Source organism: Lonchura striata, chromosome 4 (assembly GCF_050655825.1).
Source record: "Lonchura striata isolate lonStrDom1 chromosome 4, ASM5065582v1, whole genome shotgun sequence".
Lineage (NCBI taxonomy): Eukaryota > Metazoa > Chordata > Aves > Passeriformes > Estrildidae > Lonchura > Lonchura striata.
In genome coordinates this window covers 10,727,416-10,781,569 of record NC_140706.1, presented here as the reverse complement: position 1 = coordinate 10,781,569, position 54,154 = coordinate 10,727,416, and the positions used below count along the sequence as shown (strand labels likewise).

The following is a 54,154-nucleotide window of genomic DNA, read 5'->3' as shown; positions in this document are numbered from 1 at the left end:
ATCAGTGAGATGAGATTTAGTAAATTCAGATGCTCAATACATAGGAGTAGATGTGTGTTGGTAGGCAGGCAGGGAGCATTAAAAATACAACATGTTGAGTTATTGATTGGGTGATGATCTTATAATAGATCACAAACTAAATAAGGTTCTGCAAATGAGGGATAAATCTAATTCTGGGATTTATGAACAAGAAGATGAGGCATAGGGAGCAAGAGGAGAGGCCACAGGTGAAGTAGAAGGTCTGGTTCTGTACACCATGATTTAAAAAAGAAGGCTGCAGTAGATCCATAGAAATTATTAGATATTTAAAGATCAAAGGGCATGATCTTCAGGTGATATAAATCACTTCACGCTCAAAACCTCCCAAAGAACTGAACTGATTCACACCAGCTGAGGAGCTGATTAAATTACTTATTTTTTAAATTTTCTTTTTAATCTAACCTTAACAGCAGCAATTTACATTAAGTTCTCATTGACATCAGGTTTCCCTCAGGGCTTACAAGAAAGAATTATTTGAGTGTCATAATTTAACTCTCTCTTCTTTCATTTTTATTTTAAACTGCGCTATGGATTTTTTCACTTTCTATTTTAGCATTATTTAAAAATGAACATGGTTAAAATGAAAAAAAGAAATACTTTTTAAATACAAGACACAATTAACCTCTGAACCTTACTGTCTCTTGATAACATTGCTTCCAGAAGCTTAATAGGATCAAAAGAAGGATAATAAATAATGAGAAAAATCTCCTGATGTATCAGAGGAGATAAAAATAAAAAAGACTGTAGGAAGGAAAAAAGTACAAAAAGCTATGTGCTTCAAGAAAGAAGGCACCCTTCATATATCTGGATGGAGGAGGCTGATTTCTTAAAGCTCATGTGGTCCTGTGGTTGCCCTTAGTGGGCTTGTCTGACTTTGAAAGATCTCCTGTTAGCCCTTGTCAGATGGAGGATGTTGAAGCAGATGGACTCAGCTCTCAATGAGTCTGGCAATGGTGCTTTTTCCTAATCTGAATTCTGTGCTCCTGCAGCTAACCCCTGTAAAGGTGACTTGAAAGGGCTATTAAAAAAAAACAAAACAGCAAAGGAAATCTATTTTTGTCTGTGCATTCATGTCTGTCTGCTGAACATGGTCTGTTGTTTCAACATTCTTTATGTAGATCTGTGTTTAATTTCCCTTAGAGGCTGAATTGAGGAAAGGTTTCTCCAAGGTTTGATCTAGGAAATGGTGGACATCAGTAAAGAAAAACAACAAAAGAAGTATGCAAAAGCATTGCCTGGCTACTTAGGTATAAAAGTATAAATGACAATGCCTAGCTACAGCTAAAACCAGCAGAGAACATTAGGGTGGTAAGAATAGATTCAAAAATTATGCTAGCTACTGATGGAAATTTAGGAGAAGAAGTTTTGGTTAGACAGACAGTGGGGAGAAAAGCTGAAATTCTCAAGATCTTTTTTACTCACTATTCACAGGCAAATGTGCTCCCAGACTTCTCCATGTACTGCAACAATTTGCCATAAGGAGATGGCAATCAAGAGGCAGGAGCAAGAGGCTAGAGACTGGTCAGAAAAGCTGATTTTCTAGAAAACTGTGAAGGTTTTTGGGATTCACCTGAGGGTGCTGGTGTGGTGACTGTGAGGGGCTGTTATCTGTCATTTATCAAACTCAGTCAGGGGAAACAAGACAGGGAAACAAGATTTGGAGCCACTGCCCTGCATTCTTAATGGATGGCTTTCTCAGCAAGGCTGTGCACTAGTCTGCTTGTGTGGATCCTCAATGGAGCTGATTTAATACCATGATTAAATTTTTGTAGTTCTCTTTTCCCCCCAAGCCTACATGTTGCTCTCTGGAATTGCCAATGACTCATTTCTAATAGCTTGATGCTGTTGGAGCAACATTCCAGTGACAAGATATGAAATCTTTAGCTGATTTCTCCTAGGAAATGTTATCTTCTGAAAGGAGAAACTAGTTTTTCACCCTTACTGACTCTTTACAGTGATCCTCCTTAGATCCTTCCTTGGAATAAACAAATTATGTAAGAATTAAATAGACCAAAATGGAATGCTGAGAGGATTTTTACTTCTGTATTTTTTAAGGTGCAAGTTAACATCAGATGTGGGATGTTTCTGATGTAATCTCAGCTTTATAGAAGTGAGAAGCAGTAAACTGAGCTGGAATTTTTGTTGAATTTATAGATCCTATGCACATTTTAAAACTTTTTGTAGCTTCTTTCACACTTTCTAACCTGAAAAACCTTTCCAAGCCATTCCAACAGCATCACAAAATATTTTTGAATTACCCTGCAACTATTTGAGCAATATGTTCATGCTTCTTGGTTATGAGAAAATCATGTCTGTCAAAACTCTGCTTTTTAGAATTTCCTCCTTTCCTGTGAGACTGAGCTAAAAAGATGTGATTTCAATGATTTATGGTAATAGAGAATCTGGCCTAATCTATTTTTTGTTATACACAGAGTAGAGTCTGTGTGTCATTTATGCTGTGGTCTTTCCTTAAAGCTCCTTGTAAATAAGTGCCCCAAGGTAGGGAAAAGAATGGGTTAAGCTGAAGGGAACTATCTTTCAATTTCAAGTGTTACTTTAAAGGTTTGAAAACTTTGTAAATGTCATGGTTTTCTTTTAGTGGTCCTTTGCTCAATGGGAGATGTCATCAGATGACAATGAGCTTCAAGCTGGTTTCCTATTACATTTGACAGGTTGTTCATTAAGCTATAATAAATTGATAGAACCGAGGGCTGTAAAAGGTCTGTGACTTTCTTCCAAAGATGTACTCTGTCTTCATTTGAAGGTCTTGATGCTTCATCACTCTTGCAGTTGAAAATTAGTTGAGTTTCCAATTTGAATGTGTTCAACTTGACCTGTATTCCCCTTGCTTCCTGGTTTTCCAGGAATGACTCAGCATCACTGTAGGTCTCTTATTGAAAAGGTAGGTAATATGACTTTAATTTGTTCATGTTTGTCTCTTCATTTTTGGGCCATGACTTTCCAAATGTGGGCACCAGAACTGGAAGCATCATTTCCATTTCAGTGCTATCAATAAATGAAGTTTTCCCAGGTTCATATACTGAAGGAATATAATAACCTTCCTTGTGACTTTTTAGCATTGAGACTAATGATAAGATAATTGTGTTTATCATTTGTTTATCCATTTTAACTCTAGATTAATTTTAAGTCACTGCTTTGCCAATACACTCTTCCCTCTGTAGGCTTGATTTGTACTTTTCTTTCTATGGGTATAATGTGAATGTGATTTTATTAAAATATTTTGTGGGCTTAATTGTTTCATATGCTGAATTACTTCAGATCATTCTATATAACTCTTCCTCTTTGCTCTTCATCATCCCGCCTGTTTTTGTCAGCTGTAATTGTTCTAAGATTGCATTAGCCTTATTTCAAAATTGTTTATGAAAATGTTATATATTCCAAAATCCAGTGCCAACCATGAAGGATCATATTAAAATTACTTGAGTTCCATAGTGTTTTCCCTTTCATGACTATTTCTAGAGGTTCATGGGACACTTTTTAGTTCACTTATTATGTGCTTTATTAATAAAACATAGTGTTGATTTTTAGGTCAGATGACCAGTTGGTTATGCATAAGTCAAATGCCTTATAAAAGTTTAAATATATTCTCACAGATATCTTTTTTTAAAGAAAATTTCGACCTCATTACATAAGTGAGATTTAGTCTTAAGGTCCAAGGTCTTTGAGCTTAATGTCCATAAAGTATGTTTTCTATAAAATCATCATCCCTGTCTGTAATTATATACCAGCACTGGACTTAAATGAGAATCTTTCCTTAACTAGCTTGTGACCATGCTGACTGTCTTACCTGCTTTTCTTATGTATGGGCACCAATTAGCAATCTTCTGAATTTGTTAAAAATAAACAGCAGAGGCAGTTACCTTGTTAGGAAGCTGTAGCCTGTCACTGAAGTGTAAGAAAATTTTTGAGCATGTTGCCAAAATATTTTATTATTGAATAAGGCTAATCTGGTGAAATTATTTTTTTTCACATGAGACCTTTATTACTTTAATACTGTTTTCAATGGAAGAAAAAAATTAAATGAAGTACTATTATTAATGTGTTTGCTTAATATAACCTTAATCAAAGCATCTCCTCCCCTCAATGAAATCATTTGTCTCATGTAAATAAAGCAAATTAAATGTAATTTACATCAAATCAGTAGTTAAAGCAGCATGCCAAAACAGGAAGCAGGAGGATGATATAATACTGGTTTTGTCCACACTTTCATGTTCCTTAGAAATAAATCAACCTGCGTATGATTGAAATTCAGAGCATGTGTCCTTGGTTCAAGGACAGACTGAGCATCTGGTAAGAGTGGCAAGCTCATTCTTTGTATTGGCAGAAAATAAAGCTGAATCTACTTTAACCAGATAGAGGCAGGGAAATTCAACAACTTCTGGGTGAGAAGAAAGAGACAGAAGAGAGACACCATCAGAGGTGGCCGAGAGGCAGCCTGGAGCTGAGTGGAAATGCACAGTCCCCAGAGACAGCTGTAATCGAGCTGCAGCTGTCACACAGGTGAAGGAATTATCTAAACCAAGAGATTTGGTGCCATATCAAGATAAAATAGAGCACCAATGAGAAATCCTTAAACAAACATGAGAAGAGGCAAAGGAAGAGCATAGCAGAAGCATGTGTGGGGAATATGAACCCAGAGCTCCTCCAGATCTGAAAAGGTAAGAGTATAAATCACAGGTTCATTTTGTGGTAACTCAGAATTAATCTGGCTACAATTTTTGATGGAGGCTTCCCAGCAGGAAGAGAAACAACCATACCCAGGTCCCCTGTGTTCACCAAAACAAGGGGAAAACTCTGATGGTGGTAGGCTGTGTACTTTGAATGCCAGCATATAGACATGTGTATGTAGATGTCATGTTGGCATCAGGAAATGGGGCTCCCCAAGGCAGAGACCCCACAGCAGCCCAATCCTAAGGAGAGCCCACTGCAGAGAAGAAAGAGTGATCAAATTCTCTACTATGTAATATCACCTTACATTTTACTTTATCTTCTGTGTTGCTCTTTGTTCCAGGACCAAGCAGATATACCTCTGTATGCCAATAATTATGATGTTTTTGATGATAAATTCTTCAAGGGCAAACTTGTTCAACTTGAGAAATACATACAGTTTTCCATGTTTTATTAAAATATCCTGTTTCACTCATATGCACATGTTTACTCTCTTTCTGGAACAATGTGGTGAAGAAGCAATCTTCAGAACTGTTGTGACAGTAGGGGGGTACCTTAATTTATTGCTGGGCAAGGCTGGCAGAGAACTCCCTCTTCACAGGGAGCAAGGGGAAAACAAGAAAGGATGTGCATTTAGATGCTTCCAGAGCTAATATTCTAAAACTTGAAGCATTAAAGCAATTAAACTCACTTCTGTCTTGTTTGATCACAATTGAAACAACTCTGAAATAATTAAAAGGAGCATATTTTTTTCCAACCTGAAGTATTGATAAAGCAGTACTTAAAAAAAGAAAGGGCATCAAGCAGAGGACATGAGCAGCAGTATCAGAGTCACAACAAGGTATTTGAACTGAGTTGATCATGGTATCCATCTGCACTATTACTTTCTGAATGTTTGATATTATTTAATTGCCATCAGATGACATTTTGTCTAGAACTGCTTCAGAGTGAATTATGCAGAGTGAGATTATAGGATGTCACAAATATCTAGTAAGGTCAGATATACCCACCATTTAACAAAGATCAGTACAGCTCTGTGAGATTCTACTTTACATTTTTGTACCATTATTTCATTGCAAAATGACCCCATATACTACATTATGTTTGCCTACTTAACAACAGGAGAAAAAAGTCAGCACTATGCAATATACTTGTGGAACTAAGGTAGTGGAAAAAGAAGCAAAATAACATTTGTCTCTAATTTACTGTAAGCCAAAATTTATTTTGTTTCCTTATGTTTCTAGCCTGCATTTTGGATTCAAATGACAACACAAATCATGCAGAGACAATAAGCTTTGTTAATCAGAAATGTAAAATAATATTTTTACATCATATAAGAAGTTTCAAACAAGCATTTGAAACTGATTTTGTTTTGTACTTTTAGTACTGCCTTACCAGTTTGGGACACAAGACAAAGGCCCTTTGAAGTCCATTTCAAAATAAGATTTGCAGTGCTTAGTTTGGTATCTAAGAGTCATAGGCTTTGATAGAAGACCTAGCTTCAACAAATGACATTTGTTTCATTAAATAAATGATGTGCTTTAATTATTTACAGAATTTCTGTCCTTAAATTCCTTGAACAGTTGTGCTGATAAATTTAATGTATTACTCCCTAGAAGCTTTGTATATTCTTATGTAATGAAATAATTTCAACAGATGGTAAGTGGATGAATTTCAGTGGATGTCAGCAAGATGTGCTTGACTAGGTTTATCCTTGAGGAATCAGATCTTGCCAGGTAAGAAATGGGTCTGTGTAATCTACCCAGTTCTGGCATTCCTCTCAACAGGATTCTTATGCAGTACCAGAAATATTTTGAGTCATTGTTATATTGTGAACTGAGTTAATTTTTTCACTGGAAGTTATTATTTTATGTGTTCTTCTTCAAGGACATGTACTTTTATCCTGCGTGTTTTACAAATAAAAAGGAAATCTGAAATGTTAATGATATTTGCAAATAACATGAGATTTGAAAGACACAGAGAAATAGTCAAACAGGAAAATGAGAGCAATTCAGAATGCCTGCAGAAGACAGAAAGGATCAATTCTATATGGCCAGACTTAAGAGGAAAAATAAGTAGACCAAACAATGAAAAAGTCAGTGGTAGGGAGAACTTTTATGCTAAACACTGAATGGCAGACTTAGAAGTTCAGACATTTTATGATTAAATTTTTCTAATGCTTATTATACCAGTACTCATCCAAATTCAAAATAACAGAGAAATTATCCTCACAATACATTATTATAACACCATAATAGTATTTTACAGATTTTACAGCTGAGAAGCTAGACATACAGATGTAGCCTCCACAGAGCAGAGCAGTCTCAAGAGAAGCAATTTTCTGGCTTAAACCAGACAAGCTCAAGAGGCATCCACCAGGTGAGGCTATGGAAGTTCTTCCAGACTGAGCCAGAGAGGTCCTCTTTGGCATGGCACGAAAATAAGTTGTGTTACTTTAGTGCTGATGTGAATTTTAACACTAGAACTGTTCAGTTTCACTAAAAAGAAAGAAATAAATGGAGTTTACAGTGAGTTTACATTATGGACAGAAAGGCCTTTTTATATGTCTCCACTAGTAAAATATAAGGCTATTTATCCTTGGATTGAGAAGATATGCATGCTTTTTTTGTGACTTTCTGGGACCAGAAAACTTTGGGTTTCAGTTCTGGACCAGACAATATTGAAAATAAGCAGACTGGTTTTCAGTAACTAAAGAAAAAAAAATAAATCTGGAATTAGCAAAAGAGATGAAAAATATTTATGCTAAGAATACTTTGTGATAATTAGCACCTAAATTAAATATATGTTTTAAATTGTTAACACCCAGCACCTCCTATGCAATGTTGGTTTATATGTGTCAAATAACTACTGTCTGTCCATTGCTAGTGTTATTCAGTTTCAGTGGAAGAATTGCCTTAGCCTTCAAGGTAGCCAAAATTTCTGCTGTAAAGTTTGCAGAAAAGGCATTTACCCATGGATGAGACAATGGCTTTTTGTCTAGAGCACTTTTAGGGTTCATGGATGTGACCCAACCTGGTATGCTCATTCTGCAGCAGAAACATGAATCAAAATTTTCTTTGTTCAATAAGTTTGGTGTCTGAGTCATCTGTCTACAGGCAATCTTTCAATCCTTCTTCTTGGCATTTTTCTACTTTATATTAAAAATGTACAGTTAATTTTCAATATTGTTTTACCTCTGTGGAATTAGAAAGGAAATCATCTACTGTTCTTTTTTCCTCCGCAAGGTCTAAATTTGATTTGCTCTATTTTAGATCTCCTTGTAAGAAATCTCACAAAAGAACGCTTAAAACTTAAAAGAAAAAAAGATCTGACTGCTGATTAACATTTTAATACTCATTCCCACTTTCTTCGTCTTGCTGGGACCCTTTTGTCACTGCAGAAGACAGGATCTAATTCTTACCTGATATGCCATGCTTTCCCTTGCTCCCTCTTTGCAAGAGCACTGAGCTGAGCTTCTACCCATGGTTTAGGACGAGACTATTGCTGCGTCTCATGGAGATATGCAGAGAAATGTGTGAAACAGGCAGTGCTGCAGAGCAGCCCCTAGAATATCTCCCTTCCCCAGAAGCTGGTCCCTCTCCTGCAGGAACCTGTCTCAGCAAGGAGAGTCCTGGGCAGTGCTGCTGCAAGCACTGCTTGCGTTGTGCAGGGACACTCATTATTGTCTGTCTGCTTTCTCGGTCAGCATTTCAAAATCTTTTGTTGCTTTAAAGACAGGCAAAGGAATGGGATAAAAATCTTCACCAGATGGCAGCCTCACAGATGAGAAGGTGCTGCCTTCTCTCACTTTGTGATTTGTTGAAACTTCCTACTCTTGCTGTTTTAATTTCATTTTGTTGGCTTGTTCCCAGTGAACCTGTTTTCCCCATATGTGAATATTCGTTTTTTCTAATCCGAGGTAACACTGCTGGCAAATGTCCTTGGATGTAAAGTGCTCCTTTCTTTTTCTCTTGTGATTAATAGTACTTGTTTTTTTTCTATCAAGCATGTCTTTATATGTGGTCCAAAAACTGGCCAACATAAAAGCATCGTGTTATTTGACCACTTTTTTCTTGTGTGTAAATGGATGCTCAAGGAGTTTGCTTTGCCTCTAAGTCAAATGGTCACATCTCTTGGGTTCCCAAGACTTCAAGATCATGTATTCCCATATTCCTGAGAATAATTTTTCACCTGTTTTTCGACATAACTTGGCTATTAGCGCATGATGGGTATGCATCACAGTGTTCAGTCTGCCTATTTATACAAACACAAGGAAAAAGAATTGAAGTTATCCCATTGTACATAGAATGAGGGAAAACACAGAGAAAGCAAAAAACAGGACTGAACTTCTAGATCACCTCTTGCCTTGTAAAGAGGGACTAGTACAGTGAAAAATACCCAAGGAGAGACAGGCTGGCTATGCTTGTTTTACTAAACAAGGGTGCAAGGGCCTTGGTAGTGGCTTTGATGGAAAATGACATGGCATCTTTTGCATCCAGCTTTTTCCTCTCCCCAGAGTGGCCTCATTTATTTTATAACCTGGATATTTTCTGTGAGATTTGTGGTTAGTATAGGGCAAAGCTGCACGAGAGAAGCCAAAGGTTTAGCAATACCAGCAAACATGGCAAACTTGGTCTTTTATTTTTTTATCATTATAGGTGTAGCCTCAACTGAATTAGCTTAGACCAGATAGAGTGTGGTTTAAAAGCACTGAAGGTGTCAGGACAGAAACCAACAGATTCATTCACATTTTGGCTGCAGTCCTGCTCTAGTTCCTCTTCTTAAGTTTTGTTTCTCCTTCCATAAGGAGAAAAGGCCTCTTAGAAGAGCTATTGACCCTCCCCTTGGGGAAATTCCCAGAAATTTAAGGCTGTGTCCATCCTCTTCCTGGACTGACTAATTTGAAAGAAATATTTGAACTCACATCTGCTTCCAATTCAGAGGAAGGAGATGAAGAGTTCTTTGTCTGAAGGTCATGGTCTGGAGCCTTTCTACTTTGTATTAAACAATCATCCAATGACATGAAAAGGTGAGAAAATAAGAGAACAGGCAGTATTTGCAAACAGACAGGTAGGTCTGCTTAGTGGTGGATCTGCAGCTGATGCACAGTGCCTGATCCTGTCTGTGTTTGCAGTCATTTGTGATACATAGCAAATCAATAAGAAAGATTTGTGCTCCTCCTTTTGCTGATGTGCCATCCTAAAAGATGTGAGTTTGGGAGCTTACAACTGAATGATTGTGGAACTGGTTGTCAACATGAATGTTCTCTTCTTCAATAGAAATGGATGTGGGAAATGAAGCCATGCCCTATTGATACTGGTGTCTCGTGATCAGGAGCTTATTTTGCTGGGTCACTGTGCACATCTCTCTGAATCCTCATCCAGAGAAATATATATATATATATATCTCCACATTTATATATAAATAATCAAGGAATAGATTTTCTGACTTCACAGACCTCTGCACATTAACTGATATTTCTGAAATTACTATTTATTTTGTTTCATTTAAACAACTGCAGACATTTAGTGTGGAGAAAATAAAGAGGTTGAGAGATGTGCTTTCTTTTTCTCATTAATTCTGTTAGACACATAAGGACTGTAGAGTAATTAACATATTGATTTAGAGTAAATATAATTTCTCACGTGAAACCTTGGGGAATTAAAGCTTGATAATAGTGCTAGAAAAATGTTTTGATTTTCCATGGATGTAAATTTTATGGTCAAGGAATTGGAAGGAAAAGAGGGTTATACATCAAGCACTGACATTCTCTTTCATCTAACAGATTTCATCTTTCTAGCTTTCAACATCAAGAGCTAAAGACAGACCCTAATGACTGTGATTAAGATATGCCCTCTTACATCAGGGCTTAACATTATGCCTGGTTATTTGAAGGGGAATAATAAAAACCACATAGCTGTATTTTACTTGGCTAGAGCTCTCCTTGTATTAACCAACATACTGCAGAAAAGTTATGGGATAATGAAATTTTATATGAGGACTTTTAAACATAAAACGAGTGTAAATTACTAAAAATTTATGGGTCACTTATTCAACTACTGTACTGTTATTCTGGCTAGATCAAACATTTGTCTAGTGGAGTAGATTTTTTTTTTTTAGATGAAAGAAATCAATAAGAAATAGTATTGTCCTCAGACCTGTAATCAGCATGACCTCCGCCTCTTGCAGATTCTTCTGTTTGGCTATAAAAGAGTCATAGGACTAGGTTCTGAGCCTACAGAAAATCTATTTACTTCAATGCAATCAAGAAGGAATAGTAATATATTACTAGTAGTAATATTTTACTAGTGTATTCAATCGCCATCTGTTAATTAAAATGAGACTTAAAGGGACCTATACCTGGAAGATTAGAACATAAAATCTGGTCTCTAAATACTTAAATATTTAAAGCATCAGTCAAAGCTGCAGTTAGGATGGAATTCTCTTGGGGAAAATTGCTCATACTTGCTCATTGGTGATTTCCAGCATCTAAGTATCTTTTCAAGATGTAAGTCTGGGGACATAACAGTGTTAGTAGATCTTTTGACCAGAATTTAAGAGGGAAAAACTGAGTTCAAACTAGAGAACTGTCTTGCTCAGACTGTGGTCCTAATGGATTCTTGGGGAAGGAGAGCAATAAATAGGTATTTCCCTGTTCTGTCCTGCATCTTGCATACATCCTAACATGTCCCAAAGCCACGTATTTCTAGCAGTTAATACCTTTATCTGCTAACTGTAGTGGATACAGAACTTAGGGATATTACAAGCCCCTTTGTGTGGATTTAAAGCAGAAAAACAACACAATCTTCATTTCTGTTCGTCTTTCTCCAAGGAAAGATACTCTACTTCTTTTCTTGCTTGACTCTCTCAGCACCTGCCACCTTCCTCATTAGATATTCAGGTGAAGCGATGGGGAAGACTTTGGCTTAGATCTTTCTGCTTCCCTCTGCCAGGAAGAAATTCACTGAATCACATCCCAGATCGTGTTGAATTTGAATATCACCCATAACAGACAGATGAGCGGAGCCTTATCACAACACGTACTCCTGCTGGGGTGGGGATGAGGTGATGGGACTGTGACAGGGAATCTTCTGGGACTGCATTATCCAGGTGCAGAGCATCCATGTGTCCTAAGTGTGATGGAATGAAAACTCGAGAGGGAATTTGTATTGCAGATCATGTAAACAGGCAATTCCAAGGCCATAAAAAAAATTATCTATGGTACAGCACTTGGAGACCTAAACTCTAGGGTACAGCTTGTGCCTATCCACTCTGAAACTTCTCATGTACTTCAGAGAGTCAAAAAAGTGAGTGTGCTCTAGCGCATGCAGATGAAGCCACGTAAATCTCTGCCCTCATAGACAAAACTGTAGTCCCGCAGTCCAAACTAAAGCCATATATTTAAAATAAGGGAAGGTGCTCTTCTTGTCCTAGCTTTTTTTCCTGATACACTTCAGTGAAGTTAAATACAGCTCTGTCGCCAAATGAAATAAATTTTTGGTGAGAGTGAATAAGGATGTATGGAGAAAAAAATATTTTTATTTGTCTATTCAAGTCTTGTATAAACTCTCCTAAAAGTTGAATTTGATTAAATGTCAAAGCCAATTCACTTGGGATCAGAAACTCTACATTTTGAAGGAAGTTCATGTCAGGATAAACCTCCTTTCAAAATATTGTTACAAGCATAGTACAAAGGTTCAAGTTGATTCCCCTTCTCCTGGACTTATTCCATTTTGAATGAACAGGACCTGGTGGCTGCTCTCTAACTACTCCCAGGCAGTCTTTCCTAGTGAACACTGTGAAAATGTCACAGCTAATCATAATATTTAAAATCACTGGCACTATTAAACATGCAGTGTTTGTTAAGGAACATTAAAGAACAGCAATAAATGGTTTTCTGTGTAGTCTGAGCTCTGGCTGTACCAGAAACAAAATATTTGTCACATCAGGAGATTTTAATGCTTGAACATATACTAGAAGTAAACATGCCTAATGCAAATAATTTGTTGGTCAGATGTGAAAGCTGGGGCTAGCCTTAGGTCTGCTGTCTGTTGAAGATCAGGGTCACTCAGTGCTTTGCCTTTTCATCCCTTCCCAGACTCTTATCCGGACTGTTTTCCCAAGTCTGCCAGAGCAGCCCTCGTCTGTGTGCTTGTAAACAGCCTTTTGTGCATCTTTTCTGCTGGACTTCTCCCCAGGCAGTAAGGCAGTGAAAATGTTGTTGGTGCCCTGTTGCTTAAAGGTGGCTCTCCAAGCCCATCCTGGGGGCACAGGATAAGCACAGTGGCAAACTGGCTGCCCTGATAGTGCTGGCTCCCTCTCACTTCCACCTTCTGCTGAGAGGCTGAAAAGCATCTTGGAGTATGTTGCTAAGAGCAGTTTATTTTTATTTCTTCAAAAGAACCTAATGAAAATGGGTAACCAGGTTCATTAGACTGGACAGTGGATCTAGGGATTCACCAGGGTTAATTGCTGTTTATAATGATTAGCATAAGAGCTAGCTCCCCTAAATTCCTTTTGCAAGGAATGAGGAGCAGTAAACACTTTAAAGGGGGGGTTCTGCAGTCTGGTTAAGCTGTCTGCTACTGGATGCAAGGGAATGTATTCCAGAATTGCCTGATTTTCTCCATTAACTCTGAAAGAATCACATGATGCCTGACTCAGGTGTTGATGTATCACAGGGGATAGAAGACCCTGCCTCTATAGCTTCCTTAGAGAAACAACTAACACAGATTTTCTTCCCTGTAGATACATTTACAGGATAGGAAAAGCTAAAAATCACTTAGGACAGAAGTGAGTGCTGTTCTCATGCAATGAATATGCTTGCTAAGTCCTCTACACATTCACCAACATCCAGAGCACATCTATTCAGTTTAAGTTGTGTAAACAAAAGGACTGAATCTAGAAAAAAATTAGTCATAACACTATTTTGTTTCTTGCTATGAATTCTATAGAAGAGCAGTTTTAGAATATAAACACTGTTTTTATTGCAAACCCATTGATGCATCATTACTTCCTACACAGAATAAGGATTCCATCATGAGACATTATAGAATAGTTTTGCAAGCTAAAGCAAGCTGCCCACTAATGTGATCTGTGACTAGACCACAATTCATTTTGGATTAGATGATACTGAGATCCGTTTTTCAGGATCTACCTGTATTTTAACATGCAGCAGCAGTATGTCTTTTTAAATAGCCTTTTTCCTTTTAGCAACTCAAAGCACACTAAGAAACTAGCCAGCTTGTGAGAAGAGCTTTATTTTTTCTTTTCACTAGCATAAATATTTGTAGAAAGTTTTGTTCCTTGCATATTATAAATGCTGATCAAGTGTTTATATGTCTGAAAATCTTAAAAATAAAGGTCTCAAAAGAATATAATATAGGAATTATGCACTTACTGATTATTATCTCTGTGTGATTTTTCAAGTTAATCTCTAAAAACAGGTTAGCTTGTTACACAGGCTGTTTATAATGCATATTTTTCTTGGCATTTTATCTACATGTGTGTGAATATTTATATGTGTGTGTAGGTATGGGTAGTTTACTTAGAAATGCATTGTAAATTAGTTATTCTTAACTTCCCTGTAGCTACTGGCTGACTTTCAAGCAATCACAGGACAATCCATCATAAAAAATTCTTGATTTATATTCTGATTATAGGAACATTGATGCCATTTGAATACATTTGCTGTATGCATTATGCATACAGAAGTATGCATATTATGAAATGCATTTATCTATTTTCTCTACTTGTGATATTTTTTGCATGCTAGTCCAGGTTTCTGCAAGCAGCTTTTCAAGGAGAAGTTTTGAGCACCCAAATCAAATTAATCTGATTTTGTCTTTTTATTTGTGCTGAGCAGAGACCAAGGGATTTGCTGTGTGCCTTGTGAGATGACTTTTTAGCAGACTAAATGTTGACCAGTATTAGACTATTACAGTTGGAACAAAGTCAAGTTATTTCCAGCAGCCCATTTTCTGCTGCACCAGAAGTGCAGCTCTTTGGGGAGCTGCAGCATTTCAGCAGTGGGGCCCTTCTGCCACAGCAGGTGTGAAGTTTGTGCATGGGCTGCTCTCAGAGAACAGGGAGCCCCCTCCCTCTGGGGCTTTGCTGAGCCTGGAGGAACCAACATGGATATTGAAATGAAAGCAGGCATCTCTTCCCTTCCACCCTCCTGGCAAAGAAACACACAGCGTTTGCATTCTGCACCTCTTACAGGGAGTTTACACAAGCATGAAGTTTCTGTAAAATTCTGTTTTCTGCACTGGAAGGCTCTGACATGTGTTTGCTCTGTTTCACTGGTGTGTGATGTCAGGCTGTGGACCATCAGATTCAAAAATGTACTTGGGCTGTGTGAGCCACCTCCTGTCTCACACAATAGAGAGCCCAGTGCACAGGCAGAAAGCAGGAACACAGTGTCCATGCTGTGAAAGCGGTCTGAAGAGAAGAAGACCAGTTGGAAATACGACCTTTTATCAGCTGCAGGCTGTTGGCATGAGTGACAAAAGTAAATATGCCTAGCTCTTGTGTCTGGCTGGGAGCAAACAACACTGCAGCCTGACAGAAGCATTAAGAATTGCTGTTCCCTCAGCATGGGAAAGATGTGGCTGATATTGATGTGAGCTGGTACCCACAGCCTGAACCAAAAGCCTGGGGTGTTCCTACAACTTATGCACAACTCTGGTGGGACCTCGAGCAGGGATGTGTTAGAGCTACAGAGAAAATGAAAGTTGGGCCCATGAGGGAGAAAATCTGTTCAGCTGCCTTCAAAAATGTGCTGAAAGGTGAGATTGAACCAGTTACCTACCAGTGCTGATGGAGGGAGCCCTGGCTTGCCACTTAATTTTCATCTTTTCAGTCCTATAGCACTAAGAAATGTAAGCTGACAGCACAATACAGAGAGTTCTCAGAGGCTTAATGTGTTAGTGTCAATTGAAACAAAACGTGAGCATAGCTTTTTAAAGGATTTTGTATGCTGAAGATAGGAACTGAAATCAGCTCTGTAGCTTTGGGGAAGGAAAAAGGGAGATGAGCATCAGGAAGGAATAGTGATGGGATAATTAAATGGATTAATGGATAGAAACAATAAAATGGTGCATTTGCCTACATAATTAGTACCTGCTTGGATTTCAGAAACTCAAGGTAATTGAAGCTGCAGATCATGCTGTAAGCTGAGAAGGATAAAAAATACATTTTTAAGACCTAGAAAAACTTGATATTGTGGTGATAGTGGCTAAATTCTAGGTTTTCTGGTTCCTTTGTTTCCACGTTCTGAGCTGTGTCACTTAATGTTGTATAAAGAAATATGAATTTAGCCAGAAGTATATTCTCATATAGAAAAAATCTTTCGATTGATGTGATGCAGAAGTGCTGAGGTTTGACTGACTCTGCCTTTTAAGTAAATCTTTCCTCCCTGCAAGGAGGAAGGAAAGTAGGAAAAGGCTCATGCAGAGGAGCTGGGTGGCTGGGCTTGCATCTTTGAACGCAGGTGGCAGGTCTGCTTCACTCCTGGATGGAGGTATTGGCTCTTGCCAGTGACCTTCAGCTGCATGCTGCTGGTGCCTGAAGTCTCCTGCTCAATATAATTGTGGAGTTGCTGCCTTTTCAGTTTAATGAAAGTGAAGAAAATTACTTGAATATCAGTTTTGCAGAATTGAATTTGAGTGACTCCATCACACAAGTGGCTGAACAGGCAGAGCTTCCTGGAACAGCAGGGCAGCAGCAACACCTTGGAGGTCTTTCCTCTATCCAGCACAGCTGGACCTAGGAGCAACATCATTCCTGCTACCATACAATGAGGACCATGATGCAAATCAAGGAAGAACCTCAGGAGAGCAGGGAAAAAATGTGCCTTTTCAGATCTGAGAGAGATGTCATCCATGAGGTATTCTAGAGCAAAGAAAATGTCTCTTGGTAGTGTTGTTCAATTGGTGGTCACGTTGCAGTGGGTAGCTTGGCTTTTGACAAACAGATGGCTTCCAAGCCAAAACTGTTTTGTTAAAAAATCCCCAGGCAATCATAATAGTGACAGCACACTCTGAACCACTTACTATGGGTATCTTCTGTGCCATCAATCTTCTCATGAGCAGCTGGTGGTTTCACCAAGGTGTGTGTCCTGGCACGGGCTTGACAAGTCACCCTGTGGGGAAACTGAGATTTCATAAAGGCTTCTACATCTTGGTGCCTGACTATACATAGTACAAGTGTGTGCTGAGCAGATGGCTCAGATGGCTCTTGATTTGAAGAGCTGAGCCTGTCTTTCTGAGGATGCACTCTTCAGCAGTATTTACATGGCTTAAGAAAACACCAGCAAAACTTTCCAATTATACTATTGCTTATAAAGTACTTATGTGCTTACAAAAATGCCAGCTGCACTGGTGACCTCCACCTAAGTCCAGTTCTCTGGCTGCATGCAGACAGTATGTGTGGGAGAAAATTCCATTTCATTTCAAATCACTCCATTTTTTATAGTTCTGGTAAAATTTTGTGGAATTCTGTGAGGATATTCTGTAGAGGTTGCTGTCTGGCTTAAGTAGTTAACAGATGATGCCATTTATGAAATTCACAAAAGCTTAACCTGGGAAAATACCACAATGAATAAAACCCCCCTTTATTGCATTTAATTTTCATTTGATATTTACTTTTCTTTCTTTAACCTTTATTTATCCTCAAGTCCAGGGCTTCATGGCTGGTTTACACTTAATTAAATACTTAAGCAGAAATCAGTATGAGGGTATCTTACAAATCTGGTTCTTATATAACTTTGTTAACTGTCAAACAGTGTAAAATGTTTTAATAGGACACCACGATTTAGCAGATAATGAGGGAGTTAGGATGGCACATGCAGCTTGCTTTCTTTCATGAGTACTTGCATGTGATGATTTCTGAGGGCTTGCTAGCACCAGACCCCCAGCCTCCACTGGCACTTAATACTGATTAAATTAAAAAGTGTTTAGTCCTTCTGTGAGCACCTACACTCAGAATAAAATAGCCTTTGGTCAGCTTACCAGGAAGGTTAATTATGCTAAATTGAAATAACATTTTAATTCCAATTAAAATGAGGGTTCCTGCCACAGGAGTTTAATGTGTGATCACTTTACACCTGTAGGTGTGCACTGCATCCAGATGTTACTGCTGGGTAAGGCAGAATTTAAAAACCAGAGGCAGCTGTCTATGTGCACACCCTAAGAGATAAACAGTGGGTAAAAGGAGTAAATTATCTTCCATTTTTTGGGTGGCAGAAACATGTACAAATGCAGCTGCAAGAGTTGTTAATGTTCGGCTCTAAATTCACAGAATTTCATACCTTGTATCTCATGTGTGTGCTGAGGGCCTTCACTAATTCAGATTGACTTTCTTTATTGCTCCCAAATACATGAGCTTTCAGTCTTTTCACTCTCATTGTTTGTTAATTTGTTTGTTTTCTTTGTAAGAAAATGTTATTTCAAATACCTCCTGTTGGTTATTTCCCCTAGCAAGCAACTGTCATTCGATAGCTGAAAGGGACAGGCTGTCCCAGGAGGATGCAGCTCCCCTTGAATTTCTGTATTCAGAGTTCTGTCTACACTGTCACTGAAGAAGCCTGGAATTGCTTAGGAGCTGAATTTGGAGAGAAGCAGTCCCCAAACAGAGCAGTGGAGCTGGCACCCAATCCTACTGACAACAGTCAAACTACCAGCTCCATTTTTAGCATAGCAGAAGCCCCATCTGCTTCCAATATTAAAGTATACACAGATAAAATGCTGCTCGTACAAATTGGATGTAAAGATGGTGTGGCCAAAGTTTGCAAATATGCATTTCTTTAGCAAGACTGACAAAAACTGTATTTTGAAACATGAACACTCCACAAGTCCTCATTTTAGTTCTGGAACTTCATGTTGCTGTATGTCAGGGTCACTTTATTTGAGTCTCCATATGTGTCATGGTAGCTGTGAAATGAGCAGGCACCTGATTCTCTCAAGGCTGTTCAGCTGGTGCAGTAAAACCTTTCAATTCTCTTTAGTAAACAGATTTCTTTGAGAGCACCTCTGTAAGTTACGTTTTGAATTACTGAATGTCAAAGTATTTTAACTCCACAGTGGAAGCAAGGGTAACCACAGCTGGCTTCTGGTGTCAGCACAAAATGAGATCCATGGCAATATCTTCTGCTAAATCTAGAGAACATTTTGTCCTCATTCCTTCACTCCCATGCAGGATGAATCAGTGCTACCTTAGCTAAAGGTAGTGGAGTTACAGTAGCAGAAAATAATTTTAAAGTGGTGGTGGAGTGCCAAAGTATATGTTGTGTTTCATTTGAGATTAAATGCAGACAGACAGTAATTCATGTAGTTGTCTTGACCATACAAACTGCTTCCACAAACCAGTTAATTTTGGTCATTCCTAAATACTCTTTTGTTTCAAGCAAAGTAGATGTTTCAAGCTTCCAGTTATTTACTCTAGAACAGGACTGTGTATAGTTTGAGAAACAAACACAACTATTTTTTCAGAGGGTTCTTATGCAATAAGGCACCTGACTTGCACAGAATACAGCTGTTCACTGGGAACTAGTCAGAAATACATGGAACATTGGAAAGCAGCGAGAACAAAAGAAAAAAAAAAAAAAGAATAGCAATGATTAAAGCAGAATGAGCCAACATATGCCAAACAACAGGAACATAAAGAAAAAGAAAAGAGCCAAAATAAACCAGAAACAAAGCTGGAGAGACAGATAAGACATTAGCAAAGTTGTAAATGGCTTGAAAGTTGGGATTAATTTTAGGAAAGTGCATGTAAATAAATTTTAGTTGTCTGTTTTTGTTTTTCTGTAGGCAACACTTCTACTAGATGCACTGGGTAATGCCTTGTCTTTACCAGTCAGTATAATTGTCCAGCATGATACACAGACATCCCACACAAAATGTAAATCCAGAGTTTGCAGCTGCTTGGGCCACTGCTCTGTCATCACTCAGACTGCACTTCAAGGACCCAGAGAGAACCAGAGCTGCCTTCCCACTGGGTTATTCCCTTCAGCTGACCTCCTTGGAGCATGGCTGAGCTCAGCCATCTCCTCCAGTCTTGTTCAGAGGAGCCTGGGCTGTTTCAGAGGTGGTGGGACCCCAGCCAGGGAAGGTGCAGGCTCTGAGAAGGCTCTTTGTCCCTGGGGCAGGTAAAGGTGAGCAGGCAGCACTGGGGTGGTCTGGTTTTCCTGCTCAGACATGAAGTCCACTGTGCTTTGGATCAGCTCTAGAGCTTGATCTCAGGAAGATAATAATTCTTCAGGTCCATGATACTAAATTTCAGGTTTAAACTGTAATAAATGTTATAAATGTTATATAGTAATTAATGTTTTCTGTCGTCCCCACCCCCCACCCCCCCCCCTGGTTTTTTTATTTCTTAGCAGTCTCATGAGAGACCTCCTTCTGTATCTGAGTCTTAAAATACAAAAAACACCAAGGACTTTTTGGGGTGTTGGATCATAATGAAAGGAATTATTATGGGCTGCTGCTGTTGTTTCTCTGTTAATAAAGAATTAGCTATTTGAAGCAAAGGACAATGTCTGGAGTTCTACTATGCAACAAAGTTATCAAGGAGAAATAATGTAGCAGACAATGATTATTTCATAACTCATACAGAAAGCTATGATTAAATCTCATGATATGATTTATTGAATTTTGAGAAGAAAAAAGCTAAGGCAAGATAGTAGAATAAGAAATACTGAATGGATGATGATTTACAGACAATAAGAAACTACATCTGCTTCTGCCTCAGGTGTCAGACTTGGTCATCTCTCAGATATGCACTTTTCAGTGCCTTTAAAGGGAAAATTAAAAGCCATTTCCAGTTTTTTCAGTATGGTGGCTTTGCATTTAAAGAAGCTTATGACTCACACTATGTTTACTTCATCAGGGAGCCTGACATTTAGAAGGATGTATTTAGTAAGAGTGGTTGTATAGAGGAAGAAAATTAGTTTCTCTTAACTACACTTATATGCTAAGCACCAGCAATATGTTTAGATCCACATTAGAGATGAGGCCTAATTTTCTTCTCAGTCATGCCTCTGTTAATTAGCAGTAATTCTAGTGCAGCAGCAAAGTGACTTGATAAAGTGACAGGGAGTATGAGCTTTTCCTTCATATGTTGTTGCTGTTGTTTGCAACAGATGAATTTTCATACATTTATTTACATTAAACAGAACCCAAATGCATTAGACATACCAATGAAATGCTTTATTTAGCACTGGAAAATTGTAGCTTTTTTGTTAATTTTTCATTTATTATAAAGCTAAAGTAAACATCTGTGGAGACACTAACTAGAAAACACAATTTCAGTATTTTTTTTTTTGTGGCTTGGCAATAAGCATTGTTAGCCTTGACTTTTTCAGTTGCACATTAGGCTGACATTTTCCTAGAACAAAGGGGACATTTTCTTCTCCTTTTTAAAGATTTAACTTGTACTTTTCTCAGGAATTATTCTCCTTTGCTTATTATGACAAGCAGTGAGGGCTGCAAGACCAATTCGTTTCAAAAGCTTAAAAATCCCTGTTTATGCAATAGAGACACATCTTTTCAACAGAGTAGGGCTATGAGTGCCAAAGTGGGAATGGACAAAGCCTACTTTTCTGGGAGTATCATGTTTTCCTGTTTGCCACGTCTTGCAAGAGAAAGCAAACATTTTCACCCTGATTTAGCTGTGTGATTTATTACACTTTCAGCTCTTGTAGCAATTTTCTAGCAGCTCTTCTTAGTGATTCTGAGACATTCTTTACTGGTTCAGGGGAAGGAAATCTCCAGAATGACTTCTGCTGCCTGGAGTAAGACCGAAATGTTGACCAGCAGGGCTGTATTTCTGGGATCTCTAAATGCAAGTGCAGGTTTTGGGGCTGCAGTTATACCCAAGGCTGAGCCAATTCATGACAGAGCCACATGTAAACTGTTATGCGTGTTTGTCTTTATTTTTGGTGAAATTTTTTTGTGAAATCTTCTACTTTCTGAAGAAAATGTGGATTTTTTTTTTTCTCCACAATGGAAAAGAAACCATATACTTTAACCAGCTTGGGTTCAATTTACCTACAGATCAAAGTATATCTTTCTACCATGCTAAGGAGAAACACAGGCACTGTTGGAAAGTTGATGCAAAATAATAGCCATGTCAAAAGAAACAGCAGCACAGCAGAAACCATTTGCAGCACTATTTGCTCTCATTTCTTGCAGCCACAGCTTCTAGAAACCCAAACTGAGAGGATTTCTTGGTGGTATCTACTCACACAACCTTTGTAAACCTGCCTGCCTCTTTCAAGCTCAAGTATCTTCAGGTCTCAGACCTCAGAAAATATCTTCAGGAGAGCTGCAGAGTCTTGCCCAAATTGTTAGCTCCTAATGGATTTATTGTCTCAAAAGAAAGGAGAATCCTCAAACTTATTCACAAGAACTGTTTTTAGTGACCTAGTTAAACAAAAATAAACAATGCTTTGACATGCTGCTCCTTTGCTGGAACCTTTGATGACCATATCACTTTATCACCCTATGTTTTACCTCAGTTTTGTACAAAGAGTTATTAAATGATCTAAGAACCAGTCTCTGCAGTCTTTAGATTTCCATGAGTAATTTTAATTCTGGGTTTCCCAGTGATGTTTCTTTACATTATGGGTTCATAATTTCTGCAGGCTCTGTTGTGTAAGTTTGCAGTTTCTTAATATGCATAAAGATAGTGGGGTCCTTCTCATTTGGATAAATCTAAAAAAATCAAAGGATGTTTCACACCATCCCTACTGTACTGAGATGGCAACTCTAGGAGTGGCTTGAAGCTAGGCACAGTCTGCAGTGCAGCCCCAAATCTTGGCTTTGTAAGCCTGAACCTGGTTGCCTTTTAGGTTCTGTCTGGAATAACAGGTAGTCTAGAATAAAACCATTGTCACCTGAGGTATAACAGAAACTGAAAAGAAATAATCAAAGTCTGGAAAACATCATGGAGTGGAGTTGGGATACAGCTGGGAGAGGTACATGGGAGAGTAGGTGAACTAGTTTGATGGTAAAAATTTAACACTGGAATTAAGGAGGAAGGAGAATGGAGTTTTGAACTAGCTGGAAACTGCCTTGATACATGAAGATATATTTTAAAGATTGAGAGCAGACTGAAGTTTGTGTGCTTGTAACAGCTTGTGAATCTGCCTGCACGCCTGCTTTCCTACACAGTGTAGATGAAGCCATGGTGTCTGCACGAGAGGTTATTCCAGGATAGCTATTCAGAGATTCAGAAATACCTCCATGCATTTATTCTGTGCAGATCCAGCTTTGGAAATATGTCTTGCTTTAAGCATATTTTTCAGGATTTTTTTTTTCAGTGGAATGTGTTCTGCCTCCTTGCTCAGTGCTGGCAGTGTTGCTTGTTTATTTGCTCTGCCATATCATGGTTCCAGCAGAAGGAAAAAGCTCCACAAAAGTTAACAGCAACAAATAGCTCAGTAATGAAATGGTAAGTATGAGAACCATTCCCTTTTGGGCTGTCAAGCAGAGAACCTGGATCACAGAGCTAAGCATTTGCTATTTTTTATAGCTATTTTGCAGTGTAGATCACACAATCACGTTTGCCTGGTTAAATTAATGCTTTAATTAGAAAAGCATGCCCCATTGCTATTTTGGGTTAAATTGCAAGAAACCTGCAGTAAAGATTTAAGTCTGATTCCTCCTTTCTGTTGTTAGCAGCTAAATAAATGTGGTGCAGCCTGACAATATTGAGAAGTTACTGAGAGAAATGGAGGTGGTGGTAAAAATGAGTCTATACGGTACAGAGAAAATAATCCAGGCTGAACAAGATTTATTGGCTAGTAGTGGGAGGACAGGTGGTGTACACTGCATTTGGTGGTTTTGGGGTTTTTTAAGGGGGACATGTGGTGGACACTGTCTTTGGTGGTTTGGGGTTTTCTTTAAGGGGAACGTAACATCAGATCAGACAAAATGCAAATTGAAAAATGTATTTTATTAAATAAAATATAACTATTGACAGGGACTGCAAAACCAGGGAAAAGTACAAAGCCATAACTCTTCCTAAATAGCTTTTACTTTTCAAGATTTAGGGATATTTTATCTTGTCCTTGAATTTCAGGGTGATAATTCATTCCCTTCCCCAAATCTCTTTCCTTTGGGTTTGCATAATAACTATAGTCCTTTCCTTCTGTACCACCTCAACATACCAGTTACTTTATAGACAGAAATAGCTGTTACAGTTCTGACCAGGCTGCCTTATAAATAGTCACTGCATCTTCAGTGTTAGGCTTTAAACTCTTTTTTTCTGGGTGAAGAGAAAAAAGCCCTTATATGGCAATGTAGGTACAGAGTTTGTGGTAATTGGGGTGGGGCTGTGGCTGAGAAGCAGGTGAGCAGCACTGACAGCAACGAGCCAGGGAGTGCCCAGGGGCACTGAGCAACCACAAAGGGAACAGAGGGCACACAGGTGCCATGCACCAACATGAGGGGTATAAAAGGTATAAAGAACAGGAAGGAGAGATGCTTGAAGCCTTCTAATCTTGTATGGTGATACTCTGTGTATTGTGGCCATCTCACCTGTGACATAGAACCAATGTATTGCTAGTGTTGCAATCTGAGTATTCTATAAAACCTTTCAAATTTCTTCTTGAGGAGGCTGTTTTTGGCTAATTCAAGGAGTGGAAAAGCCCATTACCCTAATCACCAGCTGAAAGCAAGGCTCCCTAGAGCAATCTGGCTTTGAAGAGGAACTGCAACTCTGCAGAAGCAGTGGCAGGTTTGGATGAGGGTCTCCAGCTGCCACCCATCTTTACCTACAAGGATGCTTGTTCCATCCCTTGTTAAGAAGCCATCCTTCTCCCCTCATTTCTATTTTGAGCTGGTTTCTGTCTTTCACTGTACTGCATTAAAAAAACCCAACCCTCTGCAATTATTGGCATTTATAAACCTCCAAACCCATCAGTTAAAGTGGCAGCTCTGAGGAGCTGGTGACCTCCGGTAGGAAGGTGGGGTGAGAAGAGTGGGAGGGGCTGGGGTTGGCAATTCCCGTGCCTGGGTGGGTGCTTTTGATTTTGGTTTGAGTGAACCTGATGGGTTTGACTGAATCAGGTTAGGGAGCTGTCAGCTGAGCTGTTTGCAGTGAGTGATTGGAAAGTGTGCCACTGTTTCCCAGGGAGGTGCTGTGAGAAGCAATTGTTGAGCTGGGGGATGTAACCTTTTCACCCAGCTGAGCTCCAGCCAGGGCAGGGGTAACCAGATCCTTCAGAGGAAATAAAACTTCACAGAAATCTCTCATAGATAGCTGGGGAGGAGAGAGGGTGAGAAAACACAGTTTTGGTATTAAATGCTAAAATTTCAGCACAGTGAAATCTGAAAATGAGTGGGGATTTAACAGCACAAAGATTTTTCTACCAAAATGTCTCTGGGAATGATTGAATTTTTTTTTTCCAGCCTCTCTAAACAAGCCCTGGAGAGGCTTCCAGCCAGAATCCTCTTCTCTCTGCACTCAATTCACTCAGCTCCTGGGTGCTCCTGCCCCACTCAGAGCTGCTTGTCAGGCCCCAGTGCTGGAGCTCCTCAGCATCATTTCCCCTTGTCAGGGACGTTCTGTTCCCTCCCTGGGAAGAGGCCATAGCACAGCAAGGGTTAAACTGCAGACTCTGTTATCCACTCAGCTGGACTGGGAGCAATGCCCACCATCAAAATGTAAGTCAGAAAGGAATCTGAAGAGCAAGGAGTGTGTTCATATAGTTTCTTCTTTTAAGAAGTTCACCCATTTTTCTAGGGCTGACTTATTGCTTTTCAACCCATTGAACCATGCTAAAACCTAAATTCAGCATGAATTTATGAGGATGGGAACATACTTGCTTCAATTTTCAAGATTTTAAACATCAGTACCTCAGTATTTTGTAATATAAAATACCTATATGATATGGTATTATATCTATGTATAATGTAACTATATAACTGAGTTTAAAAATAGTCTATTTTTAAATTTAATGCTTTAAAATTATTTTTAAATTTTTTGTAGGAAAATTAATTCTGTACATATGTAAACTGAGATAATTGCTTGAAATTATTAAATTAGCTTTCAAGAGGTGTGCTTTTATTTATGCTTTTATCATAATTACATTAAGGTGTCAATGTGAGCTATTTTAAATTAAAAATTCTAGATCATTGTTTAAGTAATTTTAACTAATTTTTTAGACAAAGCCATAAGAGGTTATCTATGTTGCCTCAACATGCAGCAAGAGATGAAAAGTAAATTTCAAATGCATTTACTAGATTAAAAAACAAGTTGATTTCCTATTTTGATTGCAAACATTCTTCATGTTACCTGGAAAAGACACATGATAAAAATTGTACTAAATGGAGGATCCTATCCCATTAATGTTTCAATGCAAAATATTTCATGGTACTCTTGAACTCTGATACTTGTATTGACAATGTAAAACACGCATTTAAATACATTTCCAATAAACACAGATTAATTAGAATCATAATTTGATTAATCTGTGCTTTACCAGTAATAAAGCTGGGAAACTTTCTCTGCTTCTTGCCCAACCTTTGCTGTAGTGGGGGTCTCCTGTTTTCTTTATGACAAAGCTAAGAGGTTGCGACTGCCAGGATAATTTACAACTGAGCCATATTTTTCAGATCCTGATAAAGGCTGGGTTTGATGGGTATATGGGCTCTGTCTGGCACTGCAAGCAGCACGTGTTGGCTTTGCCAGCCTGGCCAATTATCTGCATTTAGGGCACACCTGCCCTGCTGCTGCCATCGGAGCCAGGGCCTGTCTGGGGCTGCCACCAGCAGGAAATCTGGGCAGCCCCAGCCTCACTGCTCACTCAGTGCAGGGCCCTTTGTTTGCTGAGCTGAGCTGGGGATCAGTTAGTGCTTCTGCTCTGAGAAATTGTTAAAAGCATTTCACTCACACACATAAAATCACACGTGTGCTTTAGAGAACTGTACTGGCAGTTTTGGGTTTAGCAGCTGATGAGTTTGGGGGCAAGAAGTAAAGAGTCCCTGTTCCCAGCCTCTGGGATTCACTGCTAGCATGGTCTTTTTTCTAATAGTGCATTCTGGTGCAATAACTACTCTTGTGGTAATTATTTTTAATTGTAAGGTATCTAAAGAGCAAGGTATTTTAAGACCACAAAATAATATTACCTAAAGCAAAGCAAGCTGAACTTCAGATATGTTATCTTGCTTTTATTTTCCCTTGAACCCAATTCTGCAGTGTTATCTCAGTGGTCCAATACCTGGGTTTTTTTTCAAGTGGTGCCTTTCTGATATTGTGACTAGTAATCTGTGGAAAATGTGGAACTGATAAAAGAAAAAGAAATTGTTTACAGGTAAGCCTGCTTCATCCTTGCTCTTTTACCAGAACAATCAAAATTGCTTTGTGAGCTTGAGAAAGAATACTTTTCAATTCCTGAAAAGTAGATATAAAACAAAGTAGGACTCACTGAAATAAGCTCACATTGCTACAAGAGAAATGGGATATGTACTATACTGTCATACACCTCTTTGTCAGCAGCAACTTAATTAATCCCACAGAGCTGAGGAGTCTGATGAAGACCTTTGGATTTGGCATGCTGCTAATAAGAAAGGCACAACACATGTCTGTATTCCATGGTTTAGTTCCAAATTTCCTGTCCTAGTCTGTTGCCTGGATAGCTTCCCAAATCTTCCTTTTCCAGCCAAATTTAGGAAAGAATAATTAACAAGCAATGTTTCACATAATCTAAATTTTCAAATGTTCAGATGTTTCCAATCCATCTGCTAGTCCAGGTCCTTTTACAGAAGAAGTGTGAACAGTTTAAGGAAAATTGTCCTTAGCTTGTACCATCTGGAGGTAACTGAGGCTGAGCCACATGGATAGGTCATGGATTTTTTGCTCACCTACTGTCTTTTCAAAGACAGCCCAGCTAAAAAAGCCCTGAAATTGCTTGGATTAGGTGAGCTCCCTGTGCACAGGAGATGAATAGCAATTAAATGACCCTTAAAAGATTTGGGTTGCAATTAAGACCACACTTGACTGTGATGATGTGGTTGTGTCTTAAAAACTAACCAGCAAAGCTTAGCTAAAGTAGCTGAGCCCTCAGGTGCTTTGGTGGTGGTGGTGTGGTTCCTGGGTCTGGTAGACATTGGTGTTGCAGCTGGGCATTGGAAAAGTTGTCATTTCCTGTCAAGTGGGGTCCCACCCATGCTCATCCACCACTGCCTGCTGGGTCCTTGCCTTTCTAAAGACATCTTGGACCAAAATTCTAATTTGTTACTGTCTTCTTGGGGTAGTGGAAGTCACAATCCATTGCTTAGGACTTGTATCTTTAGGCTTGCACAGGGCTGAAACACTGCCCCTAACAATGCACTGATGCTCATGAGCCATTGGAGGTGGTGTTTGTCCAGCTCTGTTTCTTACCCCATGACTTCCACCACAAACATCCTCTGTTCACTGGGCAAAACATCCTTTGTTCACTGGGCAAACAATTCCTAGGCTTCCAAAGTCCTTCTTGTGTTGCAGAACTTCTGAGACAGAGAGGGCATGATTCATGTCTGGAGTGAGATTGAGCTACCCCTCAGACCAGGCCCTGGTAAGCAGCCTTGGTGGGGCCTAGGAGCCTTTGATGCAGTAAGAAATTAGTTGTGTCACAGTTAGAAATTATGTTAAGGCAACTACAAAGTAATGAGCTTTCTGAGTGTGAATTAGGGTAGAGCTGCAGTGTGAAAAGCCTGACCACCTTAAGCCAAAGGTAAACAATGTTAGCTTGCCAATCAGAGTGCCTTTGTAAACTGTAAAATGTATAGAAGTGTATATAAACTGCTATCTTCTCTCAAATAAACAGAGAATGTAGCATCAACCATATTGGTTCGATGTGTGTTTGTCCTGACCAGCACCCCCTCATATTATAAGAAGTCCCTGCTTTTTTCTTGTTTTAATTTTATCTGCTGCTTTGTCCTTCTGCACCACTCTGGGGACTGATGTGAGTTGGCACAGCAAAGGCTGCCTTATTTTTGATTTTCTGTTGCAGAACTGTCAGTGAGGAGAGCCCTTACAGGAGAACCCTGTGCCTTAGCAGGGATCTGCATTGGGAGCCTGCTGCAAGCTGGAGTGGCTGGCCCAGGGCAGGACCTGGCAAAGGAACATTGCCAGCCTACTTTTAGACTGACACATTTTGTTTTGCCCAAGAGGGCAAAAGAGGATGATAATTTCTAAAGGCTTTTTTTTGTTGTTGTTGTTGTTTGTTTGTTTCCTTTGGCTGATTTATTCTCGAAATTTGATCCATTCAAAAGAGAAAAATTAGACACAAAGAATTCCTTTGAAGCTAACCAATGGTATTCTAGTTCTAACAAAAAATGACTGCTTGGTGGACTGTTGAAAGCAAATAATTTATTCATTGAATGTAGTGCTTTCATATTTCCTAGTTGCCAGTAAACAGATGATGACAATAAAATCCAGAAATGTGAATGCTGCTCATATGTAAATCAGTAGAAGAGTATTTGTGTGGATAAACAACTCAGAGATTAATCTGGCCATTAAGTTTATGGTGCAGGTCTGTATGTATGTTTTATAGCCTCAGTTATTGTGATTTGTACTACTGAGATAGGTACCTCACATTATTTTTATGAGGAGATAAGTGTTAGTTTTAGGAGCAGGACCAATCAAATGTGGATGCTAGAAAAAATTGATCTGAAAAAACAGCAATTGCTAAAAAACATTCACGTGCCAAAATTGCTTTTTGAACTATGTCTAAAATAATGTGCCTCATTTCAGTTTAAAGTGATTTGGAGTATTAAATTCTTAACTTCTATCAAAATTACTTCAGCACCTGGTATAAATGCAGTGTTTAACACTGCTGTTAACCATCAGAGAAGTGTGTTCTTACTGGTGGCATGGTTGATGTGGTTTCTATTACTGAGACTTTTTAAAGAACTGTTGGGATAAAAGCTGTGGGGAATGATTTAAATATGGATGATCTTGCTTGGGGGTCTCTGTTTTCTGGGAGTCCCTCTGCAGACAGTAGAATTGTCTCCAGTGGCTCAAGTGATGGACAGCCTGGAAGTGATGGGCCAAGCAAACTATGTTGAAATTAGTAGCAGCAAAATCAGCCTGCAGGGTCCAGTTTGGCATAGGATCTGCAGGATGACTGCAGATTACTCAGCCAGAACAAAAGCTGGGCCCTACTCTAGGGAGTTCAGTCTTATTCTCATGTCTTTGAAAAGCCCTTGATGAACAATTAAAACCTTAAAAAAAAAAAATAAAGTCATCTTGACCAATAAAATAGGAATAGGATACATTTTGCATGTAAAGTAATAACTGATTGCACATTATTCTTTGAAGGTAAATTGCTATCAAATAAATAACTACTGCTCTTTTAACAACTATTTTTCTTATGCTGCTGTTATGTACATTTAATACCAATCTATTGTGCTATGAAATATGCATATGGAACTAAATAAGTTGACCAGAATCTCTCAAAAGAGCAATTTTCTACAGAGTACTTCAAAAATTCATCCTGAAATCATGTTGCTGCTCCTGGCTTGGAAGAAGGGACATACTTTGTATTTTATAGAAGATTAATGTGTAGTTGGAAGAAAGTGCTTATATTGGGATCATTCTTCACAAGCAAAAGGCTGAGTTTGTTTCACAGTGATTGCCTTTGTTTGATAAATAGTTTGTGGTTGAAATGGAATATGTAAATATTTAGGGACATAAATAACTCAGTCATGGTAATGACTTGTAGACAGTGATATATCAATGCCATTATGGAAATTTGTGTTCAGCACCATAAACAAAAGCTAAACTATATAAAATGGGAGGACGTTTCTATATAAGGATTCCAGGAAGAAAATTTCTTTTCTGTGTATGCTGCAATTAGCCCAGATTTTCTAAAGTGAGGTACAATGAACAAAACTTGTTCTGCAAATCTGTGTAGTCACTCAGTGCAGACATGGCCTGAGGCTGCTTTGAGTATTGCTGCAAGAGTACAGAATAAGGATAAGTCTTTAATATATAAAAAATATTAGACTGGTAAAGAACTGCCCAAGGTAAATATGGCAATAGGTGGTAACAGCTTAGTGCAAAGAGGTCCCTTGATCATCTTGTGCTTCGAGCTGACCTGGGCTGGCTTTGTGCAGGTGAAGCAAAACTGGGCAGAACTACAGAGGTGCACTCAGGTATCTGCCAAAGAATGGTGCTGCTTTCAGGCTGGGGAGGTGGGAAGGAGCTGGAGCTCCTTTGTGAGGAATGTGCTGCCAGCCAGAGATGACACTGGTTGGTGACCCTGCCTTTTCACATGTTTACTTCTGGCCCTTGATTTTGTTAGAAATTTTAGCACGGCTGTGTTTACTTGTTTATGTTGTGGGTGGAAATGTATGTAATGTCTTTAAACATGTGTTACCATCTGGAAGCAGGGATAAGAGCCAAAAAACACAGCCAGCTCTCTTAAAAACTCCACCCAGGGCTTTTCAAATTGCATCAGGACTTCCTGATTTATAGGATATGCAATTGCTGAATATTGTGAAGCACATGGAGCCTGAGAAATTATGAACTTTAGAGGAAATTTTATAGCTTCTCCAGAGACTCTGAAAATAAAATGGCCCCTCTACCCTGTTCAGATATGGCATGCACTGTGTTCAGACAAGTATTGCTGACTGAGTGTGACTTCCAAACATTATTGTTATGCTTGTGATGTACTTTCATATTTCCAAGAGCCACTGAAGGCTCTTTTTCTTGCCAGCAAAGCTTCTCCACTTCTCAATCAAAAATTAACAGGGAACCTTACTGACATAAATGTCCCCCTGAAGAAAGAATTCTCCCCTATCTGTGTGAAAATAGTCTTGTCAGAGTATATGAAGCACCTTAAGAAAAAAAATCAAAACTCTTCTATTAAAAAGTAAAGCTACAAGACATTAGGAAGAAAGAAACATTTATTTTAGCTTCTTCTAAAATTTATGTCTGCATTGTTCACCAGGTAGTGTATACATTGTTTGGAGCATCCAAAAGCCACAAAAAGGATAAAGACTATTTAATATATTATATTATATCTATTATTATTATATTAGATATTATAGAATATTAATATTACATTATTATCTATTTTAGAATAGTACATTGCTCAAATAACACTGCCTGAAATGAGTCACTGTGGTGGCTTTTGACATACCAGAGCTCAAGCAAATTATATAGAAGACTAGATCTTTTCAGGTTCATAGGTCTATTTTTGTGTGAAGCAGAAGAATATATCTTGGCTTTCCTGTAAAAGTAATTTTTAACTTCAGATGATTACTAATTTACTAATTTGTCATCTTACCTTTTCTCTCCAGTGAAAGCAGTGTGTGTTCACCTTCCAAATATAACCAACCAGGTGCTGGAGGAGGATCTGGAGGATATATGTACACAACATTCTTCAGGAACTTCTGGTATATTTCTTCGTGTGCCTTTAATTTTGTTCTTCTCTGAAGTAATGAGCAGCTTGGAGTTCAAACAGCCAATTTCATTTGCTCTCCCTGCCTACACTGTTTGCACAAAATTCTTTTCTTTTTTTCCCACACTTGTGATAACCTTAACCCTGCATGGGCATAGGGAGCTGTGAAAAAGCTGCTTCAATGAAAAAATAATTAAAAGCCTAGCTAAGTAATTCTGACTAATGTTTATTTATTGCACTTTTCCTCCCTGCAAGGGAGCTGAATGATGGTGTCAGGCAAAGAAAGCACATCATGGGGATGGGGACTGGGATGTGACAGGTCTTGTGGCAATACATGTTACACAACAATTGACCATCCTTCTCTTCCCTGTCAAATGGCAACCTCTGTTTTTCCTCTAGGATTCAAAGCCTGTGCAGTAGCACAGCCTGAGTTATGTGAACATGAATGTGAAGCCATGGCAGAGATGGGAGGGTGAAGTCACAGCACTCCTACCATGAATGGGGTTTCGCACCACAGGCTTTGGAGACAACTGATTCTCAGCCAGCTACAAAATCAAATATAAACCCCTAAACGGCCCTGAGGCTATCTCAGCTGGTTTGAGCATGAAGGTCATGATGCCAAGGTCACGGGTTTAATCCCTGTGCAGGCCAATTATTTAAGAGTTGGACTTGATGATCTTTGTAGGTCCCATTCAACTCAGAATATTCTGTTTCTGTGAATTTTCAATGTCTGCACCTGAATCAGCTTGACAGCATTTAAATACAACTTTACTTATATTACTAAATATTATTTTTTCATTGACCATATTTATATTTAATATGTATATAAATATTTTCAATGTGGCAATCCTTACAAGACCTCACAGAAAAGGGCAATTTATTTTTATTTTGCAGTTGGACAGTCAAAACCAAGAGGCTGCTTGTCCCAGGTGACAGAGGATGCTTGTGTGGTCTTCCATGTCCATCAAAGGATTAAGCTTGTTGAACCATCTGGATGCAAGGCAGCTCAGATTAGAAATACTGAATTATCCAGGAGGATTTAGCCTTTCAGCAAGGAGGAGTCTTTTCAGCACAGCACCAGACTGGTATCTTCATGTGAGTTCAAACATGAGCTGTGTTTGTGTGCAGGACCCCTTTGTTACCACAGTTAAACTTTTCTGTGCCAAGACTCTGAAAATATGTTAATCCCATTTTAAGGAATTAACCTTAATCACCTAGAGAATATGTGTCTGCATCTTCATTATGCTTTGTGTGTGTCTGCTGTGGTCTGAAATGTAGGCAGTGCAGAGCTGGGACAGTTTTATTCTGTGCACTGCAGACATGAGGAATCCCAGCCTCACCAGGGGACTCCCAGAGCTCCTGGACCTCTTAGCACAACACACAGCTCAGAGATGAAGACAGAAATCTACATTTTGATTATTTTAACATTATTTTTTACCTTTTGATTATTTTTCAGGAGTGAGAGGTGACCCATTCTGAGCAAGAAAAGCCATTATTTATTTTCTAGGGTAACTCCCTTTTGGTTTCAAAGGAGAGTGAGACTTAACATTGAATGTACAGCAAGGCTGCAGGAACCAAAGCAGGAGCTACAACAGATGAAAAATAGTGAAGAGAAAACAAAGTGAAGCCTACCAGACCTCAGCTAAAATATTTAAGTGTAAGCTTCAGCATGCTACCAAGAGATGAAATGCAGCAGATCACTGCACAGAAGAACTCAACTAAATGAAATGACACAGTGCAGCAGTCAAAAACACATGGGGTGAGAGCTGGCAGAAGTAAAAGTAATTTTCTTCTGTGCCTGCTGCCCATGATGGAGATTATTGCTGCATGCAACCACACATGGGCAGCCAAGCAGCAAGGGCCACATCTCCTGTGTAAGTAACTACAGAGTGCAAGGGACTTGGAGCAATTTTGAAAACTTCCTTGTTCAGCAGTGGTGGCTGCTAAGGGAACATTCTCCTCCAGGATGAAGAAGAGACCTTCACTCATTGTCCAGGGAAGTGGCAAAGAGCCCAGCAGGGAGCTGATATCACCATGCCTGTTTTTGGAGCAGTCCCAAAAATCTCCAAGCTTTTCTTATCCAAAAAACCTCCATGTCTGTTCACAGGAAGGTCCAATAAAAACGTTCTACATGGCAGCTCCCCTACTTTTACTCTTTGTCCTCTTGAGTACAGGGATTTATTTCTGAGGATAATGACAACTGATGGAGAGATTTCAAAACATGCAAAGGCAGCAGCTAGTGCTGATTTAGGTGGTGAAGGTACTGACAGCTGGGCAACCACAGTAGCATGGCTGCCAGGATGGGCTCTTCTAAACCTAAAGCAGGAGGTGATTTTGAAGAATCCTATTATATTCACTTTTCATTTTAACTGGCATCTATCTACCCTTGGTATATCTAGAAGTGATATGTTGCTACACAGTCTTTCTATGTTTCCCTTTCCTGCTTTGCATTTTTCAGACCTAAAAGAAGCAGCCATTTTCTAAAAGTGATCTGATCACCAGAAGCAGAGGCATGAGTTATGCAGGGAAAGTAGGATTAATTTTTTCTCCATAGGCTAATCACAGGTTTTAAAGAGTCCTTGTTCCCAAGAATGACAACCTCTGTATAAAAATGTGTTTCATTCATGCTTTTCTTTTTGCAAAAATGTAATGAAATTTAATTACATCTCATTTGCTCTAATAATTTATATGGTGAAAACAACAATTGTGTCTCACCTATCAAGACAAGGGGCTTGATATTGCTTTCTTTAGCCAAGAGAGAGTTTGGCTTTTTTCCCCCATTGCTCTTGCTGCAGAGATCTGATCATATTCCTGATGGATTTAAACCAGCAGGTGTGTGGTTTGGTTGTTCAATTCACACTGGTATTTATAGTTTCTGTTAGATTAATAATGCATCTTTGAAGAAGCCCATCTGTTAAGCAGCACAGCCACAACTTTGAAGACTTTAATTTCTCTTGAATTGCAGTATTCTCAGCTGCACAATGAAAGTCATCTTTTGATCAGTCCACATCATTATAATTTCTCTGCCAAGCTTATTGTACTTACAAATGTTCTAATTCATATGCTTGTGGTGCTTAGGACCTGCATTGCAGAGTAACTAGTGGGGGAGCATCACAGATTCACATTCAATTTAAAAAGAGGTGCAAGAAAATGGGTGAAAGCCCCCTCTTGCTCTTAGCCTGTTGCCTCATCCAGCTGACAGGAGGGGCACCTGATAGATTTTTACTGGGTCTGAGGAAGATGTGACATGAAATGTTTCAAGAGGATGTACATACATGTCAACAAGAAAAATTACAGAATTGCTGAAGCTGAAAGGGTGAGGATGCACTGCTGGCTCATGGTTATCTTGGTGTTCAGCAGCCCCTCTACTCAGAGACTTTCTGTAGAGCTTTTCCATCTGCTGGCCTCCAGCCCGCTCTGGTACACAGGGCTATTTCTCCCCAGGTAGAGGATTTTTTATTTCTCTTTATTAAATGTCATGAGATTTCTCCTGGCACATTTCTTCAGCACCTTGAGCTCCCTTTGAACAGCAGCACAAACCAAATCACTGGGATCCATCTTCCTTCCAGGCCTGTATCCCACAGGACTCTGATGAGCAGGTCCCTGAATGGGTCAAAATAAGGGCCAGTCTTTCTTCTAGGTGTGCAGTCTTTGCTGCATGAGAAGTTTAGATTCAGCACTAGTTAGAAGTTCCCAAAATGCAACATAGCAGCTCCTGGCAATATCAATCACAACAGAGGTCTCAAGAAAGGAATTTTGTTACTATTGTCATTGGATCTTCTTCTACAGTCCTGACTGGTTTGTGCTGTCTCTTTTCAAGCAAGTGCAAAATAATTCAGTGTGTGAAGAACTTCTGACTCATGAGGTGAAGTCTGACTTCAGGCCAGGAGAAGAAACTGGGGAAAGTCTTACGTGAGAGTCTCTGCTTCCTTTCCTGGAGGAAAATTTGGGTTATTTGCACTATGTTGTAAAAGTGGAATCATAAAATAGGAAAATGGGCTTAGTTAGCATTCACATTGCTTTGACTATGCAGAGGTAAAGAGCAGGAAAAAATTCACTTGAGCCCTTAGAGGAAATCCATACATTTCCACAGGACATTTGTTTTTATATTTTCCTAAATATATTAAAAGAAGAATAAGCCCCAAGTAAAGGAGATGGAAACATTTTGATGTAGTCTCCATTAGCTCTCTTAGTTGATAAGCAAGGTATTTATAGTTGTCTTGCTGAAAAAAATCACTTATTTTAACTTTTTTGTTGTGTTTTGTTTGTTTTATTGATAGAAAAATACAAGAAATCAATTATTTCTAAGCTTCTTACTTTTCTTCAAAAGTTGAGGATAACTTAAAAAGACATTTAGGTATTTATGAAAATATCACAGTGATTTATTTTGTTTTACTTGGAAATATTAAAAAGCTCATGTGATGAGCACTATGAAAATACAGGACTCATAAGGACAAAAGAAAATATGGATTTTCACAGATAAAAATTGTCATGTTTCTAGTACAACTGAAGAGGACATGCAAGATGTGTGTTAGCTGCTGAGTGTGATCAGCTTGCTGAAGAAAGCTGGCAAGCAAAGCACAGGAATGACAGCACCAGAGCTGGAAAAGAGATTTCTTCTCTGCTGTGCTCCTTGCCAATGCAGAAATGCTGGATTTTACTTTCAGATCATTTACTGAATTTTACAGTCTAATTTTTACTGAATATTCTTTTGCTTCTATTAGGAGAATGACTAATGCCCAGGTCGCCATGACTTTTTTTCCTGAAAAGTAATTTATATGTTTCTTTTCTTCTGTTACTTATGGTTGTATCACTGATGATTCATCTCCTTTGTTTAAATAGTTTAAGTCAACCCAGCTTTGCAGAGCCATTTATTTAGGGAGTTCTGCTTTATCAAATGAGTTAAGCATGGCTCTGCAGGTGATCCTTTTCACTGGTGTGAATTAGTGAAATCCCTCAAATCCTCAGATTTCATCTCTGCCAAGTTAAATGCTAACATTTTTCTTTCTTATTATTTCCAAATTCCTTTTCAAACAGCTCATTTGAAAAATAATTTGAAATATAGGATTTTTCTATGTGCACATGAAAGATGGAATCTGTCCTGACAATACCCACACAAAAAGTTACAAAAGTTAAACAAGTTTCTGTAATTGTATATTTTATAAAGTTTCATCCAAGATACTTCAGAAACACGAAGTAACTTTGCATTCCTTTTGTTGTATTTTTTATTCCTTATAACCCCTGTCTAAATGATACTTCTGCAAGTCTTTCCTCAATAATCATGTACATCAATACATATCTTTTTTTTCTTTCTAACCCCATTCAAATACTGTATTTTCTTTTATTTATGTTCTCATTCACCTTTGAAATATAAACTGACTTCCACAGACATTTGGATGCACATGTACTGCTATCTACCAGCCCAGCACCTTTTCTTATTTTGACACTAGAAATCTTATTGTTGTGTTGTGATATTCTCTTTTCCTTATTTTCTATTCTGTCTGTTGCAGTCATTTCCCCTTATCTACCAAGTATGAGATATTTCTATTTGCCTTATCTTTTATTAACTTGAATTACCTGTTATACTCTGTATCCTGGTGGGAGGGCAGGGATTGGATATTTGATCACTGAGATTCCCTGACTTTTGCTCTAAGAAAAGAGAAACAGAGACACCAATACAGTACCCAGTAACAAGAGCCTAAAAGCAACTCTTTGGAGATATGGGCCAAATTCTTCTAAGGAATATCTGGCTAGGAGTTCAACCTGCCAGGGACTTAGTTACCATACACAGGCTGAAAAATGAAGGTTTGGGGAGTCTCTGTGCCTCACTGCAGAGCATTTGGCCCTGGGGTAGCAGTGACTTTGTGAAGAGTGCTTGAGAGCCTGGGGCACTCAGAGCACTGCCCACTGCACTTATGGGCTGTAGGAGCTCTGGGGCTCAGGGGCCAAATGCTGCAGGAAGGAGAGGTCAGCAGGGGCTGGGACACCCTGCAGTCTTACCTTTGTCCTGTCATTTATTGTCCTCAGAGACAAAATGGTTCTTCTAGAAGTATTTTAAATATCTTTATGATATCATTCATGTGGTTCTGTTGATCAGTTTAGGCAACAAAAAAAGAAAATTGTCAAACAAGCTGTCTTTAAGTGTCACAACAGAAAGCCAACAGTGTGCTTTAGCACATTGTGCTTGTGCTACAATCTCACCTCAAAGACAGACTTGAAGGGCAGCGTCACAGCTTTCTCAAGATCATGGGAAATGCAAGTTAAAAAGAGATGGGGTCATTTTCAGAGAGGATCTGCTTCTCTGAGCTATTTTAGTCATAGTTCTCTTTTCCAGGGAATTGTGTTCTTTGTGAAACAGGCTGCCCTCAGCAATATGTGGTGTGTATGGGGCTGGTGCTTGGATCCACACAGCCGGAGAGAACTGCCCTGGTTTTTGGTGTGGGTCATCAGCTGGTGAGAGACCAGCTTGGATCTCTGCTCTGAATTTCCACAGGTGTTAAAGAGAACAGGGGCATCAATGCTCAAAATTGACATGAAGTTCTCATAAAACATAAAACTAGGTGTCAGATGCAAAAATTGTGGATTTTTCCATCCCTTCTTTGCTGCCATAATTTAAGGGTTTCTTTTGGAGCGCTCTTCTTCTATGGATATTGGATATTGCTATGTATAGTGCTGCTGTCAGCCATTCAGCCATTTTTTTCCCCAAAAAATAGCATCTCAGGTCTGAGGGCTGAATAAATGGATGGACTTAAACAATTTAATTAAACCTCTTTCTGATGTTGGTGTTTGAAACTCTGCAGCATTCTGCAGCTAAACCATTAATATTATAATGTTTATAATAGATAGAGCATCAAAAGTGTTTTGGGAACATAAAAGGAGCAAAAGCCATGTGGTTTATGTACCTGAAGGTTTGCAATTGGATGCAGCCAGACACAGATTACACTTGTGACTACCAAAAAAAAACCAAAATAAAGCAACAGCCAGGTCTTAGGATGGCAGAAGCCAGTGCAAATTCATAAAACCATAAATTACATTCTTTTCCCTGAAAACCTGACTCATTTTTACCTTCAGTCAATGTCAAGGGACAAGGCTGATAGCAAAGCAAAAGGAACTTTCTGCCTTGATAACTTTTCTTTCCAGTTGACTGATGTTTTCATATTGTCAGGCAATATTTTTTTTTGTAAAATAGTCCAAAGTTCAGCGAATGTGAGACTCATTTAAGCTCCACCACCTTCATTAGGAAAAGGCAAAGATCAAATTGATAGTGATGAAGGATTGATTCTAGGCAACCACTATGAAATTGTAATTTGAAAAGTGGACAATCTTGGGCAATGCATTGTGCTTTATTTCTCTTGAGTACACTTAATCAATAAGATTAAATCATGAGTTTTATTTTTTTGCCAGCTTCCTTTAATTCCCTTTAAGTAGCATTTAAGGAACTACTCTTCCAGGAACAAATTTTCTCCTACTTTATAAAATTCGTTTTAAACCTTAACTTGTGCTGGGACACACCTTTTTTCAGTGAAACCCAGTGCCACCACCCTATGAAAAAGGCTGTAACCTGGGTGTTTGCTAACACACAGAATCCCTGGGTTCAGGGAGGGTGGCTGAAAACCTTCAACTAACATAACAACATACAGATGGCCTTCAATAAAGAGCAATGAAAGGGTTTGTGGTTCAAAAGCAATTTATGTCTGAAACTGTTGTCCTTGGCAACACACCTACACACTTTGTCTTTGGAATGTGCCACTGTTTTTGTCTGCCAGAAGATAAAAAAAAGAATATTTAATGAAAACAGAAGAAAAAAATATACTATTATTAAGGAAAAGGGGAAGAATCTACATTAACACAACATTTCACTATTTTCAATAATCCTGATCAAGACTTATCACAGAAGGATCTGCTATGTTTTAACTGTATAGATGTTCTATCTTGAGAAAAGAGGATAAAAAAATGGGTCTTTAAATAACATCCCCACAGGAACATGCCATGAGGTGTTTCTAGATATCCTTTACCTCTTCTAAGATGGAAATTTAGAGCCTCTTTCCTCAGTTTATAATTGTAGAGCTGTCAATTTTCCTTTACAAACCAGAGGACAAAACGCTGAAAGTCATATAAAAATTCATGAAAGAAAAAAAAGTGAGCACAATAGTGGCTAGGAAAGGTTATTACTGGAGCTGTTTGATAAAGATATGCTCATTGTGTTTTTTTACCTGGAAATGCCACTGCTTCTAGACTGGCACATCCATAAATATTTACCATGTGCTCCAAGGCAGCCGTGCAATGGCTCTGTCCTGAAGCCTGACTCCATTACCCACACTCTGCTAAACTACAGCTGCTTCTAAGGTTTTAAAATGCCTCAAAAACTTTCCAGCAGCCCCAAAACAGAAAGATAAATAGCAGCTGTCTTTGTATCCTGTTTTTTTCCCCATCCCTTTCTTACAACAAGTTCCCTCTTTTCCAACCTGAGCAATTTCAAAGGTTTCAGGTGCACATTTCTGGCTGGCTTTGTACAAGCACTTCTTTCTGGGCATGCAAAATTCTGAGAAGTCATGAATCCCATGACCTAGGCCATTCCTTGAGGATCTCCAGACATACACTATCCTGCAGCAGCAGGGATTTCTCTCACTGGACCTCCAGATGCTTGGGAGGCCAGGGGAGATTTTCCTTTTCTGACTAAACAAAGCTTGGGAGCAGAGAGGAGGACCTACATGGGAAACCCATGGATTGGGTGCTGTGTAGAGAGCACTTCTGTAACCTCTGAAAATAAAGTTCAGCAGCTAGGGAGGAACAGGAGAAATGCTTGTTTATAATGTGGGGGGTATCGTAGAGTTCCACCATTTTTTAAAGGAAGATATTTCTTCTGGGCCTGGACAATATTTTTAAGCAGACCCTAAGTATGATACATGGTTTAAGGTACTTCTGAAATTACCCTTTTCTGGGACTGAAATTGCAACAGCACCAGGAAAAGAAAATCACATCACCAACTGAATTCCCACAGTCATACCATATAGTTTCTGTTAGGCATTTGTGTGGTTTTTGTACTACAATTACAAATTTCTAAATATTAGAGATTGTTCTACAGCTATTCTATCCTCAAATTAATTCATATTTTATTCCTTTTGCACTGATCAGACCAGACTCTCCATGCTCTAGCAGTTAGGCAATTTTATCTTATTTTCAGCATAAATGTGTTCACAATTTATTTATGGTCTCTTTTTATCTGTTTATTCCTCTGTCAATGTTAGCCTTTTATAGTAACAGTTCTTCTCCTATACTTTTGGAGGATGATCACAACCAGTTTTCACCTTTTATGTTTTGAGAATGAACAGACACATCTGTGTGGTCTCCTTTCATGACTCTCTTTATTCCTGAATTTTTAGTAGCCTGTTTTCACACTAGCCCAGGTTGATAGAGAAACAATAATCCCACGTGTAAATACTGTGTTGAATGGCAGTCTTGCACATTTGAATGCTTAAATTCTGCTATAAAAAGTAAGAATAAAAAGTACCTGAAAACTGCTTAACTCCAAAAGAACTTGAACAACAGAAAGACCCCCTTTAATTTATGCTGGGAAGTACAGAGGAACAGCAAATCAGAAAGTTTGGAAACCTTTGCTAATAAAGACAGGTTTTGGAAAATGCATGCCTTGATTATGGTCTGAGCAATTTCACAATCTAGTTCAAGAATTATTAAAGGAAATGTTGAAGAATTCACTTTTAATCAACCAATCATTCAAAAAGTAATCAACATTCTGAAGTCTTAGGAAACTGTCATCATCAAATAAATGCTGAACATTTGGAAAGGGACACATAGCAACTAAAGATTGGGGAAATGCTAAATCCAAACTACACTGTTAATCAGAGGAAAATGGAATAAAATTTTACTCAAAACTTTTGAAATGCTTTAGAAATGATGCAAGTCCTTTTACTTAAAGTGAATTTTCACTAAAATTAAAATTAAGACCAAGCTACCGAAGAATCAAATTTCCAGGTTTCATTTTAGATTTTGCTTTTCCCTTTCCCTCTCTCAATTTCCCTATTAAAATGAAGAGAATTAAAAGAGAAACTCAAGATTGGAAGTAAAAATCTTCATCCCTTCAACCTTTTAATTTGGGGCTGAAAGGTAATTGATCAGAAACTATGAAAAATCTGGGGTTTTTTTATTAGTTCATGAACTTAATTTAAGCTTGTGAATTATCTACAGTTATTATTGTAAGGACTTGTAGCAAGAAGGGGTGAACAACTCAACTTTTATTTTCTCCAGCATATTGGAGCAAAACAGTAATGCATATACAATAGATCAATTTCACAAGTAATATATTAATGGCTTTTAATTAATTTTAGTATATTTGTTCTTTTTATTAGTTTTTATTGAGACTTCCAGAAGCTCAGTCTTCATTTCCTCATGAAACCCAAGACAGTATGAAATTCTTAGTCTTCTGGGAGCTCCAGTAAAATAATTTTTACCACTGTGAAATTTTAACCAAATCTAGCAGTGAAAGATTAATCTTAAAGTACTCATCCTCATTTTCCTAAACAGCATTCCTATGGGATAATAGACTCTAGAAAAAGGTTCTCAAGAGATGCCGCATCGTATTTCTTGCAGATGTGGTATGGAATACACATATGCTGCTTGACCAGAGCAGCATCTTCCCCTGTCTCCTTGAAGAAAGGCTGCAGCTGTCTGTGCTTTCAGCCTGGCATGGCTGAAATTTAAACTCTCTTTTGCTGACTTTTTGCTGCCACTCCTACTTTGCCTTTATTGCCCATCTAGCACCTACTTGTTATTTGGGAGAGAAGAGAGACTTTTGATCTCAGTCTCTCCCAGTGCACACACCCCTGAGGCTGACAATGCTGCAGTAATGTCTGTAACTATCCTCCATGGCTTTATTTCAAAAACATCTGCATTTTTCACTTGTTCTGTGTAATTCTATATTTTCTTCCTTTCCTCTTGAACATTTCCTCTGATAATTCCTGTTTCCAGATGTAGGTACAGCCTGCATCTTTAATTATAGCAGAAATCACAGAATCTCAGAATAAATCCTCATTGCTGTATGATTTGGCAATTGCTACTATAGCAGCACAATAACATTTCCAGAGCTTCTTATGGTGGTCAAACATTTTAGAGATTCAGCTCTTGATAAAAATCCAGGTGTCTGAAGACTCTTGTGTTCCTGAATATTAGCTAGAATATTTCTAATGCTTTATCCCTCAAAACTTTCTGGGTCTGTGAGCTCCTTCAAGAAAAGTAGAAGCCTTGATTATTTTGTACTTAGAAACTGAACTAATTTGTAGGAGGAATATTTTAATCCAGGTGGTAGTAAGGTCTTGTGCAGATTCCTTTTTCCCTGCTTTGGTAGCATTTTAACACTACAAAATGACCTTCAGAATGGCTTTCTTTCAGGAATGTTCTTGTTATCTCTTCCATTTTATTGTTTAGAGATTTAAAACTTATTTTAACTTTGCTTTTTTTCCCCCTCCCATGTTAGAATAAGTCACCTGTTCTTCTAACAAACAGTGAGACAAACGATCTTTGAAGTACCATGCCCACATGTATCAGTGGGAGGTGCATAATGTCAAAAGCTTTCAAAAGCTTTTGAAATTTATAATTCAAAGACTACACTCTTCCTATGCACCAGGAGCCTGCCACATCTAGCAGCTCAGTGCCACAGCCACCACCCCCAAGTCAGTGGCAGTGGTACAAACTGACCCACTTGTACCCACAGTCAATTCTGACTGCTTGGAGGTGAGTTATTTATATGTAATTCAACTCTGTTGGGCCAAAGGCAAGTTGCCTGCTTAAGAAACACTGAAATCCACATAAGAAGAAAGTTTTAGTGTGAGAACATTATTTTGGGGTTTTTGAAATGTTTAAACTTTTCCTCTGTTGGAGTGAGTAGTCTCCTGACCAGCTACATTTATAAAAGTGAGCAATTGTCAGTTTGGAGCTGTAAAGTAACATCTACTGATAGGTAATGAAAAACAATTCAGTATGGCAAATAAACCTCTGTTATTTACCTGAAGTGGCTTGATGTAAGCTAATGCTTATAATTTTAACATCTAAGTCAAGTCTCGAGGCACTTTCAGAATGTTTTCAATGCTCTTATTTTGCCTGGGTGGTAGTTTCTGATCATGCTTTCCAAAGCAAAGGAAAGCATGAGCAGTATCAGTTTCAGTTTAAGTAACATGCTTATCAAATGTCACTCATGTCTTTGTATTACTTTTAGCTGTTACCCTGCATCTGATATTAGAAATGCACTCATGTAAAATCTCCCTCTCCTATTTCCTGCAAGTCATAGGATTTTTAAAATTATCTGCATAAATGCATTTATTAGCACTCTTAACCTTTAAATAAAACTCCCATTACTGCCATCAGTCATCTATTGGGCTTTCCTATCCCACTTAAGCTTATTACCTGTTCCTCCATCTTTCACATCCTCCTCCTTCTATGCAGAGCTCTGAAAACCCAGCACTGCACCCAGGGCTCAGCCAGCAGAGGTTGCCTGGGCAACCAAGATACAGGAATTGGACATGTGGATAGTGACAGCAGGAAAAGAAAACCTCTAAAAGGAAGAAAAAAAATAATCCAGAATACTCTTTATGAATATATTTTTCATTTGTAAAAATGTTGTGAATATTTCAGGGTAGCTTTGTACCAGTGCTTGAGGAGTAAATCTCATCTCCCTTCAGAGAGAGTTTACAAGAGCTCAGGCAGCAGTTTAGCAAAGGGGAGGTGAATATGATCACAGCCTAGAATTATCCAGAGAGAAAGAAATATTCCTGATACAATAAGACTTTCTATTTTAGAAGAAAAGTTATATCAGAATCTGACAGTCAGATCTAGCTGAAGTTAAATATATTCAGACAAGAAAGAATGTGTCTTTAATCAGGATAATAGTTAAACTTAGAAGAAACTCACCTCAGCATTTGTTTCTCTCTCTAACTTAATAATTGTCTCTTTCAAAAATATATTCTCCAGCTTCTAGATAAACTATGGATTTCACAAATATATCCCTCAGTATGTCATCAGACTTCTGTCTTCTCCAGCTCAAATTTTTTTGTAATTGATTAAAGTCTATAGGAAGGAAACAGAAAAATAAAGCATAATGAAAAAAGGTACAACTTATTGTTATGATGAATAAATATTAACATGTTGCATCAGATCAGTACTCAAGTCAGTCTAACAGTTTTCATTTTCTATATGCTGGAGGAGATTTTTCAGGGTGATACTTCAGATTTTACTGGTGACAGCCCGAGCTGCAGTGGGACTGGTGACATGGTTAGCATGGGATGGGTGTCTGCCAGTGGTTGGGGAGATGAGACGGGCAGCCTTGGGGTGAGCCTGGTCACCCAGCTCCCACACTGCTCATGATTGTGGGGAAGGCCACTCTTGCTAATTCTCCTGTTACAGCCAGATGTGACAGAGATGTTGCCAAGCCATGGCACCCACCTGTCCCCTCCCTCCTTGGCCACTCAAACAGACAGCTGCCAGTGCCCTACTGGGCAGATGAGACAAATACAGCCCATGCTGTCATGGTCTAACTGGGAGGTGGATGCTCCCCTGGGAGCAGTGGAGCCTCATACCCTCTTTCCCTGGGTGCCACACAAGCTCCTGGCAACAACCCTGGCAATGAAGAAGCCACATCACAGCAGGCAGAGCATTTCTGGTGGTGTCCCCAGCTGTGGGAATCCAGGGCTTCCCTCTGGCTGCCCTGGAAGACCTGAGACCCTGGCAGGGGGTCAGGAACCCCCCTGTACAAAGCCCCCAGAGACACTGTCCCTGATCTCTGTCCATGGAAAAGAGTTTTCAATCTTACAGGATGAATTACAAGCTCTGAGCGTTTGATATAAGCAATAATTAAGTGTGGCATGGTTGCAAAAGTAAAATTTTAGGATTCTAGATGAGGGGTCCAAATGGGACAAGATGGAGGAAATTTGGTGTGTCTTGTCCTTTTTCTCCTTCTTCATGCCCTCCATGTTTCACTGTAGTGTTGGCATTTTTCTGTTGGCTTGGGCTGGGGACACACTGTCCAACGTAGGTGACAGATCTTGGCATGTTATTGTAAATCCAGCCCAGGGAGTTTCTGGTATTTAATGTTTGTAACATCCCACTGAGGGCAGAGCCCCACACGCTGCCCTGCAGGACAGAGCTGGGCAGGGCAGCAGAACATGTGAGAGATAAACAGAATAAACAACCTGGAAACCAGCACAGACCAATTATGGCTTCTTTGGCAGCGGGGCTGAAAAACAGAGACTTTTTACAATCTTGTGATCATCAATACCACAGATTCCGACCCAACACAGTGGGGTTGGTGACATGGTTGACCCTGTCTGGCTGTCAGGAAGATTATGGATGGACATTCTTAGTGTGGTTCTGGTGGAGCCCAGGGAGGCAGGGGCTTCATGCGGTTGATTGTTCCATTTATTTTCACTTCAGCTCTTGACAGAATAAAAGGAGTTCCAAGTACAGCCTGTTCCCTGCCTCTGGGCTGGGCAGTGTCAGCACTTCCTCCATGGACATTTTCCTAAGGGCTGCAGAAAGACACAGCCTTGGCTGAAGTGGGCTCTGCAGCACCCACCTTCTCTGTACCATGTCACAATCCCAGCAGCAGGACAGTCCCTGCAGCCTCATGCCAGGTTCACTCCACACAACTCCCCTTCCCTGTAAAGTTTATCTCAAAATAAGTTTTCTGATTTTTGATCCCACTGGCTGGCTCATGCTGTCTTTTTTTGGAAAATCTTTTGGGACTTGTACATCAGGATTGCATAAGCCTCAATTCCTTAGAAATTCATGCAAAAAAAAAAAATCATTGCATATAAAGCATCATATCTAAGATTAAAGACTGCAGGCATGCATATGTAAACCACTCTCTCCCTTATTTGAGCAATGTAGCAAATTTATATGATAAAGAGCAGGTATTTCCTCTGAACCAAAATGGCTTGTGCAAGCTTATGAGAATCCTTTTCTTATGTAAACTCCAAAAGTCTGATGATACGCTGTGGAGAATTCAGGAATTAACAAATCTAGTTTTAGCATCTGAAGACATTCTCTGAACATGGCAAAAAAGCTGAAGGACTTGCTTTGATTTATGGACATCAAATGTCACCCTTGATAATGAATTTCACTGTTAGGGCTGAGATCAGTTTCTCCTTACCACAACAATGCCAGAAAAACCCTCAGGTGAAACGCTGAAAACACCTTCATTATGAGTGTGTGTGGCAGCAGCTCTCTAGCCACAGAGATCAGGCACAGATTTTCCCAGGCATTTCCCCGGGGAAGGCTGCGAGAAGATCAGAGAAAGAATGAGAAACAATTCTTATCTCCATTTGCCCCTGCTGTTGTGCACATGTGGAATGTGTCATGGAGATTTGTTTACCAATGGGAGATTTGTTAGTTGGACACTGTATGGTGTGTGGATTGATTGACCAGTTAGGTCAAAGCTGTATTGGACTGGCTGTAAGGGTTACTGAGTTTCTGAATAAGTATAGTATAATATAATGTAAGACAATAAAGCAATTAATCAACCTTCTGCAATCATGGAGTCAATGCTAATAATTCCCTGGCTGGGGGCCTGCAGCAACAAGTGTGCAATACTTAGACTGAAGAATTTTTTGCTGCTGTGCTGGCAGGACTGCTAATGCCACAAGTAGCTGAACCACTTGCTACTCTAGCAAAATAAGCTTTTTTAAAGGATGGGTAAATGCAATGCACAGGGAACTTGTGTGTGAGGGCCCATGCTCTAAAGGATAACAAACAAATTGCAATGGCAGCCAGCTGACCTACATTTACAGCTGGAGATGTAAAGCTGGCCCAGATGGAGTGCTAGTCAAACAGACCATGCATTTAAAATTATAAATGATTGCAGCAGCACAGGGATGTGTTTCCTGCTGCCCTGTGTAAGGAACAAGCCAGGTCAATAGAACATGATGAGCCAGTGCTGGCAGGGGAGCACAGCTCAGGGGACTCCTCTCTCCTCACACACCCTGCTGCAGGGAGGGGAAGCAGCCTGGGGGCTCCCAGCCAAACAAATCCAGCAGGACAAATCCAGCCCTGGGGCCAGCAGTAGCTGGGGTGGCAGCGTGGGCTGAGCTGGACCAGCCAGGGGAGCTCAGGGGCTCTGGTGCAAGCAACAAGGCTACAGCAATGCCAGTGCCACTGTGCGCTTGTTGCCACCAAGCCTGTGGCACCCCAGATCCCACCGCGAGTCACACACAGCCATAAATGCAGCTTGCTCCCCAGCATGGATAACCTTCAACAAAAGCAAAGAGGCAGTGAATTGCAGGGTTACTGGGCTGAAAAGAGAGAGCAGGAGATAAAAACAACCTTTCCCAGGCACAGTGGTGATACTTGCATCAGCACCAGGAGAGAATTACATGTACACAAGTCCAGATTTTAGCCACCACCAAACCAATTAGCTGTGTTGAGATCAGCACACTACTGCTCTCCACTGTATAAGGACCTGCCTGTTGGCATAAATCAGCCTTAAATAAACCAGGCTTCTGGGTATTTTGCTGAGTCTCCCAAATACGTTGACTGTTTTTGAGCACAGCCTTCCCCATCCCTCTGTGGAGCTGTGTGTTTGTATGACAGGTAATAAGCACATGAGCAATTACTGTTACAGTGGCAAAGGAAAGGAAAATTGAAAGTTGCTACAAAACAAAAATGCTTATCCTAAACCTAACTATTAAAGATAAAGCATAAGCATAATTAAGCCACCTTGCTTTTAGATAAATTGTTTCACACCAGTGTTTCATGGTTTTCTAGAACAAAACTAGAACAAGAGAAATAGCTCTGCTGTGCTCAGTAAAAGTATGCAAATTATCACAGCATGAAACTATTATTAATAAGGACCAGTTAGAGAGATATCTCCCAGAGTCCCCAGATTCCTCAGCCTTTTCTTTTTCCTTTTTTCACCATTTAGAGTTCAGAAAATCTTTTTTCAAAACTTCACACATACAAGACTTTTTCTGAGATCAGCTGGTGTGTTTCCACAGTGTTCAGGGAAAGCCTGAAACATTGCTGTACTTGCAGTATCTTCATGGAATTTCTGTGACCCTGATGATAAGTGTGATTACTCTATGTTCAAGCTGACATAAAACAGAAACTTGGAAACAAGAGTTATGGGTTCATGTATCATATTTTTGTCATTCCACCCACATACATCCTTGTATCACAAAAGGACAGTAAGAAGCTCAATAAATATTTAATTCCTGAAATTAATTTTTGATGGCCAACATATTAAATAATGGCAAAAAGGATGAGGTTTGGTTTGCAGCCCAGGCAAGAATATTTAATATGAAGTCCTAATCTGCTGTGATGGAACTGCTTGAGGAAATTCCTGTTACTGGCACAGATTCTGGAAGAAGGAAAAATAATTCATGTGTTCACTGCTTCTTTCCTGAGACCACAGCATTTTCCTTCCATGCTTACTATCAAACTTAATCACTAATAAAGGTCAGAGCATTTACCCATTACTATCCAATCACAGTCCAGCAAGCCACATCCAAGTCTTTCTCCTCATAGACAACATTTCAGCTTTATGGCCAAAGGTAAGCACTTTTTTACTTCTGGTAAATAAATAAAGGCTTTTCTATTAATTCGAGGAAGTTAGACTAGAGAAACTTTTGGCAGGTGATTACCAGACTTAAAAACTTAAACTTCTAAGCACTTTTAAAAGTGCCTTCTAAGATGTTCTGGACAAATGTTAACATTTTACCCTGATTTTCACCTGCAGCGATTTATAAGAATCTGAGAAGATGACAGATCAACTCCCACAGTCCTAAACAGCCTGTCAGACATCGTTTTTCTTAGCAGCATCTTGGATGTCTACCATCTCTTCTAAGAATATATTTCCCGTGCCAAATTACATCTTCCCTAGGACCTGTACTGATCATCTGGATTTATGAAACATTGTGGAAGTCTCTGTGGGGAAACTAAAGCAACAAGTGGATAATCCCTCTGTAGTTTAGTCTGAATATGTAACATCAGATAGAATATTTGTTCAAAAATATTTGTTCAAAAAAGTCAGGTGAAAGGACAACTTGGATGTGCTGGAAGCATTTTACGTTTTAGCACTAGCTTGCTGCTGCAATATCACAAAACTCCTTTTTTACACAGAGTTTTAAGTGCCTGGCTTGAAGTCATGGATCTTTAAGTATAAAAGATCCATGAAGTAGCAACTTAAGTGATTACATGGTCTTTCCAAGGTATTTTCCTCTGCTTTAGTTACAGGTGTGAAGGACAATTTTTAAGTTTTGCTTTGTGCTGAGGCTCAGTGTGAGAGCTTGTTCTGGCCTAGACTGTCATTAATTGCTACATTTTAATGATGCCTTTATCAAAAGAGCAATGTCCAACTGCACACACTTAGCTGGCCAAGTCTCTTCACACCTATGAAATGATGATGGCAGGGAAAGGCTCCACGTGCCCTTTTGCATGAGCAGGCTGTTCCTGTTATTTGCTAAAGGTTAAGGGGGCTCGAATCAGAGCTCATGTGTAGCAATGAGTTCTTCTGTGCACTCTGGCCATCTGCTACTCTCAGAGCAGGAGTCCAAACTGCCCTGGGGTCTGGCAGCTTTGCAGCAGGTTAGGAACAGAGGTAGGCTGCTGTTCTTACTGAAGATTCTTGCCCAGAGAATAATTGAAAGGCTTTCTCTCCTCTCCTCCTCCTCCTGTGCTCCATTCCTGCGTCTCCTAACCTTGTAATAATCAGAAAAAAAAAAAAAGTGTGGGAGGAAAATTTGTGTTTTTCTCTTGCATGCAGGAAACCAGAAGTATACACACAAGCATGCTTCATCACCTACGATTACATCAGAGTATGAGCCAGGTATCATTAGTATCATTTTATGACAAAACACCCTGGGAAGGTCCCAAGAACTGGCTGTCCACTCAGATCAGGGTGGCTACAACAGCTTGCTGAAAGGGAGAACAGGATCTGGAGAGATCCTGTCCCCCATCCATCTGTTGTCAGAGTGGCTGTGGCAACCAAGAGCAGTGCAATTCATTTTGCTTAGAAATGGGATATACAAAAAGCATTCTTTAAAAATGGATCTCATGAAGTAGCATTAGTAGAGTCTAACTTTGGTAGCATCAAAAAACTGAAAGAATTCTAGTTTTATTTAAGTAATGAAATGTAGCTCTGAAAGATTTTCGGATTGTTTGGCTTGAAGGGCACATCCTGTATCTTCTAATAAACCACCACCACAAGAAGCTGGCATAGTTTGCTGCTGCAGTGTGCTTAGAGTTGAAGCTCTTTGGAGTATATATTTCAAGTACAGATGCATTGTAAATATATATATATACTCTCTGTGAACTCAACCTCCCCCTACAATTGGTTCTCCCTTATGCCAGAAATTAAGTGAAAAATGCTTGTTGTCAAAAATATCACTTGTTGGACAGGTTCATTGCTGTTCTGCTAGGATAGCCCTTACCTGCCTAATTTGGATAGCAGGAACAATCTCATTACAAAAAGAAAAATAAAAAAAACAACAACCCTTGAATTTTTAGTAGTAGCCTGTCCTTAGAAACTGTACTTTCCTTCCCACCTTTCATCCTCTTTTGTTATCTCAGACATTTTTAATCCAGCAAGGCAGGAATCATGCTCCTCCCCTTCTACAGTCACTAACTGGGGGGATGCCTTTATAATTTGGTTTCATCAAGCTCAGTTTTGACCTGTGAAAGCTTCAGGGAAATTACTAAAAAGAAGTGAGAATACCCATGGGGTTTCTTTTTCCTTTCCCTTCTGATGACAGCTCTCAGTACTAAAGAATTTTGCTTTTAATTAAGCCTGATGAATCAGCATTCAGGTGGCTGTAAAATGCTGCCACTTTCTTCTCCCCTTTCCAAGTCTTTGGGAATTCACAACAACTCTTCCTACAGACAAATTGCTTTTGATGCAAGGTTTATGATGTTCCTTTTCCATTCCAGGATACCCTGGGCTGGGACAATGTCATCTCCACAGTTATTCACTATTCAATGAGAAAAATCTTTTCCTCTTCTGAAAATGTTCAGCCAAGAGGGACATTGGCCAAAGAATGGAAAATTTGTATTAAAATCTAGTTTATTTTTGGAGAGCTCTAGATAGATCCAAGAAAAAAAAAAAAAAAGAAGAAAAAAGAAGGGGGAAAAAAAAAGAAAAGGCAAACTTAGAGAATTCAAACATGATGAATAAAATTTGCAGACTTACTACACCCTGAAAACCAGACCAAAATTATACATCAGCACAATCTTTAAAAAAATAAGTAAATCACCTGTATTTTATAAAAGTAAAGTGGTTATTTCATCAGAAACTAAGTCTGAGGGAGGAAAAATACATAAAGGAGGGAGGAAGCTACAAAAGAGGGAGGGAAAAATCTGTGAAGAAGGGAGGGAAAAAGCTGTAAAGGAGGGGGTAAAAAAACAAAGTAAAAGTACAGCTATAATGTATTGCAAAAGAAAGATAAAAAGTATTGTCAAGGAAAAGGAAAAAGGAGGAAAAAAGAAAAAAGATAATGACAAAAGCTGAATCTCCAGTACATATATTTTCCAGACAGAAATGACAACTGCTGAGGAGAGCAGAGGAAAATAGATGGAGAGAGAAAAGTAAAATTAAACCAAGTAGAGATAAGTACAAGGAATATAAAAATTGCATTTCATTCTTACTCCCTAAATTAATGGGTTTAGGAAAAGCCTTGCTGTACAAATGGTCTGTTCTTGCCATAATCATTTATTGATGTTGACCCACTGCACAGCAATTGATAAGACAGAAGCCCACTCCCTGTCCACCCCCTCTCCTTGTTAAGTCACTTTTAATATTAATGAACTAGGTATTCTGTGTAGATTAATGAAGTCCATGTAGGAAGTGTATATTAATTTGACAGGCTACTCAGACTCATCACAAGTCAATGTGAAGGAAGTCTTTGCAAGACAAAAATGTAGTTCTCAATCCTGCAGTCTTATATCTTTTACTGAACCTTTTAAAATGAGAAGGCTTGTTGAACTCAAGTTCCATTTACAAACTTTAAAAACTTCTTAATGTTCGTAGAAGCAGCAAGATACTCTAAAAATGTTCCACAGATACATTTTCAGAAGTATTTTGAAGAAGATAACTGTTACATAATGTGAGGTCTGAACAGCATTCCCTTGTTCATGAAACTTTAGTTCAAATAAGCTGCCTTGTTAACCTTAATAAGTATATTTGAAGAGTTCACCAGCTTCAGTTGGAGGTACATTAATCCTGCTGTAAGTGCTTAGAAGAGCATATCAGGTACATCATATACTCAAAGAAATGGTCAGAGTAACATTATGTAGATAGTGGAGTCAAACTCAGCAGAACAAAATTACCTGTGCATTCTCAGTTCAGGTCTTGGTGAATAGCTTTTCTTTAATGAGTGTTAGTCAGATATAGTCACATAAAGATTCTTTTCCCTCAGATTATTTCTTGAATCTGGACAGAAGACAGTGCTCATCAGTAAGCTTCAAGTCCCTTAGGATATTCTGTGATTCTGTGACTGAATCTGTATCGGGAAGTAAAAGAAGCATTTTGGAAAAAACCCAAACCCCAAAACCCAGCAAAAACCCCAAACCATATTTACCTGTACATCTCTTGCAGTAACATCATTCTCCTATTTCCCAGTTTACTGATGGAGAGCATAGGCCCCAAATATAAAGACAAGCTTAATGCAAAAGGCAGGATTGACTTGCTCATCATATCTAAGAACAACTGCTGTGGACAAATTTAGTTTCCTGGCTTTTCCTTAGCTGCATTTTGGTCAAAAGAAAAAAAATTCCTCTCATGCCTTTTGCCATCTAATAAATGAGCAGGGCAGTAGAGAGGAGTCAGCAGAAATGACCCATGTATGTACTTAATGGAGCATGATGTGGGTAAAAGGTTGATTTATTTAATCATGTAATTATCCATGTATCATAAACCATGGACTCATGGGATGAAGAGAAACAGAATAAGTGGCACAGCAAATTAAGTGTTGGATTTTCATAACCATTGAATACTTTGCATCATTCTATTTTAATAGAGGCTGATTTTTCTTCTTAAAA

At 39.0% G+C, this 54,154-nt stretch overlaps 1 long non-coding RNA gene across 2 annotated transcripts; it reads left to right on the top strand.

Moving 5' to 3' along the window:
• The first annotated feature begins 23,663 nt into the window (after nt 1–23,663).
• On the top strand, nt 23,664–36,539 carry LOC146767531 (uncharacterized). Of its 2 annotated transcripts, XR_014954693.1 has the most exons (4): nt 23,664–25,009; nt 25,143–25,397; nt 33,017–33,217; nt 33,579–36,539. It is a non-coding gene; the product is annotated as an uncharacterized LOC146767531 (long non-coding RNA). The 2 variants fall into 2 exon arrangements; XR_014954692.1 differs by having other exon boundaries at nt 23,664–25,397.
• The last annotated feature ends 17,615 nt before the right edge of the window (nt 36,540–54,154 follow it).